At 32.9% G+C, this 72,089-nt stretch overlaps 3 protein-coding genes and 1 long non-coding RNA gene across 5 annotated transcripts; 2 read left to right on the top strand and 2 right to left on the bottom strand.

Annotated features, from left to right (window-relative positions):
• Nucleotides 1-13,179: 13,179 nt before the first annotated feature.
• LOC107948497 (regulation of nuclear pre-mRNA domain-containing protein 1B) lies at nt 13,180-17,313 on the bottom strand. 2 transcript variants are annotated; one of them, XM_041112537.1, is made up of 8 exons: nt 17,090-17,313; nt 16,344-16,496; nt 15,841-16,088; nt 15,013-15,132; nt 14,762-14,921; nt 14,406-14,545; nt 14,291-14,326; nt 13,180-14,190 (listed from the first exon to the last, which is right to left on the bottom strand). In XM_041112537.1, exons 2-8 carry the CDS (start codon nt 16,417-16,419, stop codon nt 13,396-13,398), a joined length of 1,575 nt encoding a protein of 524 aa, XP_040968471.1. In that variant the 5' UTR covers nt 16,420-16,496; nt 17,090-17,313; the 3' UTR covers nt 13,180-13,395. The 2 variants fall into 2 exon arrangements, with proteins under 2 accessions (XP_040968471.1, XP_016738555.1); XM_016883066.2 differs by having other exon boundaries at nt 14,762-14,918; nt 17,090-17,312.
• A 7,124-nt stretch (nt 17,314-24,437) lies between these two features.
• Nucleotides 24,438-28,285, bottom strand: LOC107948498 (exocyst complex component EXO70B1). Its single transcript, XM_016883067.2, has one exon. It carries the CDS (start codon nt 26,693-26,695, stop codon nt 24,773-24,775), a length of 1,923 nt encoding a protein of 640 aa, XP_016738556.1. The 5' UTR covers nt 26,696-28,285; the 3' UTR covers nt 24,438-24,772.
• A 5,100-nt stretch (nt 28,286-33,385) lies between these two features.
• Nucleotides 33,386-34,660, top strand: LOC121229144 (uncharacterized). The gene is made up of 2 exons (XR_005926750.1): nt 33,386-33,688; nt 34,255-34,660. It is a non-coding gene; the product is annotated as an uncharacterized lncRNA (long non-coding RNA).
• Nucleotides 34,661-55,756: 21,096 nt separating this feature from the next.
• Nucleotides 55,757-57,776, top strand: LOC107948499 (NAC domain-containing protein 83). Its single transcript, XM_016883068.2, has 3 exons — nt 55,757-56,144; nt 56,242-56,471; nt 57,396-57,776. Exons 1-3 carry the CDS (start codon nt 55,997-55,999, stop codon nt 57,636-57,638), a joined length of 621 nt encoding a protein of 206 aa, XP_016738557.1. The 5' UTR covers nt 55,757-55,996; the 3' UTR covers nt 57,639-57,776.
• Nucleotides 57,777-72,089: the final 14,313 nt, after the last annotated feature.

Genomic DNA, 72,089 nt, shown 5'->3' with positions numbered 1-72,089 from the left:
AGTTTCGCCATGGAACAAGGTTCTGAGGTTTGGACGCAAAGGTAAGTTGAGTCCTCAGTTTATTGGACCGTACCAAATTTTGAAGCGAGTGGGGCCAGTCGTGTATCAGTTGGAGTTACCTCCAGAGTTAGATCGTATTCACGATGTTTTTCATGTCTCGATGTTGAGACGTTACCACTTTGATCCCACGCACATTGTACCTGTGGAGGAAATTGAGGTTAGACCAGATCTGACGTTCGAGGAGGAGCTAGTTCAAATTTTGGATCGTGTCGTTAAAGTTCTGCGTAGGAAATCTATTCCTTTGGTGAAGGTGCTGTGGTGGAATCATAGCACTGAGGAGGCTACTTGGGAGCTAGAGAAAGCAATGCGTCAGTAGTATCCTCACCTTTTCTGATCAAGTAAAAATTCGAGGACGAATTTTCTTTAAAGGGGGTAGAGTTGTAACGCCCTAGATTTCTGTAATTTTGACTTTTACAATTGTTGAGTATGGAAATATTGAAACTTTTGTTTTGATTCTTTTTGGCATAATATATATGTGGTTTAATAGGTTATGTGCTTTGGGGTGTGTTTGGGAGGTCCCAAGTTCGAGCCTTATCTTGGGCTAAATTTTGGGTTTTATTTGGATAAAGTCTGACTTTTGGTTAATGGGCTTATAAGAATTTATTGGTGGGAACTTAACAAAATGGGCCTACTGGTCTAGTGGTTAAGTGGCAAGGGATTATGCCTGAGATCCCAAGTTCGAGTCGTGAGTGTGGCATTATTTTACTGATAAGCCATGCGGATGTTTAAGTTGGACTAAAACACTAAAGGGGGGTAAGGTTTATCAGATGTTTGCTTAACCAGTTTTTTTTCTCTCTCTGCCTTTTTTTTTCCTTTCTTTTTTCTTATTCTTCTTCTCTTTTTCCCAAACACCCCTTGCTACCGAAATTTTATTCCTTTTACCCCTCTCCTCTGTTTTCTTTCTTTCAATTAGTTTTGACATATTGCTAGCGGTTCCGTCGGCTCAGTAGGTATGGTTTTGTTAAATTGTGAGGTTACTTTTAGAGATTCTTTAAAAGGGAGTTAATTTACTATTTAGGGGACACTTGAGGGTCTATGGATCGCTAAACGGGGTTTTAAACAGCGACTTATCACCATTGTTCGTTGAAGGTAAGTAGATCTCTCATTTCGGGATTTGCCTATTCTGAATTGTTTAAATCAAGAGACTGAAAATTTGGTTTACGATTATCAAATATAGGTTCTGGAGTGTTCGGGATTGCATTAGGCTTTGATCGGAACCAGGTGTGTACTCCAATTGATCTAAAATTGCGTTTCGACGAAAGCTAAAAACGTTGTTGTTGATGCCACATGAGTGTTTAGACTGCCCGTGTGAAGGCCGTGTGGCAATACATGGCCGTGTAATTGATGAGCCAGGCAGTGCACGTGCCACACGGGCACGACGGACACGAGTGTGTGAGGCTGGCTAGGCCGTGTGCGAGGCACAGGCTAGACTAATTGGGTCATGTAGGCTACACGGGCGTGTGGGTTCACACGACTGAACCACACGGGCGTGTGGAAATCTGGGCGAGGTCGTGTGATCCACACGAGCAAGGCCAAATTGGGTTGTGTGAGCCACACGAGCGTGTGGGCTCACTCAGACAGGCCACATGGGAGTGTGAGCCCAGTAATCTGATTTGTTTTGAAAGGTTGCACGGGTCACCCTAGTCAGCTGTGACCTGTTAAAGGGGTCGGTAAGTGTTATTTAGGCCCTGTTCTATGACATGATATTGAGATGTATGTTAGCATGTTATACTTAGCATGGGTATAAATATTGATCTAATCTGAGTATAGTACACATAATCTGTTTACTGTTAGAAAGCATGCCATGACATTATTTATGTTACATTGCATTGGTTTGGGTTGATATTGAAGAGAAGGAAGACTGAAAGGCTCTTTAGCCGCTTATCTGCCAGCTTTGCTGCAATTATTAATATGTGTTGTTTTACGGTACCTCTTGGTGTGTAGGGTTGGATGGGTTGATTTTATCCCCATACTTGGTTTGTAGGGCTGGGTGAGTCGATCTTATCCCCATATGGTGTGTTGGGTTGGACGGAGATGGTGTGCAGGTTTGGTGTGCACTACTATTCTGATTGATATGCATGTATGTCTGTATGGGCTAAGGCCCGAATGTATCTGATACTATTCTGAGTGGGCTAAGGCTACACTGGCTCTGTTAAGAGCTCAGGCCCGATTATGACTGTTTAACTGCTATTTGTTTACATGCATGATTTACCATGGGGATGTGCACACTGAGTTTGTAAAAACTCACCCCTTATTTTATTTTTCTGTCAGGTAATCCCCAACAGTAGGTGGATCGGTGCAGCTCGACGATGACCACTGCTACATACACTCTGGTTTTAAAGGTTTTAATGCTATTATTATTTTATTTGCAATAATTGAGGGTAATTATGTAATTTCTGGTTTTAGACTATTTGGGTTAAGTTTGGAATTTTGAAATCCTGTTTATGGATTTTGGAACTGCAACTTTATTTGTTCTTAAGCTTCTGCGAACTAAGAAACGTTTTCAAGCAAATTAATCAATATATATATATACTTTCTGAGTTAAGTAAAAGGTGGTAACTGGGACGGTTTTTGGGTAAACACGGTTTTAAATACATTCACTAGCGTAATTCTTTTCATTGATAAAAACATGTATTAGCTCATTTAAAGATCAATCACAATTTTAATAGCCCGATGAACTATAGTAACATAACTCAGGTAACTACACCGCACCAGAGAGCATTGAAATGCTGAAAAGAAGTACGAATGTGTAATCAAAGGCACCAAAATGCAAATAGAGATGTCAAAGTGTATACGAAGACACTGAAGTGCAATCCCGTACAAGTGTGTTCTAACCGTATTGGTATGCTAACTGTATCCTAATTATTTACTATGTTCAAACAGGCATTTTAACATAATTCATAACATTTATAATTTAGAGGAACTTCTAGAAATACACTCGTTTACATGCTGTAACTTGATTATTTTCTTTCTGAAAACATATAACTCATGTATGTTTATCACATTACAAATAGATCCTCTTACCTTACATTTATTCGTAAACAGTTAATAACCTCAATCCAACATTAACAATTCAACGACAATTTAATTAACTAATTCATAATAGCAAAAAACATAAATATATACACATCTATTTATACTATGAACTTGCGTAGTATATTTGGCTAACAAGCATATTTGTAGGGACTAAACTGTAATTTTTTTCCCTAGTTCTCCTTCGCACGGTTCAATTCTTGATTTATATAATAGTTAAATTCAATTTATCAATTTCAAATACATTATTAAACTTATTTTCATGCATATGACTTATAATGTTCATTTTATAATTTTTCCCTGAACTTTTACACTTTGTTCAATTTAGTCCTTAAAACTAAAACTATTAAAAACTTCACAGGTAACCCCAATATATCAAAACTGAATTTACTATCATCTTAAATCAGCCTTATATTAGTCCCTAAACTCAAAAATAACAAAAACTCCTTTACAAAATAGTCCTAATCAACAACCAAGTTTACAAATTCATCATTTAATACTAATAACATGTAAAAACCATCAATGGAAAGTTTCAAAATCTTTAACAGTTTTACAAAATAACCCCTAGGTTAACTAGATTAAGCTATAGTGATCACAAAAAATAAAAATTACTAAAAATAGATAAAAAAAAATACAGACCATGCAAGAGTAATTAGTTTCAGGCGAAGCTCAGCTCTTTCAATGGAGAATTTTAGTTGGTTTTTCGGTGGAAGTTAAATTAAGAAAGATGATAACATATTTTTTATGTCTTTTTTTCACTTTATTAATATTATTTTAACTTTAAAAATAGTATAAAATATGCCTACTAATCTTCCACTTATAACAACAATGGTAATATTGACTAATAAATCTTTCCACTTATGTCAAATAGTTCATTTAATCAATAAAATTCAATAGCGATTAAGTTTTTACATCTTCTACGATTTAGTCATTTTTCTTTAATTAACTGTTAAATCAAAAAAATTACAGAACCAAGACTTAACTGAACTCTATAATAAAATGAAAAATATTATAAATATTTACTATCTCAACCATCAAAAATCGGGGTTCTAAAACCACCATTTCTTGTACCACTAAAAAAATGGGATGCTATAGAAACACTGCTAGGTTAATGTCTAGGTGATTGAATAAAACTCAGAGTAGGAGTTAACTATGAACACTGAAGTGAGTTAGTCTTCTGTCTTTAACTTTGATAAGTTTACAATCCGTTCTATCGTTATTGTGTTCTTTTTATAAAATATCTTTTTCATTATCAATTTATGAACCATCATAATATAATTTAATTAAAGTACTAATTAGACCCATTAGTGTAACAAGTTAATTTTAGTTTAGTTTAACCTCCTTTACATATGATCCTCGGAGTATCTCCAGTACTTCGTTGTACAAACTATATTACAACTTGACCCGTATACTTGCAAACACTACTTAAATCCCTATATTTTATAGAAGTATTCTCACTTCCGACGTTGGTATGTTGGGAGGCAGTTGTACTCCCACAATTAGGACCTCTCTAGAATTAAAAATCTTGATCTTCTTAGTTTATTTGCTAACTAAAAGACTAAGTTTACCCACAACTCTTTCCGACATAAACAATTCAAATGCCCTCATATCAACAAGAGACTCCATATTCAACCTGTCATGTTGATGTCCACTAACATCAACATTTTCTACTTGCGATCCATCTTCGTTTTTGCAGAATTGAGTATCATTAACCCAAGCTTCAATACCTTTTCTGCCTTGGACTCCGCTTTCTCTTCTTTACTGATCATGGCAAACTTGGATCACTATGGATAGTCCTGCACCTATGGGGACCATAACATAAGTAGTAGTTCACTAGCTCCTTCGGTTTGTTTTTGGCTTCCACTTCCCATTATGTGGTTTCCCATTACCATCATTCTTACCATTTTCACCATTGACGTTTTTATCACGTTCTTCCTCATGGTCTCCCCTATCATTGTTTGTCTCTTTGGGCTTGGAAGACTCAAATTTTTCTTTTTCAGACTATGCTAACAAAGGACTCCACCTCGGTCATAGATTTGGTAAGCTCTTTGACCTCTAATCGATGTAACTCTTTATTCGCCTAAGGCTTCAACCCATCTTTGAACTAGTAGAATGCTCATTTCTCACTCACATCAGGGATTTGGAGTAACAACTCAGTAAATTCTCAAACTGTGCCTTGTTGCGTAAGCCGACGCAACTTAGCATGAGCTTTTTCCTTAGTATACTCTGGGTAAAATTACTTCCTAAATTTATTCTTGATCTCCACACAAGCTCCAATAGTATTACCACTTAATCTCTCATCTATGTACCTATAATGCCACCATAAAAGAATGACATCAGTAAAATAAATTGAAGCAATGTTTACCTTAATGGCATTATCCTCAATACCCATCACACAGAAGTATTATTCCATCCCCAGAAAATTTGTCTGCATCCCTTGTGAACCTCATCTCCTTAAACTCTTTTGGTTTAGGAACATTCAATTTATGTTGCTTCGGTCCCGAAGCTAACATCCCATTACCAAAGCAGCCTTATAGATAGTGAACTACCCCTTAAGCTGCATAATCTACTCCTTCAAAGTTGTTACAATGGCTTCGAAAGCATCATGTTTCTCAATCTAATCATCCATAATGGCATTGAGGGCCTCTTTTATCACATCCAAATTGGAACTGAGAGCCTCCGTCACATATTCCCTAAGCTATTTTTTCATCGATTACAACTCATCAGTGCGTCCCTTAACTACCTCGAGTGTTTGCTTCACATCACCCATGGATTCCTCCAAATTGACCACTCGACTTTCTAAAGCCAGCAACATATCCCTCATTCTGCTAGCTTTCCTACCCCCACCACAAGTCTCCCTAGGCTTAATATTCTCATCTACTGATGTCTTCATCTTAATCAGTGCCTTTCTCTCTGATACCAACTGTCATGGGGCTAGAACTTAAGTCTGAAAACCTATGCGGCCTTAAATAATTTCCTTGCTTCAAATCCTCCTAAGTCAGCCTTGCTCTCAAAAATGAGAATTCACAAAGCAAATTCTCTAAGGAACTGAAATAAAGTTAAAGCAAACTCAAAAGACAAAGGAACTCGAATCGAATAGATTAGCCATAAGAAAACAATGTACACAAGGTGTTTAAGTAAATGCTCTCAAATATATCCAATAACTATGAATGAGATGATTACAAATGAGGGGGAATGCCTCTATTTATAGTTGAGCTCCCCCAGATCCAATGGTATAATTTAAATTACATCAATGGTCAAGATTAAAGCTTATCTACAAGATGAGTCCTAAGAGATTTAAACTGTATACAATCTGTAATAGCCGACTTTCAATGATGTCGAAAATAGTGGTTTGAGACCACTAAATTCAGCAAATAAGTTCGTAAATTTATTTATTTCATAATTACGAACCAAATTTGATTTTTTGAAAGATTTTTTTGAATTAGTAATTTGTGTTTTATAAAGATTTATTAAGTTAAGAAATTGAGGAAAAGAGGTATCGAGACCTCAATGTTATAAATCAAGCAGAAAATATTTTTATAAATATTTATGGAGTGTCAATAAGGTAGTATTAAAATTTCGTCAGAAAATTTTGACATTTGGGTGGTTAATTAAATAAAAAGGACTAAATTGAAAAAGGTGTAAAAGTTGCTAAAAGGATTAAATAGCTCAATTGTCAAATGAGGAAGGACCTAAAGTGCAAATAAGACCAAAGGAGATATTTTAGGAGGCAATAGTTGAGAAAAATCAGGAAATGGGTGAAATAAGGGCAATATTGGAAAATTGCCAAAATTAGCTAAATAAAAATGGGACCAAATCGGAATATCTAGAATTCTCTTCATTTTTCTTCATTTTCATCAGCTGAAAATAGCCATGGAAGAGGGTTCAAGCTGGTTTTCATACTCTAGCTTCATGTAAGTTTAATTCTTGTTTTGTCCTTGAAATTTTTAAGATTTTGGACTTTTACAATTGGGTCCAACTTACTATGTCATTAGTTTTTGATTTCATGGCTAATTTTTTAAGTTTCTATGGATCAGTGCTGGAATCATATGATGAATAAACATAGCATTGAAGCTTTACTTTTATATATGATGATTTTATCAAGTAAAATTGATGGAAATTGAATTTAGGACCTAATTCTGAAAAAGTTGGAATTATAGTTTAGTGTTGAAATCCTTATCTCTAAGATTATAAAGTAGTTTAAAATGATAGAATAAAGTGTTAATTGGGAAAATTAGCTCAATTGAGAGATTAATTGAGCAAGGACGAAATTAGCACTTATTAAAAGCTTAGAGGCAAAATGGTAGTTAACATCTTGCATAAAACAATTTTGGACAGCAGCAGTTGTATGACTTTGAAAAATCACCAAAAATTTTAGAAATTGAATTATAGGATGAATAAAACATGAAATTAAATTTTATTTAGTCTAGTTTCTTATAGAAGAAACTATGTAAGTAATGGAATTGTAAATCATGAGATATAATAAATTTTGTGAGACAAGGTCAGAATGATTTTGGGTTCCCCTGTTTTGACTTTGAAAAATCATCAAAAATTGAAAAAAAAATAATTATGTGATTAAATTTATATTTTTAGAATTCTAAATGAGTCTATTTTTAAACGAAACAAATGGGAACATCATTCGAATCCTGTACGAGGAGATAATTAATTTTTAGAGTAGAAGGGTTGGAACCGCCAGACAGCAGAATAGGGGTGAATTTAAAGAATAAACTGTACTTATTAGATAAACCAAAAATTTTGAAAATTTTATGCTAAGAAGATATGTGAGTCTAGTTTCAGGGAAAATTAGTAATCTTAATTTGGAGTTCTGTGGTTCAAGATAAAAATAATTTAGTGGCTATGACACAAATGGATAGCTTGAATATTCATATAAGTAAATAGTAAAAAATATAGATAATGTTACTTACAAGTGTGTTATTTATACTAAGGATGTGGATGGAGAGGAGGAGGAGGAAAAATATATGAACAGCTTGTGTATAAATTGATAACATGCTTGATTATAGTTGATAAACGTTGAATTAGAAATGATATAATATTTTATTTGTATTTCTATAATCCGAACTTAATATTTAATTATTAAAATTATTATCTAATATGTATGGTAAGTGCATTGAGATGATTATTTGAATTGGAGTGAATATTGGTTGAAATTGAAAAGTGAATTTAATTATTAATTGTTGTATTTTGATTAAATTTTATAGTAAGTAATTTAGGTGAGAATTATTTGTATTGTGTTTTACAATTGAAATGGATTGATTTGGTATGTGATAGATTTACTGAAGTTTTATGGATATATGTGATTGATGTGGAAATTGAATATTGAATGTATGTTATATTGAAAATTAAATTGATTGGGAATGTGATGAAATAAATATGCATATGTGATATTTGTGGAATTTGAATGTATGTTAATGAAAAGTAAATTGAATTGTATTGAACTATTAATTTATGTGATTAAATTGAAATGTGTATTGATTGAAAACTGAAAATTGATTAAAACCCAATTAACAATATCGGGCTAAGTCGAATATAGTTGGCATGCCATAGGATTAGAAGTGTTCAGGGATACTTCAACCTTGAGTCGATGAGGCATTATAAGTGTCGTATTGTTACTTCAACTTCGAGTCGATGAGGCACCATATGTGTCGTACTGCTACTGTTACATCGGTTTAATCCGATGAGGTACTGAGTACCGTACTGTTACTGTTTACTTCGGCAAAGCCAATGAGGCACTGAGTGTCGTACTGTGTGTTGGTTGGATCCGTGTATCCGTCTATGTCTGAGTCATGTTAATAGGAGTAAATAAAAGTATTGACTGACTGATTTCTCTAGTGATTGATTGTTACTGAATAATAAAGATAAATTGATCGTTACCGAAAAATATTGACTGTTATTGAAATGGATAAGTACAGAATACTGATTGAGAAGTGAATAGTTGAATACTATTTATTGATATTGAACAGTGAACTGAAGTATGAGTGAGACATATGAATTATGTATCTTTGAACTAGATATGAACGGAAAATATTATTGTTCAATTGAAATGTGAAGTAAAGTGATAGTATTTAAGTAGTTAACAATATTGAGTTCACTTATATAAATTTGTTAATCGAGATTGTGATCAACAAGAAGAGATAATGAATTATATGATTAACAATATGTTGAAGACATGTGTTAGAGCTCGTGATCAATTTGAATGTTTAAGCTTTGCAAATTTATATTAAACATAGAGAAACGTTATTCAGAAGCATTGATGGAGATCGATCACACTAACTACAGGTATATTCAGCATATATATGTGTGTGTGTGTGTGTGATAAATCACTAGATTTATAATGTCATGTATAAGTTTATTAACCAATGCTGAATTATAACTTGATATGCAAGTATCTAGCCACTAATATGGCTTGTATTTGATATATTTGAGACATACATTTATATGGTCTTAACATGCTAATGGAATGAGAGTGTGAATAATAAAATAGTGATAAACATATAGAAGAAATAAAATGAGATAATAAAACTAATATATATTAAGCCTATATAAATAAAGTGGATGAAATAAGTAATCTTGCATATACAAGTATAGAAGAAGATATAATAAGCATAAAACTTGATTTGGACTAGGTTAAATATCTTGAATTAATTCTTTAATGTGTTTAAGTGTTGGTGTAGGTAAAAGATCAACTGGGAGATAAATAAGGCTTGGAAAATAGCCTAAACAATGTTCACACAGGATAGACACGGGTGTGTGCCTCGACTGTGTGAGGCACACAGCCTGAAGACATGGTCGTATGATATGACTGCGTGAAACCTGTACTTAATTTCAAAAATTAAAATTTACCACACGGCCTAGCAACACGGGCATGGCCCCAGTCACACGGGCGTGTGACCCTTATATGTGAGAAAAATTTTAAAAGTTGCGAAAAATTTTCTTGAGGATCCAGTTTAGTCCCGACCCGATCTTAATGCATGGTTTGAACCTCGAAGATTCGTTAAAGGAATTTTTATAATCAATTTCGATATTTGAACAATAAATGACTTAAATTATCTGTAAGTTTTGTACTCCTTGGTAATGCCTCATAATCCTGTTCCGGCGATGGATACGGGTTGGGGGTGTTACACAATCTTATCTAGGGGTGTGCATAATTCGGGTAAAACCGAAAAAATTCGGTTAACCGACCGAATTCGGTTAATCGGTCGGTTAACCGAATTTTTTCGGTCGGGGGTCGGTTAATTTTTTTATGATTTTTCGGTTAACGATTAATTCGGTTCGAAACCGGTCGGTTAACCGAAAATTTTTGGTTAACCGAAAAAATTAATAAATAAAATTATCCAACCCAACCCAAACTCAATTACCCAACCCAATAAAACTAAAACTAAAGTTTACCCAATTACCCAATCCAATAAAACTAAAACTAAAAGACAACCCAATTTACTAAAGTCTAAAACCCAATTTACTTTAATAATTTATAAATTTTTTAAATTTTAAAAATAAAAAATAAAAAAAATTCGGGTATTTTTCGGTAATTCGGTTAATTCGGTTAATTCGGTTAATTCGGGTAATTCGGGTAATTCGGGTAATTCGGGTAATTCGGGTAATTTTTAACCAAAAATAAAAAAATACATAATTTTCGGTTAATTCGGTTAACCGACCTTATTAACCGAAAAAATTTCGGTTCGGTTAAATTTTTTTAAAAAAAAATCGGTTCGGTTAACGGTTAAAATTTTTGGAAGGTCGGTTAATTCGGTTATAGTAATTTCGGGTCGGTTAACCGGTCGGTTAACCGAATTAACCGAAAATTATGTATTGGTAAAATTACACTTTGACTCCCAGAAATGATAAAAATTTAATTTAGTCCTTCAAAAATTATAAAATATAGGCTATTAAAATGGTGAAATTACTTATTTTTCTTTTTTACTATCATAAAAATATACAACTTAATTATAACCCCTCAAAAAAATTTCTTACTTCAGCCCCAATAAAAATTAACCCTTTCATCAATAAAAAAACATCTTAACCAAAATTACTTAAATCTTATCCAAAATGTGTTGCAAATCAATTAATTATTGAAACCTAAATATCGATAAATTTAATTAACTCAATTTAATACATTTCACCCATCCACAACTATAATTATAATAGAAGTTGAAATCTTGAATGAGAAATAATGGAGTGCGGTGATTAAGGTGAAAAAAGCAACCAGAAAAACATGTCGTAGGGAAAAGCCGGTGAAACCCTCGTGGTGTGCACACCACAATCGTTGTATATAAAATAAAATAAAAAAGGACGATTCCCCGATACATTGGATGTCGGTCGATCCATTACATTTGACATTTATCTAATTTAGTCGGTAATCAATTTGGCTTTGAATTTGCTAAACGTGCCATAAGATTTGTGTTATACTAAAAAGAAAGGAGTTTATTTTTAAAAACTTGATTCATTAGTTATTGTTGCTGCTAATCGATGGCAGACAAATTGTTGTTGGGGAGAAGACCAAAGTTTTCGACATTTACTTCGGTTTCCACACATTAGATTATTTTTTTTCATTACATAATTAGTTGAATAACTTCGGTATTTTATAATGTCAATTAATCTATAGACAAGTTGATAGTCTTTTCATTTTTTTTTTCTTTAAAAAGGAAAATCCATCATGGATATGGTATAGTAAATTAGTAAATATGCAAAATCTGACACTAATTAATCACTTTGATTATGAATGAATATATAACAAGATGAGTTATATAACATTTTAGTTTGTATCTGGTCGGTTTAATTAAATTACTACAAAAACAAGTACTTAAGCAAGTATGGAGTACTGGGGTTGGTGTCGTACGGTCTCCCACTTGGACCTGTTGGGTTTAGTTTGTGAAGCAAAAACTGGGCGGCAAACACAGCTTTTCAAAAATGAGACCAATCTTACTTTATCAGCCTCACTTGTGTTTGACCCCTATAGTTAAAGCCAACACGACATGACGGCTTTTCTCAGCTTTTGTTCCTCACTTGGCTCTCTGTCTCGTATATGTTGAAGCAGCTGACGTTGAATGCAAGTTTTTCGATGGTAAATTCTTTTTTGGTATTTCAAGAAGTACGAACGTTGAGAGTTTAAGGTTGGTTTTTATAGATATCTATGTGGATGTTGGGATCTGACTAGTGTTTCCACAATTTTGTCATTAGGGAATGTCTGTTTTCAAGTTGGAGTTGTTTTATATTATTACTAATGTTATAATGTCTAAAAGAGACTCATTAGGTTACGAATGAATGATTGACTTGGCTGCACTCTCCTTCTATGAACTTCGTCAATAACATGGGATTTGAGACAATATATAGTATTAACTTTAAATAGTAACAAAAAAACCCATAGTTTATATCAGGTTATAGAAATAGTGGGGGTACACATGGGATGTAAAAACAACAATGGTTCTCAGGGACAAATTAATAATATGGATTGGATTGGAAGGCAGCTTTTGTTTCCTCTCCACAATTAACAACAGGTCAAAGGTTGAACTACAAATGTACCCGACTGCATAAATTATCACGCAATCCCAGATCCATCCATGATGTGAGACTGCAACTCCCAACTCATTTCTAACAGCTTTGGTCGTCTCCTCTGTTGGATTCTTTTCTTCCAAAAACTCAATCGTAGCTGCTTGTGGTTTAAGTTGTTAAAGACATCAAATTTTAGATGCAACTAATCCCAAGAAACTTGGAAACCTTGAAATCACTCCTTAAAATTAACGTGTATTTATTCTACGTAGGGTCAAAGTGTGTCATGATGATACGACTGTTATTACTGCCCGGGTTTGAGTCTTAGGCACAGCCAAACATCAGACAATGCTATGTTTCATATCTATTTTCCACTTCATGTCTTCTCTGGCCCCCGTCTGTCTGTCCGAAAGCCAGACATGATATTTACTTGGTTTTGATAATATATATTTAAAAAAACCACTTGACACGTCATACTCACGCCATTGTTTCACCACCACCACACTCCTCTGTGCCCCTCTTCAACTATCAGGGGAAAAAAAATTCCGATAGCATGTTAGGGTATGTTAAAAACACAAGGTATTCACATAAGGTTTTCTTATACAATCCAAGAATGCCATAAATAGTTTTAAATAACAAAGACTCGAACACAATTGATATATGTGAGTTACAAGAAATTTACATTGTGCACATGCAGAACAAAGATTGGTCTTGTGCCGACTGCTGAGAGGATTAGTTTCTGAATAACCAAGTCTATCTAACAAGAACAATTCATTTTAAAGCATCCTATCTGAACTTCTACGGTCGAGAAATAGGTGCCGTTGGCAAGGATGACGGCTGGTTATGAAAACCTTCAGAGCTTTGGAAACTCTGGTAAGAATTAGTTGATGATGTGGCAAATAAGGAGATGCCACTCATTGCAGCTCCAGCTATGGAATAACCAGGCAAGGAAGGCTGCTGTGATGTCATGCTATAGCTAAATGTCGCCCCATTTATTGATCCAGCAGTTGGCATGTACTGGGTCACAGCATACGGTGGCATAGGCGGCAGTGGTGGCAGAGGTGGAGGAGACGATGATGGAGGAGGTGGCACCTCATTTAGAGTCAACTGCTGGGTAGTGGTCACAACATTGTGTTGGTGCGATTCAGGATGCAAGAATGGTGGAACTGAGGCTGGTTGCGGACTCTGAGATGGTATGTAAGACTGGTCATTCTCACGCTTAGATCTCTTCTCAGAAGGGTAATCACCAGACGAGTCTTTCATAGGATTACCGATGACACCGTCAGAAGCAAGGGAAGACAAGACATAGGAAAGCATCTCCGCAGAGGATGTTGATGCAGTTAGCTTCGCTGCTACTGCAGCAGCTGCAGATTTCCGAGGATCTTCCTCATTGCGGCCAGAATTATCAGGAAAAGATGCTTGCCGGGCATACATCACAGGAGCTGATTGCTCTGTAGCTGATGGAATAAAACTTTGAGGTGCAATAGATGTGTGAGGTTCCTTTGAACTTTGCTCAGCTACCAACTCGGGATTGTCAATATTTAAAAATTGCCTGCAGATGTTACCGGCATGTTCCGATCGGGACTGTGCCACCTGTAAAAAATGATGAGCAATATCAGAATGCATGTATTTACATTAGTAGCAATTTTTTAAATATATTCAAATTGAGATATTGAAGTGTATGCTGTCAGACCTGAAGCTCAGCACGAACTTGCTCCAACTTGAATTCCTGGCAACAAAAGTAAATCAGCTTTTTTTTTTAAAACAACCACAAATAATATTTCTGTAATTAGATTAGTCAAAGTAACCTGCTCCTGAAGAGCCTCTCTCAAATGTGAGACTAGACTAGCTCTTGATGATGCAACAGCCGTTAGCTGCTGAATACAATCCCTCAATACAACATGTTGACCCTGGACCTCCTCCACAAGTGCAGATCCATGGAACTGCCCTGTTCAAAGGAATTGGGATTGAAAAACGATAAGTGTCTTGAGATATGAACAAAGCCTCCATGGTAATTAATCATTGTTCAAATGAGAAATATTTGGTCTCACGATGTGGTAATAGCCAACAAGGATGATGAATAGTAGTTAAAGGTACTAACTTCTTAATAAGCAACAAAAGTACAACTCAAATATGCTGGCAAAATTAGCAATGCAGATCATACCTGTATTGACATCGGTGCCAATTTCTTTATCTACTTTATCGATACAACTAATAGCATTCCTACATTTGCTGAATATAACATCTTCATCCATCTGACTACCATAAACAACTTGATAGGCTGACACTATTTTGTCCACTGTATTTCTAACAGGTTGCTTCTGCTAGGACAAATATAAAGGAGAAATGACATTAGTCCATGACAAAAACTTAACTGCAAAACAGAAAATGCAATCCACATGGAAGTTATCTTACCAGCTTTACACCTACATGCCTGCCATTTCTATTATTGTTTTCTGATTGTCTGCCGACAAGCTCTTCCTTAAGAATTTGTCCCTGAGAACCAAATACTTTTCTCTCTTCCCATATACGGATCTAAATTTCAAAAGTAAAAGGAAAAAAAGATATATTTGGAAATTGATCATTTGAAACAGTATCACAGCATGAATTTAAAGTACATATGTATTGAAAGAAAATACTAACCAACCATACACAATATAACAATAAAGTTAAAAAAAAAAAAACCTTGTATTGTCCAATGATTGTTCCATTAACAGCATTTCATTTGTCAGAAATTACACAAACACCACAATAAAAACCAAGACAGTGAACTCCACCTAGAAACATAGTTGTACTGAAACAAAAGCTCAACTGCTGGACCTTGACAATTAAATAAGCACCACCAGGAAAAGTGCAAGTACTTTCAACCAATCAGAACCCAATGGATACTAATATAAGTGATGTTTGAAACTCAGCCTATGCCTAGTTATAGACAAATTTATTAGAATAAGAAGTGGACAAAAAGTGAGGATCGACATGACACTGGCAACAGAAGCATTATGTCATCATATTATGAGCATAAACTTAGCATTGTCAATTTAACTTTATTTAGTAGCAATATCACATTCTTAAGGAACCTAAGTGCAACCATTCAGGTCTTCCATTTTACAAGACAAGTTAAGCACTTTGTCTTTGTCACTTTAGGTCATGAATCAGGGCCATAAGTCATATTTAACCCTTCACTTAGATTTCAATTAAAAGCCCAAGAAAACAAGATCTATACGGAAGTTTAGGTGGCTATACCAAACGCAATGCAGCATTCCTTCCAAACACGTCTCCGTTTTCAATCACATCACGAAGAGCATTAGGAAGAACCTTCCAAAATTCACCAACAAATTCTGAACCCTTACGCCTGCTATTCTGCAAAATATCATTGGCAAGATACAGAAAGGCCAATCTCTGCTCACGTGGGGAGCAATGAAATTGTCTGTCCCAAGTTTCAACAACTTGTTTTGCCTTATTCATATGGAAAATACACCAATGTGACAAAGCTTAACAAGTTAAGGATGCAAAAATAAGCTTTAAAAGTTCGTTTTCTGTAACTTAGACAGCAACTAGATAGCCACATCAAAGCAACATAAGCAGTAACTTATGTATGAGAAGTAATAAATGAGTATCTGATCAATTATTTTGCCTGCCAGTTGGTGAAAAACATGACCCCACAACGAAAGCAAGACCGGCCAAAAAATAACCGTCCTAAATAGGCAAAGAAGCACAGAATCTGCAATTATTTTCTGAAAGGATACTCTCTATGCTCGCTTGTGAGTTATTAAGCTTGGCTAGCTTTTCCACCAAGATTTGAGCATTAAATGAACTTCCCATTGTTGCTACTGAAGGCTGAGCAACAATGACAAACAGTAGAGACCTTCAAAATCCAACCTTTCAACAGAAGCCACAACCTGAATTACAAAACATGCATGCTAACTAAGCAAAACCATACTGAATTGCAAAGTTCATATAAACAACAAACATTTTAGTGAAAGGATGATATGCTTTGAAAGTTTACTCCAATAAAAGTGCAGCTTATATAGCAATAACCTTAACTAATATTCCACAACTAAACAATTCCTGATTCATAAAATTATTCAAAATTTAATATTTTTCCCTCTTTCATAGGATATATAATTCAAATTTATCTTTTTACTGCTAAAATAAAATTATTATTATTTCTTTTTATTTTGTTTTGGTCACATGACACCCCACTAGTCAGAGAATATCATGGAATAATGATACTGAAATCACCATCAGTTGGTTTCAAGTTAGAAAAAGAAAAATGAGAGTGAGTCTCCTATTTAAGAAACAAAATTGTGAATTTGAAGCAGCACTCTTTAAGCTACAAAATAAAATTGAAGCATAAGGACTTGAAAGCAAGAACTAATCAAGGAATGATTTTTACAAAAACTTAGCGGTGCCAGAATAATAATTAAACAAAGAAAACGCTAAGAAATAGAGAATGAAGGAGAAGGAGAAGGAGAAAGAAAAGAGAGAGAACCTGCAAAAGGCGACTGCAGGAGACGCAGGCTAAAATCAACGGCGGGTGAGTATAAAAGGTGGGCCGATAGTGGTGGTCATGGAGAGTGAATTAGGGAAAACATCATTCTATTTGGGGATTAGGGTTTTGTTTCGAAGTGCGTTTCTTTGTTTCGCAGAAGGTTTCGTGCGGTTAACTGTATGAACTGGAGCGTTTGGTTCCTTTTTGAGTTTGGAATCTATTAATTCCTTTGTTGTTGTTTTTTTTTATATAAAAAATATTTTTGTTGGAGGTAAATTCCATTAATCTTAGCATATGAAAAAAGATAAGGAAAATATATTGTAAAAGTTAAAATTTAAAATTAAATTATTTTTAGAAAATAATATTAAGATTTAGTTTGTGAGTCCATAAAATATATGAGTTGTGATGTTGAACATGCACGAGGCACACACATTGTATTAATAATTAAAATGACAAAATTTATCTCTCTACTTTAATCAATCATCATGCTCAAGCAAAGCAACTAATTTAAAAATCGTTTTAACTTTAAAGAGATTTGGTTGGTTGGGTTTCTAAGAATGACAATTTGGTAACCTTTTGTTGGCCGGAAAAAAGCATTATGGCGGTGGAGTCAAGCTGGGATTTTCTTTTTATTTTATCAAGTCACCGAGGCATTTTAGATGTTTTATTAAACATGACACAGTTTGGGTTCATAAATACATATTCACTAGATTTGTCTCAATGTGTGGGTATCTTCGATATTCAGCTTACACAAAATTTGTTGTTTGATAAATAAATAAAAATTGTTAATGGCATGGGACTAACAATCTCTATACTCATAAGCCCACTCCTTGTAGTTTTTGGGTGCCATGATGATTTTCGGGAAACAAAAGTTTTTCGCCATTTTATTTACTTTTCACTTCAAAAACAAAAAAGGGAAATTTTTAACCAACTCCCTCTTTTTATAGTTTAAAATTTCAAGTACCAAATTAAAATTTTTATTAAAGTACAAGGCTCAATTTTGTCACTATCCCTTAAAATAATAATGTGTATATTTAATTTATAATTAATGTAAACATAACAAAAACAATCATCAAATCTAAATATTTTATCTTGACTTGTATAAATCGGTAAATACCTATTTGACACGAAATCAATCCGTGCAACCTTCATCCCTTATTTCAATATTATATAAATAAATCTTAGAACTCGTATTATTATAATTAATTAATTTTTTATCCTGTGTAATAATTAAAATATATTGAATTACATGTTTAAAAATAAATTTGTAAAATTAATATTCCATAATAAATTTATCTTATATGAGTTTAATAAATTTTAAAAATTATTCTTATAAATATATATTGTATTAAATATAAATACAAAATATATATTATATAAATTCCACATTACAATTCCAAAATGAATCATAACTACACGTAAATTATTCAAAAAAATAAATTTTATTATACAAAATTAATCATACGAGACTGTTTAAATAAACATTGACCAAAATTAGAATGTACTGTAATTACATAAAAATAATTCCAATTTACAGCATACACAAAATTAAATCAAAATACAAAATCGTATCAACAATGCACAACATTACATGTTAAATTTTGTAATATGTTTTCTTATATAATAAAGAATTTCAAACTCACACACACATTCATTTAAATTAATACTATCTAAGTATTGCCTACAAATTAACCTCACGATATTGGAAATATGATGAACACCATTGATCAATAGGTCAAATACTAGAGTTTCATAATATGTTTTTTTATTTATAATTTATTTTTGCAATGTCATTTTATATATGAGTTTTTAAAATGTTAAAATTTTTAAAAATATGTTTTCTTTTTCAAATTTAAATAGTAATTATTAATTATATTTATAATATTTTATAAATTACATGTTTTAAATTTTTTTAATACTAATATTCGTTAAACTATTTATTTTTTAAGATTAATATTAAAATTTATATTGAAACAATTTGTTGTAGACTTAAAATCTATACCTAAATAGTTAACCATACTAATCAACTTAAAAAAATTGTAAAAAATAAATATTAAAAAGAAACAGAATACATATAAATAATATAAATGTTTTCTATGAACTAACTTACAAACAAAATGGTGTACTTATACCATAAATAAATTAACAAAAAAATATTTAAATATTAATTTAGATAGTCGTTTATATGTATTAGTACATATCAGATTTAATTGAATGTTATTTTAACTAAACAAATTGAGTTGTCTTATAACCTCTCCAACTCAATTTAGACGTTAAGTTCAAATTTGAAAGATTACATTAGTAACAGAAATGGTCCAGTAAGTTATCAGAATTTATAAAATAGTTATTTTAAAATATTTATTTATATTAGAAGAAAACTTAGCTTATTTTTAGAAAATGGATAAATATAAAATTGGTATCCAAATTTGTTTACTTCTTCCAGATTAGTATTTATGGGTTTTTTTGTCCTAGATAAGTACCCAAATTTTTTTTCCATCCACTATATTGGTATCCAAACCTAACATCGTTAAGTTCTAGACATGTGGCGGCAAAAAATTGTGACACATGGCGTAAATGACGTTATGGTAATGTCATAATCTAAAAAAAAATTTTTAAAACTCATTTTTTTCTTTTGTCTTTTTTCCCCCCAACTTTTTTTATCGTGTAATTAATTTCCTTTTCTTTTTCTTTTTCCTTTGTTGATGACATTGGAAACTTTGATTTTGTTTGAAATCACATGGTTAGGTCCATGTACAGTAATTTGGAGTAATGCAGATTATAATTGTAAAGAAAAAAAAAATCCAAATTCAAAGAAATACTCTTCCTTAAAGGAAATGCAAATCTTCGTCCATTTTTTATCATTAAATCAAGTTGAGCATTTAAAAATTTAAGCAAATCCCGATAAAAAAACTTCACATCTTAATCACTAAAGTCACTACTAGAGGTGTTCATGGGCTGAGTCGAGTCAGGTCGGGCCAGGCTAAACTAAAAATTCAGGCCATTTGCTCAGGTTCGTCCCGAAAAATAGGTCTAAAATTTTGCCCAAACCCAATCTGGATAAAATGCTAAAACCTGGGTCCAGCCCTCTCATATTAATTTTTTATATAATTTTTAAATATATATAATACATCAAAAATACTAAAAAATCAAAATAAATATTTCTCAATAAATTGAAAATAAATTTTAAAAAATATGCATACTTAAATAACACTAAGATAGATGTAACTTAACAAACAAATGTCTCTACAATAATAACAAAATTAATAAATGCCTTTAAAATAATAATAAAATTAACAATAAAATAAGTTTTATACAATATCCAAATAATAACAACAAAATAGTAGCAACATAATAGTAAAATTGTAGCAAAATAGGAAGAAAACAACAAGAAAATAATATTAAAAAAAAAAAGCAAATTTTTTGTCCTTTAGTAAATTTGGACCAGGTCGGGCCCGGGCAAAAAATGTCTTACCATAGCCCAGCCTGTTTTTTAAATGGGTCTTATTTTTTTGTCCAAACCCATTTTCCGAACCTATATTTTTACCCAAACCTTTCCACATTTTGGGATGGCCTTCGGGTCGGGCCAGGTGGAACAGGTCCCTAAACCTACACATGGTTTGCCTAGATTCTCTTGTAAAAGAACACATTCACCTGGAGCCCGATCGGTGTTCCTTACGATCAAATCTGATCCGATGCAGCTAGAACAGGTCCTTCAAGAGACATTTATACACGAGCTAATGATTGATTTTGAGATTTGTCAAGATTATCGAAAGATTCAACAAGAATTGAAAATATTGAGTAATTGAGTTGAAAGATTAAATTTGAATCGATGTTATTGCGGAATTTACAAATTCTACTAATTGAAACGAATGTACTTTCCGAACGTTGTTGAAAAAAAAATAGATACTATCAATAACACTAACTTTTTAACCACCAAACCTAATTCATTTATTGATTAATCATTTCAATTAAGCTCTGAATTTTAGTGCTTGACATGTCTAATGACCATGATCTTTTATTCGTATTAGTAACTACCGAGTTTAATTGAATTTTGGATCCATAATTACACTTCCATAGAAATCATTCCTTTTGATTATTTTTTTAATTATTTTGTAAAAGAAGTTCATTCTCTAAAATCTTCATTATTTGATTTCCATAATTAAGGAATTAAAATCCGTATTTTGTAATAAAATAGCCTGAATCACGTTTGATGCTAATTATTGTGACGTGCAAACCTTAATTAAAGTTGTTCAATCTGACCTTAAATTAATTGTAAGATTAGGTATTCTAGTTAGCATTACCTTAATTAACATTATTGTATAATTACATATTCTAAAACTTAATAGTAAGATTACTTAACTATACCTTCGATTAATTAAATGTTGATGTGTCTTGTATTTATCAAAAAAATAATTCATTTAGAACTTAAACTTATCTAAATTATTCAAAAACCCTGCTATATGATATATATACTAATTTTTTTTATCCGTGCGATGCATAAGATTATTATATTTAATAATTAAAATTAAATAAATTGGTTCATAATTTTTTAAAATTTTTAATATTTTCAAGATAATATGATTACAAAGGTTTAAAATATCATAATATTAGAATCACTTTTTAAAAATTTATAATTGATATTAGGATCAATTATAATTGGTTAGTAAAATGTTTTTTAAAAAATAATTTGGTAATAAATTATTTACCGATTTAAATAAAAAACCGTTTGGGATATATTTTATTTAAAAAATTATTTGTGTGTAATGATAAGACATATTACACTTTTAATGGGAGGACATAAGTTCAAATCTTGAAGACAATATTTTGGAGAGAGACAATTACAAATACCGAACATACACCTTAAAATAGACATACATAATATAAAAATAAAATGGTTTTCCAAATTTTGTAATAAAAAATTATTCTTAAAAATTAATTTGAATAAATTGTTTCCTCTTATTTTTGCAATAAATAAATGTTTTTAATAACCAAATGAAAAACTTGAATTATATTGTACTAAGAATTGAAATTTAATAAATAATATTTAATAATAAAATATTAGCGGATGGAGTTTTAGTTTTATTGGTATGAAAATTATTAAAAAAATAATAATATAAATTTAAAAAAAGCTATTATTAAGAACAAATTAAAATTATATTGTACTAATAAAAGTAAGTTTAAAAGATTTAATTAAATTATATTGTACTAACAACAATATATATATATGAAATAATGGATATAGGAAAACTTTAGAAATCGTTCAAGAAATCAAATCAAAAAAATTTTTGAGATGACATATATCTCACTTTATAATTTAGGATTAGTATAATAATTTATTTAGTCCTCTAATTTTTTAAAAAAAATATTTTAGCTCTCTATTTAATTTTCACTTTTCTTACATTTTAAACTTACGTTTTTTTATCAAATCACTTCAAAATGGATGAAAAAGTTAACTTTTTTAACACGTGGATAACTTATTAATATTTAATTATTTTTTAGAATTTAAAAATTATAAATTTTATTTTTAAAAATTAAAAATCATTAAAAGTATTTAAAAGTATAAAAAATATAAAAATATATATTTAAAATTTTTAAAATGAATTAAATGTTAATGTGTCATCCATGTGACAATCCATGTATATGTCAGATCAGCAAAGTTAATAAATGTGAACTTTTCCATCCATATTTGGGTGATTGACAAAAAAATTCAAGTTCAAGTATAAAAAAAAAAACCTAAAAATTAAATGAATAATTAAAATGACTTGGTGAAAGAAAAAAAAGTGATTGTCCCTTAAAAGAATTATAAAACTCTCCTAACAGCTCAATCAATAGTTTGATAATGGAAGGATTTATGTTGGAAATTGAGCCATAACACTATTTTACCTCTTTGCATGTGCCATTCACTCCTCTATCGCCATTTTCATTTCATTTCTTACTCTCAAAAATCGTCATCTAAAAACTAACATGCAAGTCCAAATCTCTAATATATTCACTCCTTTTAAGTTTTAACGTAGGATAACTTGTATTCCCCACAAATTAATTATCAAAAACTTTCACACTTTACTCATCAAAAAAACATGAAGTTAACACCCAGATGAATCTCTTAAATTTTATGATAGTAGTTAATCGATATAATATATGGTGAATTAGTGAATTACAATAACAGGACAAAGTTCGAACAACAAATACGATTAGCGCGACTCAAACCTAAGTCACACTTGAGGCAGTAAACACCCTTAGCTATATATTCATATTATTACACAAATATGTAACTATTGTAAAAGTTACAATAATTTAATTAATATATAAATCAATATAGAAAAATAAAAGAATATTCGTGTCATATATATTTATTTGAATATGTTATTTAAGATATGCCTCACATACTTTATATGACTTTTTTAAAAATTAGTATTACCATATTTTAATCATAATTAATTTTATTTATTTAAAAACGTTTAAACTAACTTTTAAAAAAATAACATAAACTAAAATTCTTGTAGTTTTTTAAATAAAAATTTGAAATTTTCATTACATTGTTAATATATATTATTAGAGATAGAATCAATCAATTTTGTTGAAAATATACTTAGATAATATTCAATTTAATAAATAGTATAAAAAATTTATTCAAATTCATCATGACTAATAAAAAGTTATTTCAGAACTAAAAGTAATAATTAAAATTTAATAGGGACTAATATCATAATTTTAAAAAGATTATTAAGCACAATGATTTCAATAAGATTTGGAAAGGGATCAATCTTTAAAAGAAATTATGAAGTAAATAAGCCAAAAAAGATTAATGCGAAATAAGCGTTTATTTCCATTTTTAGCCTAAACTTTGTAATTTAATATAGTATAATTTATGCGAATGCATAAAGGGTATGATGTGCAAGGTTTTGTGTTAGGAACAATTGGTATTCCATCTCAGTTCTTGGCTAATAAAGATGGGCAGTTAATGGAGAATCTTGAGAATGTGTTGCATAGACAGCAATATAAGCTGCTAGCATCGTGGCTGCTATCAACAGTAAATCATGAAGTCTTGATCTATTTTACAAATGCTCACACTAGTTTTGAGGTTTGGGCAACTATAGAAAGGAGATTTGAAAAAAGTTGTTTTAGGAGGAGTAATTCGCAGTCCCTTGGAGAATCGGATTGTTGGTTTCCATCGAAACTCAAACTTTGCATGGGAGAGGGAATCTTTAGATTTATGAACTTCCTCCTGTAGGTGTAGAGAATGTTCTTTTAGGAGCATTGATTATGATAGAGATTGTGTTGTTAGGGTTTGAGCTCCTCTTTTCTTAAAAAAGTAATTGAAGCTACACAAATCAAAATCACCAAGGAAAAAGGTTACAATCAAAATCATGTTCCTCATACGAGTACTTGAAAAAGGTTTAGAAAAATGCAAGAAGAAATTACATGGATCAAAATCATAAAGTTGGAGTAGGTTCAATGAATTTGGAAGAAAAGAGCAAAAATAATTGTATACCTGCTAATCACCAAACTGCGTGTTTAGTTACTATGGTGGCATATGCACATCTAATTCAAGCATCTTAGCCCCCTAAAAGCAACAACAAAAAAAGAAGAGAAAAAGAGCTCCCAAATCCTTACCACCTTGATTTGGTTTTCTTGATAGAAAACAAAAAGGGCCGAATTTTCCTTTCTTTAATGATTTCTCAATTATGCTTTCCTCCTTGGCATGGAACTAGTGCTTCCATCAAACAGTCCTTCAATGTAAGCCTCTATATCTTCAGGCTGGAACTTAATGTACTTCTCTGTTTGTCTTCCAGGGGTCAAGTATCCCGAGAACCTTCCCAAGAAGGATCTGTATGCTGGTATAATCACACCTGCTATGGAAACCCTCAGCTCAGATTGCATTTGCTTATCGGACACCACCCACGAGCTTTGGGTCCTGTGAATTTCTTCGAACTTGGCGTTGAAGCTCTTGAATCTCTCTTTCAGCGCTGGTTTCACCACCTTCCCATTCACGTTCAGCCCCTCCATGTTTAAACAATCTAAGAGCTTCATCCAAGTCTCTCTCTTGTAACTCTGATGGTAGTTCCTAAGTTCATATGATCTCTTCTTATACCGGTTATCCCCCATCGCTTGGTGGATCTCCGGAGACCCTTTGATCTTCTGCAAGATGTAGCGTCCATTGTTCATCATGAAAATATTGCTCAAGGCCACGTCCTTGTAAAGCTTAGACTTTGCCTCTAGAATGGAGTCCAACAAGTCCATTATTTTTATCAAATGCCTTGAAAATGGGGATTGATTTTCATCATTGTTGCTCTGAGAGTTGCCTTGGTAATCCCGAGGCTTGCTCGTTGAATGTTCCTTGAAAACTTGCTCCAAGGTGTCCTTATACTCATCACATGCATATTTGAGATAATTCATTGTATAGCGAGTTAAAGGATGAACTGCCCCTCCAGGAACTGGGGTTCTTCCTGTATCAGACTTGATTGAATTCTCAAGATCACAAAAAATGCAAATCGCGGTTTCGCCAATCTTGCTCCGAGTCGCCGTTAACTCTGCCTTGAGCTCTTTGGCGCATTCTTCAGGAAACAGACTATCAATGGCGGAAGAATGATCTTGCAAGGTCTCATAGATGTCAAGAAATTTGAAGAGTTTCTCAGTGGAACGCTTGCTAAGGGCAACAGCTTCAGCGAAATTGAGGAGTTGAAGAAAGAGGACACGGATGAGGTTGGCAAAGAGGCTTTTAGCTACAGAAGGGTTGTCGGAGAAGATGGTTTGGGCGAGCTTGTGCTCCGCCGAGAAGTAGATATTAGCACATTCTTTGAAGGCCCTGACCCATGGAGGGATCTCCCTTTCCATTGCTTCCCATTGCATCCTTTGTATGTCATCCAAACTAATCTTCTCGAATCCTAGCTTGTTCAAGGTCTCCTCAATTGTATTCCTCCTGGTGACCATGTACACCTCGTAGCATTCGAACTCATATCCCCCAGAAATCATCAGCTTGGAAATTTTATTCAAGGTGGCCAAAACTTGTTTAGAATACCCTGGAAAGTTGGGCTCCTCTTTTGCTTGATCCTGACCAGCATCAGGGCTTTGATCTGCAGCAGCCTCTACGGTTCTCGACTCTTCCAGGAGAACCCTGAACTCATCCTCCAAATAACTCATAACTCGTTGGTGAATCCTCCCAATGCGGTTGATCAAAGGACCCCGATTGGAATCCGATTTGAAGACTGTGGAAACATGTCTATGCAGCTTAGACATCTGCTCCACAACTTTATGAAACCACCCATCATCCTCAGGATCAGGAACAGGACACCCCTTGGACTTTTCAGGCACTTCAAACCTAGATACTTTGTGTTCAACGAGATCCAAATACTTGTCAATGATGTCTGGAATCTCTAGACCCTCCTCCCCCGACAAGAAATGTTGAATGTCCTCCCAAGCTTTTTCCAAGGTGTATTTTATCTCAGCTTCCTTTGCTTCCCCTCGTTGTTCATTAGTTTCATTCTTGTCAGCTGCAGCAGGGTCCTTTTCCTTGGAACTCTTGAGGGACTCCGTCCGTGGCACCGAGTTCTTATGGTCATGGTCTCCGCTCTTAAAACTCGAAGACTTGTCAGGGTTGTGATTCATTTCCAGGGGTAAGGCTAAGCTAAAGAAGAGGGTTGTAGGGAAAAGGAAAACAAAGATGAAAGGTAGAGGAAAAAGTAGATAGAGAAAGATGCAAAAGAGGAAGCAGAAATATCGGTGTTGTAATTCGCAACTATTTTCGACTAGTGAAATTGGTTTGGTTGGAAATGGTCCAATGTGAAGACAGGAAATGGTTGTGGGGTGTGTGTGTTTTAATCTGTTTTTGGGGACGTGAGAGGTTGACCAGTGGCCTCTTTTGCCACCTTTTGGTGCTTCCCGCGTCGCTTCTTTGCTTATGCTCGTCCAGTACTTCAATTATATCAGGTACCTCACGTTAGATAATTAATTATGAACCAAACTATATTATATTATGTACCACACACCACGTTTTACGACTTCATCGATTTGAAGAAACTGCAGGGTTGTTTCTTATTTTGTAACAAAAATTTGAACGAATTAATCAAGATTATATATCCACATGGATTTAGATTGCATATTAGTATCTGTAGGTACTCAAATTTATTCGGGCCCAAAATTATTATTAATCAACCCAAACACAAAACAGAATAAAAAACAAAAACTCAATCTACAAATGGCCCAAACAAAAATTTTAAACCCCTAACCCAAAACCTGGATAGCCCGATAGGCCCAAAACCCAAGCCAATTTTGAAACCCTAGTTTCCCCTAGCGCCGTACCCCTCCCACGTGAGTCGTTGGCGCGTCCAACGCCTGAGGTTTGGCTCCCCTTTGTCCCGTTGCACCAAAACGGCCATCTACGGCCCCGTTGACCTTTGTGCATCTGCAAAAGAGGGCAAAAAAGGAAACGAAACAAGACAATAGAGCAAAAGGCCAAGAACAGAGCAGAAAGGAAGCAAGAGAACAAGCAAAGCATAGACAATAGCATTGTATTTTCGGCTATAAAGCCCGAAAAACCAGATTATTTTAAAAAAGAAAAGGAGAAAAAAAACGCATATTGAAATACACAAGAGACCATTAAAAATCGAAAGGTGATTTCAGATTTATTTTTAGTGTTTCGATTCATTGTTTTTTCTTTTTGTTCCACTGTATAGTTCTTTCACATAAAAATATAAAAGAGGGAAAAGGGACTTATCTTTTTTGAAGAACGCCTCTGATTCCTCGTTTGCTTCGTTGAGATCGAAGCTAAAAGGGGGATTAGAGAGATATGGCCTCCAATAGGATCGGGTTTGGCCCTCATACGACGCTATCCGCCAACTACGGTGGTGAACTGGCGGTTGGGGGAAAGGAACCGTCGGATTTGACCGATTCAAAGAGATAGGAAACTTAGATTTCTTTGGTTTTAATTTTTTCTTAATGACCAAATGTATTTTAGGGTTTTTTTTTCTTTTGTAAAGAACACCAGACAACGTCGTTTTCGGCCAGTTTCAATGGTCTCAAAACGGCACTGTTTAGGAGCCAAGACCCAATGACTCGGCCCGTGTTCGGATGAAATCCGCGTGTTTGGCCTTAGAGGGATAATTACACGCTATATCCTCCCCTTTCGCGCTAACATTCAATCAGGCCTTGTTCCCATTTTCTCTATTTTTTAAATTTATCCCTAAAGTTTGCGCATAAATGCAATTCGATCTATGTCAAAGCTCAGCGTTTTGGGACCTGGATTATTTCCAGTTCTAGTCCCTGTGCGTTTACAAGTATTGCGCGTTGATCCTCATTTTAATTTCGAAAGTTTATATTAGTTATAAATTTCCCCTTTCATTTTAATTTTAGTTTAATTAAGTTTTTCTGGCATTTTTTAAAGTGTTTATTTCATATTTTTTTATTTCTTGTTTACTCACATTTATGTTTCAAGCTATTTTAATAATTATATTGGGTTTTCTTAAAAGTCATCATTGTAAATTTTTTTATCATATCGTTTTAATATTTTGTATAATGTTTTTTATAAATGTTTTTATACATTAGTATATATATGATTCATGATAGAGCTAATCTTATTCTATGTATATTATTAATCTCATTTTATTTTGCACGTGTAATCTCTTTTAAATTTATTTACATAGTATATATTGATGTTATTTAAAGGAAAATCTCACATGTCTTATATTTTTTACATTATTACTATACATGTATATATATTGGTATTTATGTTTGAGATATATACATTACTAAATTCGTGTGTTTATACATATAGCTTTTTTTATTATGTACATAATTATGTTTCTAAAATCTGTTACATGTATGACTTATGGAAAAAATTAATTTAGTCTTACATTCTCATGCAATTTTTGCAACTAATTATTTTCAAATCTATTTATATATATATATGTTTTGTGAACCTATTATGTATATTTCTTAAAATTATATCTTATTATGTATTCTTGCTGTACTTTCATATTCTATATATTATTAAATTTTTCTTTATTGAGTGTGTTTTAATAAATATTTTTTAACATTTATATATTATTTGATTTAAAAGTTTTCATTCTATAACACATATTTTAATGAATGCATATATATCTTTAGTTTGTTTTTACAAATAGTTTCAAATTCAATAATTCATCTATAGCACATTATGTGTTAATCCTTTTAAATTTGTCTTATACATATTATTTTTTTTATTTTTCATTTTGTTTTGCATATTTTACATTTGATTGTGTTGTATTAGGCTATGTATATTATTGTTGTACATTATTTTCATTTTGTATTACTATTATATTGATTATTCTTCATTCATGCTTAGGAAATTGATAATATTTTTCTTAGACTGGTTGAATTTAATTGTTTATTTTGTTAGTTGATTAAATGAATTATATTATCTTCATTCATCCATCATAGTATTTCATACATGCATATTATCCCATGTTTTTATTTTTCCTTTTTGGTTTACAAATATCACTTTATAATTTCCAACTCTTTAAAACTAATTATTCCATTTTATTTCAAGTCAAATTAATGCATTTCAAGCTGGTTTTATGATTATTCGTTTGAAAATTCTTTAAAATGAAGGCAATGTTTGATGTTTAGAAATTCGGGAAATCATGCCCTACCGTGCTGGGTTTCGGTTTCTCGTTTGTTCAAAATAATCGAATATTCTTTTAGAATTTCACTCGTGTTTTCCAAATTCTAAAACAAGGCAATGTTCAAGGTTTGGAAATTCGGGGAATCGTGCCCTATCGTGCTGGTTTTTGATTTCCGGTTTGTTCCAAATAATTGAATGTTCCTTTAGTATTTCACTCGTGTTTTATAAATTTTAAAGCAAGGCAATGTTCAATGTTTGGAAGTTCAAGGAATCATGCCCTACCGTGCCGGGTTTCGATTTTTCGTTGGACTAAATAATTGGGCATCCTTTTGCGATTTGCAACATATAAATTTTTGGAAGTCAAAAGCTTATCATGTTTTCGAGAGTATGGAGGACCGTGTCCTATCGTGCCGGACGTGATGCTGTATACCTTTGAAACGAGAAAGTTTTGACAACCAACTCGAACCACTCAAAAGTTTTAGAAGGAACCATATTTTATTTTTTTTTAATTTTGGACATAAGGGCAACATTTAATCAATTCGGTACCAATTTTGGGCGTAGTGAGGGTGCTAACCCTTCCTCATGCGTAACCGGCTCCCGAACCCATTTTTTAATTAAATTTACGTAGACCAAAATCGATTTAATAAAATGTTTTATCAGGTGAGCCAATCACACCTAAACAAAAAGATTGGTGGCGACTCCACGTTTTGTTTTCAAAAAGTCGATCCCCGTTTTTAAATAAAAAATGGTTTCGACAGTATCAATTTTTAAATATTGGATACAAAGCTTAAATCCGGTTCATTTTAATTTTTTTTAGGAATTTATATAAATTTATGAGGTTAACTTTCCAAATCTATTTTCATTCAATCAATTTTTTAGCTAGTTCGAAAGTCTTTTAATCCGATGATATAGTTATACCAATTTTGAATTTAATTGAATCAATCGATTTATCTAATTTGATTATTACAATATTGAATTATAATAAACAGAAAATATTAGAATTTGATTAAGGTAAGATTTAGAGTGTATTTGATAATATTTTTTTATGCGTTAATCTGAAATTTTCAACAAAAAAACCATTAAATAAAATAAATAAATATTAAAAACAAGTTATCATTTTTATTTTTTGTTAAAAAAAATATGAAAAGTTCAAAATAAGTTACCATTATACCAAATACTACCCCTTATTTTTTTTATTTAAAACTATTTAACATATTATATTAATAAGATTAAATAATTTTTTTAAAAATTTAAATTTATTATTACCAATAATCTCAAACTTTATAAGATTTTGTAGTAACTATTTTGGTACTAAAATTTTCAATTTAATTAAGCAAATTTAACCAATAATCTCAAACTTTATAAAAGTTTAGCATAAATCAACTGCCTTTCCATTTGAATAACTATTTATTTGTGTCAAATTATAGAATAAAAATTTAAATATGTTCTAAATCTCTATATATTTCATACATTTTAAATTTAATTTTCTTATTTTAAATATCAGTTAGAATTACATCAATATACATATTATATACTTCAAATGACATAAAACATCACTAAGATACCTATTAACATAAACATACAAAAACTCTATTTACATGCCAGTTATAATCGAGCCAAAATAAACAAATAGGGTAAGCTTACATAAAGCTTAGTAAGTTCATAAAACAAAACATTACATACCTGTCAATTTTAAGTTTACAATTCATGCATAACATAGAAATTACATTCATTTGCCTTGTTTCATCGTTTGTACCATGTCAAATGGTTAAGCTTGGATAAATCAAATCATCGAAACATAACATGTCAAGATTCATATACCAAATTATAATCAAAGTAACATAATTCATCATGTCATCTTGTTTCATTTCCATTTCAATAATTAATTGTTTTGCTTGGATAACAATGGTAAATTGACTTCAGATATGCGGGAGGGTAATGCTCACACAAGCTGACAAATGGGACATTAACCAATACACGATGCTATTCACACAAGCTTTATAGAACTCGTAACACATGCAAAATTTCAAGCCATTGATACAATATCCACCACCAGTACATAGTACTTGATAAATATAACACCGCCACAGAGTGCTTGATACTGTAACACCAACATCTTTTACATAGTACATGATACTATTCACATTTGTTCACTCTTTATCAACATTTTACACTTTTATCTTAAACTTTTACCTTTAATTCAATTTGGTTCCTAAACCCAAAACTTTCAAATCTATCACAATTTAACCAAATCAAAGCTAGCTCTATAGTCCCTATACAGCCCATATTTATCATTTTTTACAATAATTTCATGCAACTTTCCTATTTTAACAATTTAATCCTTAAACTTTAAAATCAATCAAACCCACTTTACAAAATAGTCCTATTTAAATATCAAACTTATAAATATGTCATCAAACTTTAAAAAACATCATAATTTCATCCTAACATAACTTAAAATATGTAATTTTTTTACGAATTAGTCCCTAGATTAGCTAGATTAAGTTACAACGGTCCCAAAAACATAAAAATTATTAAAAACAAATGAAAAATACATACGATGCATTTGATTTAAAGCTTGGCGGAACTAAGCTTTAGCTATGGTGTTTATTTCTTTTTAGTTTCGGTGGAAGAAGAATGAATGAATAGGAACAAAAATGTTTTTACTTTTGTTTTATTATAACTTAACTAATATTTGAATATAAAAATAACATATAAACTGTTTATTTATCTATTTACAACCGTCCACTATAGATACTAAGGATTATTTACCATTTAAAGTCACCAACTTATGATTTTATAATCAATTAGCCCTTTTTAAACTAAAAGCGATTGAATTTTATGATTTTTATAATTTAGTCCTTGTCCTTTAATTAACTATCAAATCACTAAAATTTCCAGACCAAATTTAAATATACCTATATAAAAACTCTGTAACCATTTAATAATAATATTTACGGGCTTGGTTTACGGAAATGAGGTCCCAATATCTTATTTTTCAAAATCACTTGGTTTTAGGGACAAACCACTTTACTTAACTATTCGTTCAATTAGCAAAAATTATCAAATCAAAATTCAATATAATATTATATTTGACTCGTAAATATTAAATAATAATATTTATGGACTCACTCGTCAGATTTTTTGTCTCGAAACTACTGTTTCTAACACCACTAAAAATGGACTGTTACATTCACCCTGCATCCATAAAATAATCTCCTTTTTAAATCAGTCCCTAAATTTTAAAACATTTTGATTACATCCCCAAACTATTAGGTTATATCAAAAGGCCTTTTCATTACTAAAATCATTAATTTAATAGCTAAATGAGTCGTCAGATCTTATTTGTTATAGTTTAAAATGAAAAAAAAATAAAGAAAAATGAATATTGTAAAAATCTTGATTTTGAGATTTTCGAAACTTTACAATCTCTTTTTTTTTTACTTTATTTTAGTATTAATTTTTAAAATTTATGTAGTAATGTTTTACTTTTCTTTAAAACTTTCATTTTAACTTATGCCACAAGAATTGGCATGACTTTTAACGGTTAAATTAATTATTAATGAAAAAATAGTTTAAACATATAATTAGAATGTATTAAAATTTTGAGACTAATTTAAAATGAAAATCATTAACTCTAATTTATAATATGGGTATGTTTTTATAACATTTCATGCATTTTAAGTATTACCCCTTAACTAAATAATAATTATCGAAATAACAATACTAGTAGGAGGAGAGAGCCCGTGAACATTTGCTCCAAGATTGGTGCGATTGGTGCGATTGTTTTTCTTGTTTTCTATTTTAGAGTGTCTTCCTTTATTCTTTAATTGAATAATTGGGTAGTGGAGGTGTGTTTTTGTGTGTCCCTGTATAGTGGAGTTTCCAAGACGGGGTCAGTGTTCTAACCGAGGATAGTACGGTGGAAATTAACGTGGATGTAGACATTGTGTCAAATCTACGATGGGAGTGCTTCGGAGAACGGTGGTCTTCATGAATCGGTGAATCTTGTCGTTACGCCTTGTGTACTATTTTTCTTTATTTTATGTGTTATTCTTACATTTTACGTGCTTTCTTGCATGAACTCTCGTTTTCTTGCATGGAAATCGCCCCTTTCACATGCATTAATAGCTAGAAAGTTTGACTTTTCTATGTAATGTGCTTGAAAAATTATTTTCTTGGGGTTTTAATTATATGCATTTATTACAAGACGATTCTTTGTTGCATGCTTTTTACTATCTTTAAGTACGTAGTTTTTCCATATATAGGGTTTTAGTTGTTTCTGTTCGTATTTTTCGTGCTATTTCCTTCTCTTTAATTTTGATAGGAGTTTTGTTTTGTTGTTGTTTCGTTTTTATCTTCTGTATTGAGTATCCTGGGTTTCTTTTGTTGTGTTATGATTGTTTTTATTGAGATTTTTTCACAGGTTACTCTGTTTGATCATTTTTTGATTTAGGTATTTTTTTTATCTTTCTGTCATTTAGGCTCTTTTAATTAGTTATTAGTATTAGCTCGGTTATTCTTCGCCTGTTTTTTGGTTTTTCTTATTTTTTCATTTTTTCTGTAGGTTGTTTTGTTACCATATCTCTCTCTACAGTTTCTATAGCAGATTCTTGGTTACTTGTAGAACTGGGCTTTGGTCCATTTGGTCCTTTGGCAAACGTTTTTCCAGTTTCATTCCCCTCGAGAATGGCGGAGGATATAATGAGATGTTAGAACGACTGAACTTTTCTGAAGAGGATTCGAAGAGGGTGATAAGTACAAAACAAATAATGAAAATCTACAGGGTTATGAAGCGTAGGCAGTGGGGAAGATTATGGCAAAGGAAAAATTAAATAGAGAGGCAATGTACTAGGTTCTAAAATCACTATGGTTCACAAAGGATGAAGTTATCTTTGTAGCTCTTAATGAAGATGTGATTTTGGTGAAATTTGGAAACATTGAAGATAGAATGAGAATCTTAAACTTGATTCCATGGTTGTTCAACCAATGCTTATTTGCGATGCTACCTTTCATTAAGGGGCAGAAACTTGAGGGGTATGAGTTTAATATTAATCCTTTCTGGATAAAGATTTTTCATAACCCCCTAGAACAAATGGACAGACAGATAGCCATCGACATAGAGAAGACAATCGGAGATATGGTGGGTGTAGATTGGAGAGATAGAGAAGGAGGATGGATAAGCTTTATAAGGTTAAAAGTTAAAATTGACGTGTCATGACCCTTCCGTAGGATTGTTCACTTGGTTGGTAGGGATGAAAGTGACATTATTTGCACCCTCAAGAATAAGAGATTGCCAGTTTTCTGCTACATATGTGGCCTCATTGGACATTCCACTCAGAAATGTGACAAGAAAAATGAACACCTCAATACGAGTAACTTTAACTTTCAGTATGGAAACTGGCTTAGAGTACAGTTAGGAGGGTCTAATCAAAACAAAGGAAATTGAAGAAACAGAATTGAAATATTGGATAATTAACAACCTCAAAGGATGTTAATAAGGGAAACAATGAGTGAACATGTAACAGCCCAGTTTAGACCCTAGTCGGAATAGTGATTTGGGGACCATATATCCAAGTCAAAAAAAATTTTAATATTATTTTCCGTGTTTAAAGTATGTGAATTAATATGTGTGAAATTTTCGTTTGAAAGTTTCATTGTTTGAGTGTCGATTTGTGAAAAAGAACTTAATCGCGTAGAATGCAAAAGTGGCAATCTAATTGTTAAAACACTAAATTGCTATGGTTTATTAATTGCTAAGTCCTTATAATGGAATTATGCCACTATTATGGTTGATGGACGGTAATGGACATTAGTTATATGGTTTCATAATTAAATTACAAAGGTTAATTTTGTAATTGGTATAATAATTAGTAATAAATAAAACAAATCAATAAGATAGTAGTGTTCATCTTTTCATGGCCGATTGTTGAGTAGAAAAGAAGCCATGGATGAAGCCTTTAAGTTCAGCACCTAGGGAGCTTAATTCGGATCAAGAAATGAAAAAATCAATTTTGGATCGGGGAAAGTCGAAAATTATCGAATAGTTATTCCGGTCTGTCCGTGTTAGTACGAGGTAAGTTCATAAGTAAATAAATGTTATTAAATTGAAATGTATGTGCATTATATGTGCTGAATTAAGTTGTAAAGGAATATGATTGTGAAGTTAAAGTATGTAAAATGTGAATTGAATTTGAGGCACTAAGTGTGCGATAAATGAAATAGCTACGACTATTAAAATGGCACTGAGTGTGTGAGATTATAACAGCATTAGCTGAGTAAATGGCACTATGTGTACAATACCGATATAAGTTCGGTTTAATGTAATGGCACTAAGTGTGTGATACAATTATAGCTTCGGCTAATTATTTGACACTAAGTGTGCGATACAATTATAGCTTCGGCTAGTTATTTGGCACTAAATGTGCGAAATAATTATAGCTTCGACTAATTAATTGGCACTAAGTGTGCGAGTTAGTTGAATGTTCAAGGACGATCGAATGAATTAGTGTTTCAAGCATTGAAGTGACAAATGTGATATATAAGAACGTAATGGTACAGGTATGTACGGAACCTATGTGGTTTATGATGTTAAGTATGAAGTAGATGAAAATTTATGTAAATGAATGATGAAATGAGTTGGATTGGTTATCATTATTAATGCTATTTAAAAGATTAAAGATGTGGATTGAAAGTATGATATGGCTTTGAATAAGGGTGAGTAATATGATATGTTATATATAAATACTCGTTATATGAAATTGTGGTCTTATGTTTCGGATATGAGATTTGCGAAACATGAAACATGGCTTTGATGTATGATTGCTTGGTTCAAAAACTTGAACAGATAATGAAATCAAAATGGTTGAGTTGGCTATATGATTCATGTATGTGAATTTGGTTTATGTGAATAAGGAAATTATGAATGTTCGAGTTTGGAAGTGTTTATAAAGAAGTTGATATAAATTTATGTATGATTTGTAATAAATGACCATGGTTTGGTCGGCGATGAAATGAATATGTGTGAGCTTGATTTATATGAATGAACTAACGGTTGTTAGTCAAGTTTGAAAGCGTGAGTATACGGTCATTAATAAATAAGTTAAGTGAATTATTTAATGTGATTATATGAATTTACGAGTACAATGAAGGTATATGTGATTGAGATTTGTAAATTTTGGTTTAGTGATATTGGTTTATAAATATCATTGAAATGATTTAATTGCTTATAACTTACTAAGTTTTCAAAGCTTACTCCGTGTATTTTCCTATGTTTATAGATTTTTCGGAGATCTTCTCTGGTTGGAAGTCGATGGAGTCGTCATCACACTATCTGGTTATCATTTCGGTAATTAATGTTTTGAAACTTGTTTATGTGGCATGTATATGCTAGAAGTATGTGAATATGTTTGGTGATGTATATATCTAGCCATGTGATTTGGCTTGATTATGGTTGTGTATATGAATGAGTTCTTGGTATGATATATGTGATGCAATATAATATATATGATGTGTTTTGAATGGCTATAAAAATTGGTCATTTTGGTAAGTATTGTTATATATTTATTTGAGAAAGTGGTAAGTTTTGATCATGAGATTGAATCGTGTAAATTTGAAGTATTGAAACATATGTATTGGTATGATTTTGGTATAGATTTGGGATGTTTTGGTTGGTGAATTGAGAATGGAATTTGTTGATAATGTAATGGCATGATCGATACATGTTTGGAGTTGAATTTGGTTGAAAATGTTGCATATATGATGCTTGATTTTGGAATTGTAGGGAAGACCCAAATGGGTGGTATTTTGGCCTTGTAAATGACCTATTTTTGCCCACACGAGCAGAGACTCGAGTGTGTGTCTCTGCCAGTGTTGCTCGAGGGCCATTTCAAAATGAGCCTGGGCAGACCACACGGTCGCGCACACACATGCGTGTGCCAGGCCGTGTGGCCAAGTCAGTTTCGACCACGGGTTAGACACACGGGCGTGTCTTGTGGCCGTGTGGATAAGTCAGTATGTATGCCTTGTTTCACTACGGACTAGACACATGGACATGTCTAATGCCGTGTGAGATACACGACGTGTGTCCTTTGCAACTTAGAAGAATTTTTAAGTTTTGGAAAAATTTTGTGTGTGTTTGGTTTAGTCTCGACCTCTTCCTAATGCATGTTTATGGTCTTATTGACTTAAGAAAGGGACTTAATGTTGATTTTTTACTATGATATGACGATGCATGAGTTTTGATTGCGAAATGTTTTGATATTCCGATAATGCCTCTTAACCCTAGTCCGGAGATGGATACGGGTTAGGGGTGTTACATTTAGTGGTATCAAAGCCATGGTTTAGTCGATTCTAGAACTACCATAGCGTATGTGAGTCTAGATATACATGCTATATTTAACCTACGATAGTGTGATATCTCCCGAATTTGATGAAAATTCTTTTGATGAGATAGATAAGTTTTCCAACCGAGCTAATTCTGATAGTATGGAATGTGTACTCAGATGTTTGAATGGAAATGTTTTGATTATGAGTTGAAACTCATAAAGGAATAGATCAAAGAGTATGACATTTTGTTATTGATAATGTTAGAATTATATGAGCATATGAATTATAATATTTGGATAATGATTACTATATGAAATGTTTTGATCGTGGATTAATGATTTGAGTTGGCATATGAACTATGTGTTAAGAATAAAAGCGATTAAAAGCAAATGTTTATTAAATGTTTTCAGAATGTGAAATTAGAAATGAACTGACTATTTGTGATAGTATGTGTTAAGTGTAAGTATGAGAGAGTTAATTTGAGGCTTTACTACCCTCAACCCTTTATCAGTAAAATGTTATAATGAAATTTGTAATATTTGGGTGAATAAGGTCACAAGTGTGGAGTTACAAATGTCAGTGTTTGAAAGATTATTAATGTAGTCAAAAAAGAGAATGAATCAGTAAATGAAGATAGTACTAAAGAAGATATTGAAAAATTCTGAAGAGTATTCAAATTATGCAAAGTCACTGTTAACAAAGAAGTTGAATTCGATGAAATAAAAGTATTTAAGTATGATATCTAAAGAAAGACATTAATTGAAAGTTCTTTTGAATTGATTTATATTATTGATTGGATAATATGAACTTAATGATGACAAAATTAGACAATTGAATAAGGTTTGAATTATATTGATGGCTGAGTGCAGTGGTTATAGTCGGGCAGTTACTATGACTTCTTCAGGACATTTTATGTGTACATTTATCTTCAGAAGTATATGTGACTGTTTAGTTTCAGAAAGAATTCTTATCGCATGAGAACATTAGCTAAACATACTAATAGATGAAGTTATGGTTGGTCTGTTTGGATTATGTTCGATATTGCTATGTCCATCTTTGGTATTTATTCCCTTGAGTGAATATGAACATTGACGTAAAGTTCGTATGAGGCTAATACTTTGTTTCTACTAGTTATTGTTCTGATGAATATACATGAAGATTATATTGCTTCTGTTACTAGGGATTTAAATATTTATGAGTGACATTGTTCTTTCTGTTACTGTGGATTTAAATATCATTCTATATAGGTTGTAACTTTCTGATATTCTGTGTAGCTTCAGACATTGAAATTTTACTATTCCAGTTTTCTTATGATTCTATGTGATTATCTGCAAGAGATCTCTATTTGACAGAGATGACTATGTCTATTATGACTATAATTTTTGGTTCGAAATGTGAAAGTATAGTGGTACCGTCATCAGAGTTATAGAAGTTGTGTTTTTGCATTGATTGCTGTTTAAACTATATTTGATTTTCTTTTGGGTTCAGATGCTTTATTAACAGCTGGGATATTATCTATTATTACGTGTAAGACGTCGGTCTTATTATGACATTATGATTTCTATTTGATGATTGTGGCATATGTATAGTGATATGTCTGGGTTATCTTGTTAAACGAGAAGAAAAGATTTCTTCGAAAATACTGATTCAGTGGTTTAGTCTAATCTGAATTATTTGATTAAAGTTATTTGAGTTATATATGTTTGAATCTATCCACCGTACTGGAAATGAACTTTGAACGTACATTTGTGAATTGAAGGACATTCTGGAAGAAGGATTTGTATTCTTAAAGATTTAATACAAAATTATATCTATTGGAATAATGCTATATGAGAAATGTTGTGGTAAATTAAAGTTAGTTCGAATGTTGAAGCTATCTTTTGCATGGAGACATTATCAACCGAAATGTCAGTTCTGGTTCTGCCCGAGTTGAATAAAGAGTTATGTGATATATATATATGATAACTATAAGAGTTTAAAATGTTTAATGTTAGAGAAAGATCCGAACTTGGCATGGCAAAGTTAGCTCGAATTGTCGAAAAACTTGTAAGTCTGTAAGTGATTCTTATCCAAAAAAAATTATTATAGTTTCAGATGTTTTGAATGGGAAAATTTTGTGTGCTTCTTGAGCGATGAATAAGTGATTGATCTTATCAGGTAATGAACAGTTGTTAGATGAATTAGAGGTTATATAAATGTTTATTTAGTGAAGTTGTGAAACTCAGAAATGTGTCAGCGAATTATAAGTTAAAAAGGGGTTCAGCATAAATTGATTTCTGATTCAAAGCCTTAGATATGGTATCGATGATTATTTTTTATTTCGAGATAGAGAGTGTATACTGAAAAGCTCTACGAACAATTGCTACAAGAAACTCTCAGTGGTAGTTTATCTGTTCATATGGGATTTAACAAGATGTACAACAGTCCGAGATATGATATCAATGATGAGTGTGAAATGTGATATTTTTGACTTTGTTGATTATAGAAATAGAGTGTGGATGAATTTTGTATCAGAATTATCCTTATTATTGAAAAAGATAGAGTTATTCAAAACATTGTTAACTGTCTGAAGAAATCTCTCGGTACGTATAGATTTTTTCTTTTGATAAAACAACTGAGTTATCCGTTCTTGTGATGGTAAGTCTGCCTATGGTGCCAATCATTATTGTTTCGGATTAAGGACTGAAACTCATATAATAATTTTGAGGGAAATTACAGTTATCTGTGTGTATGAGATTACATTGAAATCGAGAAACGTAAATCAAATTCTTGGAATATTTATGTATCACAGTGTTTTAGAGTTTCAAAGCAACTAAGAAAAATTATTGCTGTTTGATAAACTGTTAGGTGAGTATTAAAATGACATTGTATGAGGTATTGTATGGTGATAGTTACCTAACTCTGTTGTTTCAGGATTAAGCTTTGTGAGTAAATGATTCATGAGATTAATATCATCAGCGAGATAAATTAAAAAATGAAGGTAACTTAATACAGTTAGAAGCACATTCAGTTTGATATGATGTATAGCGGAAGATAGATCAAAATCTTAGTTATGAGATTAAAGAGATATGAAATCCAAAGCTATGTGTGAATTTGAATTATATTGTGTGGAAGCAAATTCTTAATGTAACACCCCTAATCCGTATCCGTCAACGGAATAGGGTTACGAGGTATTACCAAATTTATACACTATCATTTATACAAAACCGAGTCAGAAAATTTGTATTCCAAATCAATTCTTTCCAAATTTCACCATAAAGTCCCTAATATAGGCCTACGGGGCCCAATACATGCTTTGGAAATAGTTCAGGACTAAACTGGCAACTTTAGAAATTTTTCCTTAAAGTTAGGGGCAAACGCCCGTGTAGCCTAGGACATGGCCGTATGGCTAGCCCGTAGGGATCACATGGCCGTGTGGCCAGCCCGTGTGGAATTCTGACTTGCAATTTCTTAAATATCAAAGGGGCACACGGCCTGGGCACACGCCCATGTGGCTAGGCCGTGTGGTAAACTGATTTTTCACCATTTTTAAGCCATTTTCACACGTTTTTGACACACGGCCATGCTTAAAACCTGTGTCCTTCACACGACTAAGACACACGGCTGTGTTTTTTGCCTGTGTACTATCCTAACTTCACATTTAAGGATGCAGGGGACACACGGTCATTTCACACGTCTGTGGGCTTACCGTGTGTCACACACGGCCTAGACACACACTCGCATGTCTAGCCATGTGGGCGAAAATAGGCCGTTTTAGGCCACTTTTCTCACCCTTTCATCCATTACCTGCACTTAAACACAATTATCTACAATTTGCAACCAACCAATCAACCAATTTATGCCCATAATATGTATTTGATATTAACACACTACTACTTAATGATTAAACTAAGTTTCATACACATTTGCCATCCCCTTTTGATATACTATAACCATCTATAACTTATCCAACCAAATACTTATACATGCCATATAAATCAAAAGGTAATAACCTGAAAACTACCGGAGAACGTCTAGATAGTGTGATTTTTGGTGATGATTCGATCCTCCGTGTCCACGTTAATCTACATGACATATCAAACACATACAAGTAAGCTTGTGAAAGCTTAGTAAGTTCATAGGCTAAAAAAAAATAAACTTACCAAATATGGTAAAGCATTCATATCATATATAATTCACTAATTTCTCCTGACATTCACAAACCAAATCGATTACCCTTAGTATTATTCAACATTACTCACACTTAAACTTCATTCTTTTGGGCCTATTTATTACTTACCATCTCTTTTCAAATTAAGAAACTATACGGAATTGAGTACTTTGTCTTCATTTTGCCATAATAAAACTATAGACTTGTACATGATCACGTTTCACTTTCTGAAGCCATGGCCCAGCCATGGTCTTGCACGAGTCATAAATCATACCGATGCCATATCCCGGATATGATCTTACACGGGAGCACCTATCACATTTCTTCGATGCCATAGCCCAGCTATGGTCTTATACGAGTCGCTTGTATCATTTTAATCCGAAGCCATAGCCCAGCTATGGTCTTATACGGGAATCATTTATCACTTGTTTTCCGATGCCATAGCCCAGCTATGGTCTTATACGGATATCGCTTATCATTTGTTGCCATAGTCCAACTATGGTCTTTTTCCGTCAATTCATCATTTGTCACTGGACAGAACAGAGGTACTCAATCCAATGTTTCATTCAATTTGATCATTTCATAAATTTCATATTTTTACATTATTCATGGTTTAATCATAATTATATAGTATATGTAACGGCCCAAATTTCAGTGATATCGGAACAGTGATTTGAGATCACTAAATCCGACAAGTATGTTTAAAAATTTAATAAATTAATACTTATGAGTCAAGTGTGAATTTAGAAGAATTTTGAATTAGTGAATTTTGTGTAAAAAAAAAGAGAGAAAAGAATTTAATAAGTAAATTGGGTCTAAAACGAGGTATCGAGACCTCGAATTCATAAACCGAGCCATAAATATTTTTAGAAATATTTATGGAGTGTAAATAAGTTAGTATTAAAGTTTCGTCAAGAAATTTTAAGATTTCGGTAGTTAATTAGGTGAAAAGGACTAAATTGAACTAATTGTAAAATTGTGAGATGTGATTAAATAGCTTAAGTATTTAAAAAGATGGATTTAAAGAGCAATTAGACCCAAAGGTTAATGGCTGGACGGTTTGGGTATGAAATAAGCAAGAAAACAATGTGAACAAGGGGCAAAATTGGAAATAGCATAAAAGTTAGTAATTAAATAATGATGTAATTGAAAAATCTAGACATTTTCTTCATCTTTCTCAGCCAGAAACGTCGTACCAGGTCTCCTATGCTGGTTTTTCATATTTTTACACCATGTAAGTTCAATTTTTACTATTTCTTAGTAATTTTTATGTTTTGGTGACTTTTACAATTAGGTCCAATCATCTAATTCATTAGTTTTTGATTTGATGGGTGAAATTGGAAGTTACCTTGGCTGAGTAAGGGTAGTATATGATGAATTATTATGAAATTGAAGTTCTAATTTCATATTAAGGTTGTTTTATTAAGTCATTTTGATAGAAAATGGTATTTAGGACCTGATTGTGAAAAAGTTGTGAATTAGATGTTGGTGTTGAAATTGAGAATATAAAAGGTTTTGAAATAATTTATAATGATAAAATAAAGTGTTAATTGAGAAAAAATTAGTTCAATTGATGGGTGAATTGAGTAGGGACTAAATTGTAAAAACTGTAAATTTTAGGGTAAAAGTGTAATTTTGAAATTTGAACAGCATAAATTGTGAAGTGAAGTAGAAATCAAATAAATGCTAATGAGTAGAAATAATTTATATTATAGATCAAGAGAAACGAGATTCAAGTCGTGATCGAGGGAAAAATAAAGTTTACGAGGAATAGGCTCGATTGCTAATATTTTATATCGAGGTAAGTTCATATGATTTTTAATAATGCAGTGTGTAATTTAATGTTTTGAAATGAAAATTTCATGAATGATATAGTATATTATTGTATATAAAATGTCATTAAACTGTGATAATTGTAAAATGATATTTGAATAAAAGTACAAATTAAATGGAACAACGGACTTGAGTACTTTCATTCAGTGGCTAAGACGAATCGACGGAAAAGACCATGGTTGGACCATGGCAGCATGTGAAATGTGATTTCCGTATAAGACCATAGCTGGGCTATGGCTTCGGAGAAATGTGATTTGTGCTTCCGTATAAGACCATAGTTGGGCTATGGCTTCGGAGAAATGTGATATGTGCTACTGTATAAGACCATATCTGGGATATGGCATCAGTGTGATATGTGATCCGTATAAGACCATGGCTGGGCTATGGCCTTGGTATGTGATATGTGACTATGTGCAAGACCATAATTTTACTATGGCATTGTGATAATGAGGTACTCAATTCCGTAGTTGTTCCCTAATTTGATTATAAACGAAAATGTAAAATGGCCCGAAAAGATTAAGAATTGGTGAATACTATGAAAATGACACGATTTGGAATAAGTTCTTGATACTTGATGACATTGAGATTATGGATCTATGCTTATGAAGCATAATTATGTGTTCTTACCATGATGGATGAAATGATATTGTATGGATTTAGTGAATAATAGTGGTGAATGAATAAATATGGCCTTGGCAGTTTTGGATTACTGCAGTAGTGTAACTTTTGAAATTCACCATAAATTGTGGAAATTGAGTTAAGGGCTGAATAAAATATGAGATTAAAGCCTGATGAGTCTAGTTTCATATAGAGGAAACGGTGCATGCAATTGGATTTTATGTTATAAGATATTTAAATTGTTGTGAGACAGAGTTTGAATGACTTCGAGATCCCCTGTTCTGATTTTAGAAAATCATTAAAAATTGTACAATTGTGGTGTTTTATCTTAAAAGCATGTTGGTAATTGCTTATTAATTTCATATGGACTTACTAAGCATTTATGCTTACTCCCTCCTTTTCATTCCTTATAGTTTTGACAAGCTAGCTCGGAAATCGGGAACGGTCGGAGGCCCACTCACACTATCCGTATACCATCTTGGCATAATGGCTTGTATATTTTGAGTATGGCATGTATAGCATTATAATCATTTTGTATATATGGTCTTATGATATGGTTATTGAGTGGTATGGAAATGCTTGGTAATGATTAGCCATTGGAATGGCTAATCATGATCATATTTGGTGTTATGTATGTCAAATTGCTAGCTAATCCATGGAAACCATGAAATAGGTAAAATTTACCATAAAATAGATTCAGACAGCAGTAGAGATGAGAATTTGAAAAATAACTAAAAATAGTAGAAATGGAATTAAATAATTAATAAGTTATGGAATCGAAGCTTGATGAGTCTATTTTCATATGGAAGAAGCGAAACAGGTATATGATCTATATTTTATGAGATGTTTAAATTTTTGTGAAACAGGGCCAGAGCAATTTCTGGATCCCCTGTTCTGAATTTGGAAATTCACCATAAATTTTAAAAAGATAATTAGAAGTAATGCTTTATATGTACAGATTCCTTATTGAGTCTAATTTTATTAGAAAAAAACAGCATAGTAATTTAAGCTCTGTACAGGGAGATATCTGATTTGTAATACACAGAGGTCAGAGTAGTCGAACCCTGAAATAGGGGAGACTTTAACTAATAAACTGTACTAATTGGCCCAACCAAAAATTCTAGAAAAAAATTAGTAGATAGATATATGAGTCTAGTTTCAGGAAAAATTTACGGAATTGGATTTCAAGTTTTGGAACTCGAGATATGAATTTTTAAGAAACTATGACGCAGTTGGACAGCTTGTCCGAATTTGTTTAAGTGCTCAAATAAGTTTAGTAATGCGTCGTGCTCGACTCCGGCGACGGTCTCGGGTAAGGGGGCATTACAGTATAACTTATTAAAAAATTCATAAAAATAACAATGATCACTAAAATTTAGCCACATGAACTTACCTGGGCTAATTTGCAAAAGTCGTAGAAATTCAGGGACTATTCTTGTAATTTCTCCTTTCCACGATTTACTTCGTTTTCTTGATCTATAATTATAAAATCATTCCTTCATTAGCATCTATTTCAATTACATTCTAATTCACAATTTATGCCCTTAAAATTTTGAAATTACACTATTACCTCAAACTTTTCAATTTTTACAATTTAGTCCTGCTCAATTCATTCATCGATTGAGGTAATTCCTCTAAAATAACACTTTATAAATACATTATAAACTACTTCAAAGCCTTTAACACTCAAAATTTCATCACAAAACCCTAATTCCAACAACTTTCACAATAGATCATAAAAATTGATTTCTATAAAAATCTCTTCATAAAATCATCATATAATAAAATTAAAACCTCAATTCCATGATAATTAATCATAAACTTTCAGCACTTATTAATGGAAACTTTTAAAATTATCCATGAAATCAAAAACTAATGAATTAAACAAGTGGACCAAGTTGTAAAAGTCTCAAAAACACAAAAATTACAAGAAATAATTAAGAATTGAGCTTACTTGTAGTAAAATATGAAAAAACAGATCTAAGTTTTCTTCAATGGCTGTTTTTAGCTGAAGAGGATGAAGAAAATTGAAGAAATCTCTAGATTTCCAATTACATCCCATTTTTAACTATTCAATTTTTACTTCTTTTTCCAATTTTACCCTTTGTTCACACCTAATTTCAATATTTCCTGCACACAAATGCCGTCCAACCCAATAACAGTGTTTAATTGCCTATTTAGTCCTCTTTTAATTATTACTAGAGCTATCTACTCACATTTCACAATTTTGCACTTAATTCGATTTAGTCCTTTTTACCCAATTGACTATCGAAACCTTAAAATTTCTTGACGAAACTTTAATACTAACTTACTAACACTCCATAAATATTTATAAAAATATTTATGGCTCGGTTTAATATTCCAAGGTCTCAATACCTCGTTTTAACTTTTAATTTATTTAGTATTTATTATAAAATACTATTCACTATTTTAATCATTCTCCTCACTTCATATCTAACTTATTTTCATTAAATTAATAATATTTTCTACTCATTTTTTGAATTTAGTGATCTCGAATCACTATTCTGACACCACTGGAATTTGGGCCGTTACACTTAATATACTTTCTGGTAAGATTTTCGAGGACGAAAATCCCTATAGGGGAAGAGAGTTTATAACAGCCCAGTTTAGACCCTAATTAGAATAGTGGTTTTGGGACTACAAATCCAAGTTAAAAAAATATTTTAATATTATTTTCCGTGCTTAAAGTATGTGAATTGATATGTGTGAAATTTTCGTTTGAAAATTTCATCGTTTGAGTGCTGATTTATGAAAAAGGACTTAATCTCGTAGAATGCAAAAGTGGCAATCTAATTGTTAAAGCACTAAATTGCTATGGTTTATTAATTTCTAAGTCCTTATAATGGAATTATGCCACTATTATGGTTGATGGACGGTAATGGACATTAGTTATATGGTTTCATAATTAAATTACAAAGGTTAATTTTGTAATTGGTATAATAATTAGTGATAAATAAAACAAATCAATAAGATGGTGGTGTTCATCTTTTCATGGCCGATTGTTAAGTAGAAAAGAAGCCATGGATGAAGCCTTTAAGTTCGGCACCTAGGGAGCTTAATTCGGATCAAGAAATGAAAAAATCAATTTTGGATCGGGGAAAGTCAAAAATTATCGAATAGTTATTCCGGTCCGTCCGTGTTAGTATGAGGTAAGTTCATAAGTAAATAAATGTTATTAAATTGAAATGTATGTGCATTATATGTGCTGAATTAAGTTGTAAAGGAATATGATTGTGAAGTTAAAGTATGTAAAATGTGAATTGAATTTGAGGCACTAAGTGTGCGATAAATGAAATAGCTACGGCTATTAAAATGGCACTGAGTGTGCGAGATTATAACAGCATTAGCTGAGTAAATGGCACTATGTGTACAATACCGATATAAGTTCGGTTTAATGTAATGGCACTAAGTGTGCGATACAATTATAGCTTCGGCTAATTATTTGACACTAAGTGTGCGATACAATTATAGCTTCGGCTAGTTATTTGGCACTAAATGTGCGAAATAATTATAGCTTCGACTAATTAATTGTCACTAAGTGTGCGAGTTAGTTGAATGTTCAAGGACGATCGAATGAATTAGTGTTTCAAGCATTGAAGTGACAAATGTGATATATAAGAACGTAATGGTACAGGTATGTACGAAACCTATGTAGTTTATGATGTTAAGTATGAAGTAGATGAAAATTTATGTAAATGAATGATGAAATGAGTTGGATTGGTTATCATTATTAATGCTATTTAAAAGATTAAAGATGTGGATTGAAAGTATGATATGGCTTTGAATAAGGGTGAGTAATATGATATGTTATATATAAATACTCGTTATATGAAATTGTGGTCTTATGTTTCGGATATGAGATTTGCGAAACATGAAACATGGCTTTGATGTATGATTGCTTGGTTCAAAAACTTGAACAGATAATGAAATCAAAATGGTTGAGTTGGCTATATGATTCATGTATGTGAATTTGGTTTATGTGAATAAGGAAATTATGAATGTTCGAGTTTGGAAGTGTTTATAAAGAAGTTGATATAAATTTATGTATGATTTGTAATAAATGACCATGGTTTGGTCGGCAATGAAATGAATATGTGTTAGCTTGATTTATATGAATAAGCTAATAGTTGTTAGTTGAGTTTGAAAGCATGGGTATACGTTCATTAATAAATAAGTTAAGTAAATTATTTAATGTGATTATATGAATTTACGAGTACAATGAAGGTATATGTGATTGAGATTTGTAAATTTTGGTTTAGTGATATTAGTTGATACATACCATTGAAATGATTTAATTGCTTATGACTTACTAAGCTTTCAAAGCTTACTCCGTGTATTTTCTTATGTTTATAGATTTTTCAAAGATCTGCTCTGGTTGGAAGTCGATGGAGACATCATCACACTATCCAGTTATCATTTCGGTAATTATTGTTTTGAGACTTGATTGTGTGGTATGTATGGGCTAAAAGTATATGAATATGTTTGGTGATGTATATATCTAGCCATGTGATTTTCCTTGATTGTGGTTGTGTATATGAACGAGTTCTTGGTATGATATATGTGATGCAATATAATATATATGATGTGTTTTGAATGGCTATAGAAATCAGTCATTTTGGTAAGTATTGGTATTTTTTTATTTGAGAAAATGGTAAGTTTTGATCATGAGATTGAATGGTGTAAATTTGAAGTATTGAAACATATGTATTGGTATGATTTTGGTATATATTTGGGATGTTTTGGTTGGTGAATTGAGAATGGAATTTGTTGATAATGTAATGGCATGATCGATACATGTTTGGAGTTGAATTTGGCTGAAAATGTTGCATATATGATGCTTGATTTTGGAATTGTAGGGAGGACCCAAATGGGTGGTATTTTGGCCTTATAAATGGCATATTTTTGCCCACACGAGCAGGGACACGAGCAAGTGTCTCTGCCGTGTTGCTCGAGGGCCATTTTGAAATGAGCTTGGGCAAACCACATGGTTGCGCACACACGAGCGTGTGCCAAGCCGTGTGGCCAAGTCAGTTTCGACCACGGGTTAGACACACGGGCGTGTCTTGTGGCCATGTGGATAAGTCGATATGTATACCCTATTTCACCACGGCTTGGACACACGGACATGTCTGATACCGTGTGAGGCACACGACCTCTTCACACGGCGTGTGTCCTTTATAACTTAGAAGAATTGTTAAGTTTTGGAATAATTTTGTGTGTGTTCGGTTTAGTCCCGACCTCTTCCTAATGCATGTTTATGGTGTCATTGACTTAAGAAAGGGACTTATTGTTGATTTTTTACTATGATATGACGATGAATGACTTTTGTTTGCGAAATGTTTCGATATATCCGGTAATGTCTCTTAACCCTAGTCCAGCGATGGATATGGGTTAAGGGAGTTACAAAACAAGGGACGAAAGCAAAACTACGACACAAAAAGGGAAAGAAAAAATTAGAGATGGGGAAGAGGATTCAACATTGTGTTCCCTCTTGGAGAAACGATTAACTAAACTAGCATGAGAAGGTAGGGGTAGAACAAATGTAAAAGGAGAAGGATAAAAGGAAGTAATGGAGAGTAACATAAAGAGAGCCCATCTAGAATGGTTCGAATGAGGCTTATGAAAAGTCTATCACTATGTAAAGCAGTGGCTGGAGACCAACTCCGCCAAGAGCCATGAAGCTTTTATGTTGGAACTGTATGGGTTGGGGAACCTTACGATAGTTCGGGAACTTAAGCAACATATCATTGCTAAAAACTCGGATATGGTCTTTTTCTGTGAAATAAAAATGCTTTCTAACAATTTTACTCATATTAGAAACATTTGCAAGATGAATGGTTACCTGGCGGTTAGCTCAAAGGGGCGTAGTGGAAGCCTGGCAATGCTATGGAAAAATGATATCAACATGGTGATCCAAAACTATTCAAGCAACCATATTGACTTAATTGTGTGCATGGAAAACCAAAAAATACATTAGGTTTACTAGCTGCTATGGCAATGTAGATCCAAACACTAGAAACAAATCATAGGATATTCTTAGAAGGGTGGGAGATTGGTGAAGGAAGACTGGATTGTTGGGGGTTACTTTAATACTATTATAGATTAAGTCAAAAAAGAAAGTAGCTGAAGGCAGCCAAAGGTAACTATGGAAGACTTTAGAGACGACTTGGAGGATCTAGCTCTTGTGGACTTAAAAGTGGATAGAGGGTGGTTCACTTGGGTTAATAACCGTAAAGGTAATAAGTTGGTCAAAGAAAGAGTTGATAGATTTCTTATGTCTACTAATGCTATTAATAAATTTCCTTTCATTGCGACTAACATTATTAGACAAGCCAACTCGGACCATGAAGAGGTCATGTTAGACACCTTGGGTCAGAAGCCTAAAGTGGATATTAAAGACCCGAGACTATTCTTCAAGTTTGATGTTTGTTGGGCAAAAGATTCGAAGGCTAAGAACATTATAAAAAGAGCCTGGAGTAAGAAGGATACTAATATCATTGATAAATGGAGAATGTTCGGGAGGCGTTAGGCCATTGGCAAAATGATAAATACAGGAAAATGGTTAACAACATTAGGAGGCTAACGGTGAAAATTGTTAAGCTTATCGATGGCCCTTATGCAGATTCAAATGCCGATAGTTTGAGAGCCATTTGTCTTAAGTAGGGACACCTTTATGACAAGGAAGAAAGTTACTGGGTGTAGAGATCACAGATTAGATGGCTTAAAAAATGCGATAGAAATACTCGATTCTTTCACGTCGGGGCTACTCGTAGATAAAATAAAAGAATAGAATTGATAGAATCAATGATGATAATAGTAATTAGGTGACAAACATCCATGATGTTAGCAAAGTTGTTGGGGACTATTTTAGTAAACTGTTTAAATCTACTACTTCTCCAAATGTTGAGAATTATATCAATGACATTCAAGTAAAGGTTACTCAGGATATGAATGCTAAATTGGCTAAGCATTTCACAGATGAGGAAATCATTGATGCCTTCAACCATATGGATCCGTATAAAGCCTCGAGGATTGATAGCCTTTTGGGTATTTTCTTTAAAGAGAATTGAGAGGTTGTGAGTAAAGATGTCCTTAAACTTTGTCATGAAATTTTAGATGGCAACAATGATGTCTCTTGTATTAATGAAACGATTATAATGCTTATTCCTAAGATTAAAGATCCTGTGGACATGACTAACTTTAGACCTATAAGTTTATGCAGGGTGATCTACAAGATTATTGCCAAGGTTTTAGCGAATCGTTTGAAGACCACCCTATATTTTACATTAGTCAGAGCCAAAGCGCCTTTGTCCCGGGCTAGATGATCCATGATAACATCTTTATTGCCCATGAGATGATGCACTATCTCTAAAGCTCAAAGAATGGTTCTAACAAAGGGCTTGTCATAAAGCTCGATATGAGCAAGGCGTATGACAGGGTGGAGTGGAATTTCCTTGAAACAGTTATGAAGAAGTTGGGTTTTGAAGATGCTTGGATCAAAAAAGTTATGCGATGTATTAGAACGATGAAATATGTAGTGAAATGTAGTACGACTCTTTTGAAGACTATTATACCCGAGAGGGGTCTTCGACAAGGGGACCCCCTCTCTCATTACCTATTCTTTTTTTGTATGGGAGCATTGTCGAGAATGCTATTAAACGCGTAAAAAACCAACCTCATTAGAGGCATTAGGGCTAGCCAAAATAGCCCTCATATGAATCACTTATTTTACGCCGATGATTCTCTTTTATCAGGAACAACAAGAAGAAAGTTGAGGCTTTCATGAGAATCCTCATAGATTTTACGCTTGCTTCAGGTCAACAAATAAACTTGGAAAAAAATCTATGGTTTTATTTAGTCCGAAGACTCCCATGGACCAAATACGAATGTTGGGCAACATGCTTCGCATGAAAGTATTTGAAAGTTTAGATAACTATCTCGGTCTTCCTTTCCATATTGGAAAGAAAAAGTCTAAGGCTTTCGTTAGCATTATTAACTGTTTCCTATGCAGGATTTATAATTGGTCAAAAAGACACCTTTCCTATAGGGGCAGAGAAATCTTTATTAAATCTATATTACAATCCTTGCCAACTTACGCTTTGTCTGTTTTTCTCACACCTAGGGGTTTTATCAAGGAGATGCAAGCAAAAATGTAAATAATGTGGTGGGCATGTAAAGATAAAGGGCATGGGTGGGCTATGCTAGCTTGGGACAATGTATGCATGTTGAAAGGAATGGGAGGGCTGGGATTTAGAGACATTCAACTGTTCAACATAGCTCTTCTTGGAAAACAAGTGTGGAGGCTACTCACGATCAAGGACACGTTGTGCTATGATGTCCTTAGCTCTAAATACTTCCTCGAGGGTGACATATTTCAATCCAAAAAGATGGAAAATTGTCGTTCAAATAGAACAATATTGCAATTGTTGCGAGAGTCCTCAAAGATAATTTTGGGTGGCAAATGAGGAGTGGTGGAAAAATTGATATCCACAAGGACAATTGGGGTTTCGAAGGGCTCGACGATGATTTGATACATGATTTTGGTTAGACTGTTTATGAAAGGAAAGTGCACGAGCTTTGGGATAAGAAGAGTATGTGCTGGAATATTAATAGAGTTCATGAGATTTACGACAGTTGCATGGGGGAGCAAATATGCAACCTTCATTTCTTCCTCAACGATTCGAATGATAACAAGATCTGGTTCCAAAACCGTCATGGTTCTTATACTTCTAAAACTGCTTACTCATGGCTCCTTCTTAAACAAGTGGGCATGGGGCCTCATAGATTTTTTTGGAAAACGATATGGAAACTTAAAACTTTCCCAAAAATCAGGGTGCTAGCTTGGCGGATGGGTCATGAGCTCCTCCCTACGAAAGATAATATCGCATCAATTCATCAGACTGCTAATAGGGAGTGCTTTAGGTGCGGTGAAAATAGAGAAACCCTTGTTCACGCTCTCTATTAATTACTTTTAAATTAAATAGTTTAAATTTAAAGTATACAATATGTTTTAAGTTTCTGTACTCTTATTTTTTAAATTTAGTTTCCATATTTTTATTTTAAAGAATTATCCATTCTATTTTTTGAATTTAAAAATTTAGGTTCAATTGCTAACATCATTAAAATTCTTCTACTAAACTTGTTGGTGTGACATTCTAATTTTTTTTTTAAAAGTACTCATTCAAAAAAATGTTATTGCAATGGTCTTGAATTTAACAAAAAAAAGTTAATGATGTTAACAATTCTTTAAATTTACATCAGCATTTAAATTTAAAATAAAATATTTAGACTAATGAATGACATTATAAACGTCAAGGTACTAGATTATGTATAAAACTAAAGTATAAAGATCAAATATTAGATTTAAGCATAATAGAAGGATTAAAATTGAAATTTAACTATTTTTGTATAATTACAAAATAAAAGGATCACAATACAAATTTAATCACTATTGTTAGATGTGTAAAAGTAAGAAGAAAAAGATGTAAGCACAGGTGTCAAAGAAGGAAGACCTTAGGGCCTTCCTTTATATAGTAGTATAAATAAGTAATAATTTTAGATTAAAATATACTTTTATAGAATTTTATATTTAGATGGTGCACTTTAAAAGTTAAAAATTTAGTTTTCTTAATTTTTTTTAAGTTAAAGATTCTACGCCAATTATTATTGTTGTTGATAGTTTTCAATAAAATTAATCAGCGCACCATGTTTATTTTTTATCAATCATATTTCTTATCATATGAGAGTAGTTCAATGAACATATCGAATTGATAAATTTTAAAAAGAAATACTAATAATGTTAATGATTAAACTAAGCTTTTTAAATAAAAAAAAGGTATGAGTTATTTTTTTTTATCTATTTGAAGTATAAGGATTAAAGCTAATATAGGAAGAATCAAATCAATAATGGAATGATTTTAAGTTGAATTGGTTGAACAGTGAGTTTAATAATAAATTTAAAAAAAATTATAAAGGGTTGAATCAGTTAAATTTATGGTATTTAAACATTGTCAGATGAGATGGTGGACCGTATAAAGAACAGAAGGATGGGGCTTTTCAGTTTTCCTGTTATTGGGCTTACAAAACAACAAAGGCAGCAAAGACCTTTAAGTCAGACAAAGGATATTTTGAGAGGGAGAGAGAGAGAGAGAGAGAGAGAGCAAGGACTTATAAATGAAGGCTCACAAAGGGAGAGCTTTAAAGAGACTCATAAATTGCTTCGCTTATTGGGTTATGTTTGATTGTTTTACATGGGATGGAAAATTCAAAACATAGGATCATCATTATGAAACAAATCTTGTAGTTGGGGAATAAAAAAAGAAAGCTTAATTTTCATGTCGGCATTGATTTTAAGGCAAAAATACACTTGCAATTAGCATGTGGTAAATAATGATGGTACAAACAAAATCTTTGATCTCGTCGACTCCAAGAATTGGGGCTTCACTTTGGGTGAATTGCAAGGTTGTTCTTCATCATCTTTGCATATACATATACTAGAAATGACAAAAGAAATATTAGTGGGACAACATTCATTCATACTCATTTCATCTTCATTTTTAATTTTAAGAATAATAATAAGACACATAAATTTCATTATAATCATAATGTTGTTATTTTAAGATTTGATTTTTGTTAACTTCTTGTCACATCAAATCAATTTAGTTATAAAATTTAATTTATTACAAATTTTGTTTTTACTCAAGATTGTAGACAAAGTATATCTTATGTATTGTTAAATGGAGACAATATTGTTATATATTTATATAAAATTCTGTAACTCAATAAAAATAATTTTAAATTATTTTTAAAATAATAAATATTATAAAAGTATGTTTCTCTTTTAATATTTTAATTTAATATAAACCAGACTTGCTCTTCCCTTTAAAAAAAAAAAAACTTTATTATCTCAGAATGTGAAAGCGGCTGCTTATCTTTATGTATTTATAATTTGAGCACCGGAACGTAGAAAGAATTAATTCAAAAGAGAAAATTTGTGGGGGTGCATGAAATAAGTGGGTGGCGGAAAATGAAGAGCAACGTGGCACACGTGGGGCTCACTGTAGTGGAAACAGGGATGGTTGACCAAAAACAGTGGAAGTCAGAAGTTTTCTTACGCGCTTGTAAGTGTAAGAGAAACGACCCGTCATCATAAAGCAATGGAATTGGAATGGATGTTTTAGTCAAGGAAGGAGTTCCCCCACTCAGTCACACACTTTGTTTCAACTTTGCATTTTGCCATTCTTCTACATTTATATATAAAACAGACCTCCGTGTCTTCTCTTGATTTGTATCACCTAAGTTTGGTCGGTTCAGATTAATTTGAGACATATACCAGATAAGGTAGGGTGGAAGAGGAGGGATGAAGATGCCGATAGGGTTCAGGTTCCATCCCACAGATGAAGAGCTGGTGGTTCATTACTTGAAGAGAAAGGCCTTAAGCCTTCCCTTACCTGCTTCAGTCATTTCCGAGTTTGATGTTTTGGGGACTCATCCTTGGAGCTTACCAGGTCAGTAATTTATATGTATGTATGTATGTATGTTGCAGCACGTAGAGAAGAGAGTGTTCGTGTGTTAAAAATTGGATGTGGGTGTTTTGAGTTTCAGGTGAGGTGAATGAAAAGAGGTATTTCTTTAGCAGCAGAGGCAGAGATGGAGGGGGCAGTGGTGGGTACTGGAAGCCCATTGGGAGAGAGAAACCAATAATAGAAACAGGAAGCAATGAGGTGGTAGGGATGAGAAGAACTTTGATTTTCTGTGGAAGGAAGCCTTCTAATCACACCAACACTCGATGGTTCTTGCATCAGTATCGCCTTCTTCATTCTAATTCAACTCAGGTAATATAATTAAGGCTTAAGGGTACAACCTGATTTCTTTTTTTCTTAATGCAAATTTTCAATTATCAATTTTTATCCTTAAAATGTATTTCTTACTGTTTTTCTCTATTTTAAATTATTTTCATGTTACTTGACAAAAAAAATGATTTTTCTTTAAAATTATTAAAAATTATAAAATTATAAAATAATAAAAAAGTGTAAAAAAATATAAAAATTATTGTATATGACAAAAAAATTTAAAATATAGAAACTTTTTAAAAAAATAGGAAATTACTGAAAATATATAAAATTACAAAAAAATAAAAAATTACAAAAATTTTACAAAAATTATTAAACAAATAAAAAAAAAACCCAAAGTTTTTCCACTTCCCCAATGACCTTGGTTAACAATACAATACTTATTAATTATTTCACCCTTGAGACCATTTATTTCTTAACTGCTTTGCCTGTCCACTATTATTATGTTGGTCATTGTTGTGCTCGTCTTAGTCGTCTATTGTGAGTGAATCTTTCCAAAGCTTACACCCTTTTATCTATCTTCACTAGTATTCTCCCTCAAACTATTGTCCAACCAAGGAAATCTTGGATGACAGTGCCAACATTCTCAGCTTGACTTTGCCATCTCTGTTGTAATTTCTATTTATGTTTTTGAATGATAATGATGATGATAAAATGATAATTGTGAATGGATTATATAAATAAATGCGGTTAAAAAAAATGATAGACCAATAAAAGGGGAGTGTTTAGAGACGTAAACTAATGTGGTGAAATGGATTGAGAGAGGGCAAACAACAATCGATGCTATATATAAAATTGTAGATGCTTTTATAATTTTATTTTTTATATAAAATTTTTATGATTTTCTATGTTCTTTATAATTTTTAACAATTTAAAAGTAAAAATCATTTTTTGTCATATTTGTAGATGGTAAAGAGGGAAATGGCTGGAGATTGGCTAGTTTTCCGAGTGTTTCAGAGGAAAAGAAAAGCTAGAAAACATGCAGCGAAGATGGCTACTTGTATCGATTTCACAGCTGAGGACTGCCCTGTGTTCAATCCACCTCCTCAATCCACTTCACCCAGTTCAAGTGAAATTACAGAGGTGTCCCCCAATGGCTTAGATGAGGAAGAAAGCAGTGCTTTCATTACTTCTTGTATCAGAAACTAGTGACAATCACTTCACTACACTTTATATCACATCTTTTACTATTTTCACTAATGAGAAAATAGGTAAAAAAGGAAAAGAAAAAAAGGCAAGTTTATCGTGTTGTGCAAGCAAAATCCAAAAACTTTTTAGTTACCATCATATTTGCTTTGCTCCCCTTTTCAGCTTTATAAGTTCTCTTCAAATATTGAAACAATGTAATTATAGGGGAGGGAAAGTGGTGGCACAAATTATTGCTCAATATCTAAGCTTTTATCATCAAAGGGAAATGATTTGTGAGACAGAAAGATGTCCTAATATAAATGTATACAAAAAATTTTTTAAAAAATCCGAGGAAAAAGTTAGAAAAAGGGTTGTGGTCCATTTAATCAACATTTGTGACCATGGTGATTGATGGAACTAAAGGGCATAGAAGCTGACTCTATTATATATATCCCCAAATTTATAACAAGTAACAAACTAAATAATAAAGGACAAAAGCGGAAGAATACCATATTCAAGTTGTTCAACTCTAGAAAAAAAGATTTGAATTTGAAAAGAAAAAATTAAATAATTTTAAGAAAACAAGAAAAATAAAAAAAACCAAAAAGAAGAAATTTAATAATAAAGAATAAATATTAAATATCTAAATAAATAAAAGATAGAATAAAAAAAGTAGAAGATGGATCGAAAAACTGACAGATATAATGGATAGATGGACAAGTGTCCAATTGAACACTTTGATGTATAAACCCTAATAAGCTCAATTAATAACTCTAGTCAACCCTCCAATAAATAATCATTGGTAAATTGAAGAATGAATAATAAATTCCCACGACTCATTGAAGAAAATCGAGAAGAAAAATACTTCTAAAAATCACTAGAAAGCAATCTTGCACACAAAAACTAACTCTTAGAGTTGAAAATTTTATTAATGAAAAACAATTATCTCTCTAATGAACAATGAAGACGCCTTTATATAAGCTAGCTAAGTACATCTGAATAAAACTCTCAACTATGCTAAAACTCCAATTAATCTAAACAAGAAGTAGTTTTAAACTAAACTTTCTTGTTAACAAAGAAGCATAAAATTTCTAAATAACTTAAAATACTTGAAATATATCCAAAGTTTGGAATAAATAAATAATAAAATAACAAAACCTAATAAATACAATATTGAGCTCATATATAATAAAAATTAAGCCTAAAAAGTGAACCCAATATGATTTAAACTTGAATTAAAAGCCTTAAACTCGTAATTTTTGTAATAATTTCATCTAGAAATTCTACTCGCACAATCTTCACTAAAACGGTCATAAATTGAGCCCCTGAAATCGAAATCAAGTGATTAAAAAAACTCGTAATTTTTGTACTAATTTCATCCAAAAATTCTACTCATGCAATCTTCACTAAAACGATCATAAATTGAGCTCCTGAAATCTAAATCGAGTGATTCAAAGTGCGTTTTGAAGCTAAGGGATAGATCTTCAAATTCTATAAAGACATATCAATCTAGAAATATCTAGGTGCCATCCAAAAAGTCATCACAAGTTGACAGATTTTCCAAACTTAATAATTGATAGCTTCAGTGAATGGAATTTAATAAATTTCATCCAATCCGTGCATGTATCACTAAATATCCTTATAAAATATATGTATTGCTTCCAAGCATTTCATCTAATCACTCCCAAATTCCATTACCTACCGCTATAGACCAATTTTTTTCATACCCTAATTTAGGGTTTAATAATGGCGAGGGATGTCGTTACTGTGAAATAACTATTGAGATACCACTATCCGATCACTATTTGAATCCCTAGTCACTGCATTAACGAAGTTTGTAGGTTATAAGTTGTTGAAAGTGTTAAAGTTGGATTGTTTTATCCCACATTGAATGGGACAAAAGGTTGTTGCCTCAACCTTGCTATAAAACAAGGCTTTATGCCTTGACTTGAATTGCATCCCAACATTTATTTTTTCTCCCACTCTTTGGTATACTTTAGTATATATTTGAGAAATCCTTTTAATTAAGGTTTCCATTAGTTTGTATTTTTTTTGGTACTAGTGAAGTCATCATCCAATGTTGTTGTCCAAGAACGTAGGTAATCTGTTGAACCTTGTAAATTTGGTGTGTTCTCCCCTTTATTTTTTAATTTGCATTTATTGATTTTTCTATCGTATTTGATATTCAATGGTAATTTGTTGGGTTAATCCACTATGCCTAGGTAGTTTTAATTTGCCTTTGTTGTTCCCAATTAATTTGTTGGTGCTCCGTATTGAAGCTACATTTGTGTGGGATATTACTCGATACCCCCAAAAATTGGTATCAGAGTCTCGATGAAGAAATGTTAATTTTTTTAGTATGCTCTGTGGTTGCAACATTGTTTGATATATCACACCAGAAAAGAAATTTTCAATATTAAAGATTTTTGTGGTTCATCGGTTACCATATATAAATTGTAACACCCCAAACCCGACCTAGACGTTATGGCCGAATCTGGCGTGTCACATTGAAGGGTTTTTCGAAAACCTTGTTTTCATTGAAAACCTTCTTTAAAATAAAAACCTTGAGTACAATGTCAGCTTGTATTTGTTGCTTTTAAAGCGAAGTGTATTTTAAAAAAATATTCTTTCTTGTATGATAATAATTACTTCGTAAAATCTCTTTTCAATTGCGGAAGCTTTATTTAAAACAGATGATCTATGAAAACTTGTCATTTAAAAATTGAGTTACGGAAACGTAGTATTAAAAAAAACAGTTATGGTTTAGGAAAAACCATGTTCTACTTCTAACAAATATAAAGCATAAAAATAATAATAATCCTAATTTGAAATAATAACCAGAGGAAAGGCCTTATTACACCACAAATCAAAAAAAAATTAAAATCAAAATATTAAAAATTACATAAAAGACGAAGTCTAAACATTTTACTAGTTGGCCACCTCCGAGTCCATCCATCCGTCGAACTGCCTACTGAGGATCACCTGAAAAATTTAAAAGGAGGGGGGTGAGTTTCGAAAACTCAGTGTGTACAACCCTCAATGAGTATAAAGCAAATCATCAGTCACTTTGGTCCCGAGCCCAATTCAAAAACGGTGGCCTTTGGGCCTTAGTCCATATTAGCCTCAGTTGGGCCGAAGCCCACATCGCAATAATATCACAATAATATCATACATGCAATGCTGTGCAACCCACCCCGATAATCCAACCGCTACACACCAACTCCGTCCCCCGGTACACATTATGTGGGGATATAAATGTCGACCCACCCATCCGATACACATCAATGGTAGCTCGGTTGCGGTACTACTTTCATTGCAGCACGCTGCTAATCAAATATTGGACTTAATAGCCATCAATGGATCCACAGTCGTCAAGCAACCATGCGATTCTCATATACTTCCTCCGTTCCATAATTCCCAGCCCATATGCAACCTAAATAGAATATCATATGAATACAGCAGGTATACATGTAACATCCATAAATCTTACATTCAACACATAGGGGTATTTTAGTCATTTTTTGCCCTTAGGGGCATTTCGATAATTTCTCGTTACTATAGGTTTATTACCTATCTTGGCCTGTTAACAAGTCCCCGTTGGCTAAAGTGAACAAATACTATGCGCCAAGTAGGATGCCAGTGAAGAGGAGGTGAGTCATTAAGACCGCTTAAGTACCAAGCTCTCCCTAGATCCAATCCTAGATATGCATATACCCATTGTCACACTTTAACCCTATGACTTGTCCACAGTGACGATTAATTAATTAATTAAGTTTTATGTCTGTTTAAGTACTTATCAGATACTAGACCCAAAACCCCTTACAAAGCCCAAACAAGTCTACGTACATGCATATGGCCCATTAGGCCCAATCTCATTCATATGGCCCACTACGCCCAATCTCATTCATATGGTCTATCTGGCCCGAATCAATTCCAAGCCATGTAACCAACATGACTAGTTCATCACTTATTATCAAATTAACAAATTCGCTTATTTTGGGCCCATGACCCGTCGGGCCCATTTAGCCCATTTCGGCCCAGGTGGCCTAAGTACGGCTCAGACCCATGAGATCGCTTCTGGGTCTTCTGTCAATGTATTGATTTCCCCATTACGAGTGTTCGCGCACTCGCAAGACTATTGTAGCCAGACTTTCGGCTTTTCGGCATTTCGGCTTTTCGGCATTCTAACGTGTGTGCAGTGTATGTACACACCTTCGGCTTTATATCAAGCAATCACAGGGTAGAAGTACACACCTTATCACCTGGAGTACTAAGTATTCATAATCGCCCGAACCTATATGCAACATTATACTCCATTAGTCACATCCCATTAATTCAGAATAAATCCACTGCTTACCAAAGAACAACCTATACTTGCCTTGACTAGATTGATCGGCTGCGATCTGCCTACGGAACTTGAAATCTGACGTAGTCCCCCTTTCGCATCCAGGCGAAAAGTCTCTAACGGCTGACGCCTTACGCAACTTAAACTTGGGAGCCTCTACCTCAACCTCTCTACTAGAACCCCCTTTTTTCATCAACTAATACTTAGCCAGCGATCACACTCTTGAATGAGAGGGAGAAAGAGAAATAAATGGAGAAACCATAGGTTAACGAAAGTAATGGTATTGGAAAGGATAAAGAAAAATCAGCTTTTAAGGGTGTAGAAACGAAAGAACTTAGAAATATTTAACAAAAGCTGAAGAAGACCTAATTAACTTACTAATCGCGAGATCGCTTGCCAACAAAAAATCAACCCCAAGGTATATGAATCGGCTCTTAAATGAAAAAGAAGCAACCGGCTAAGTTAAAGAGAGAAGAGGTTAATTTGATTAAAATAGGGAAGAAAAGATCAAGGGTTTGGTTTAAAGAAAAGAGGAGATGAAGGGTTTAAGATTACTCAGGTATTTGCAAAAAAAAAAAAACAAAAAAAACAAAAGAGTCAATAGGTTAGAAGAAATTTTCCCCAAGAATATGCGACTGAAGCACACAAAAACAACAAATGCCCTTACTTGCCCATACGACACATGTATATATACTAAAAAAATACAAACCTACACTCCCCAATTGATTTAAACTCATCAAGTTAAATTCCCTTCAATTTCTCCAATTTTATCACCATCATATTGACACTTAATCCTTATCCTTATCTCCACCATAACTTTGATTTTAGCCAACAATTGCATTCAAAATGCTTCCACCGAATGGAAATCCTTCCTTACGTTGCACAGCAAAATTGAATTCCTTTTGCATATGAAACCACTCAAACTCCAACCCTCCAACTTCCCAACACGCTCTGGCCACTGCACCGCCACCTATATTGTACTACTATTCGATCACAATCAACTATAAGGCTTATATGCCTAAGTCTCAGTTTCCTTAAAGAATAAAAATTTAAAACTTTGCCAGGCCTAGGATTTGAACCTACAACCTCTGAGATCCATAGCATGCTTCTCGCCACTGCCCCCTAGGCGTTCTTGTGCCATATTTTCACCAAACATATTTATAAGGTCTAAACGCTAGCTTCCCTACTAATCATATGCGCAATAAAAATTTTCACCAAGGCCAGGACTTGAACCTTGGACTTCCTGCTTGCTACCAACGCCTTTTGCCACTAGGCCAAGTGTCACCTTGTGTCAGATTTTACCAGGCCTTATGAATAAGCCTTCCACCTAATGCTAAGGGTCTTTTAGAAAAAAAATGCAAAATTTTGCTAAAGCCCTAAATCGAACCCAGGACTTTTTCCACACTACCAACCCTTCCTAAATCACTTAACAATTAAACTAAACATGCAATTAAAAAATATTTAAACACATTTAAGTTATTAAAGCCGCCTTTTAACCGATCCCAAACTTAAGGCCCATTACTTTTAGGCCCAAAATTCAGGGTGTTACAATTCACCATTCCTAAAAAAAATTCATCCCCGAAATTTCTAAATAATAGGGTAGTTGTGTATCAACTATCCCACTACGCTACCGCTATGCACTCTGATCCTAATAATTTTAATATATATCCAGAATATCCACCTATCGCAAACATTCTCAAACACACACAAAATAAGTATCAAATTTAGATTAAAGTATTTTAATACAATCTGATATCTAAGGAAATCCTATTGCATATAAACAATTAATAGCTTAAGACATATTGCAGTTTAACAGTTCAACATAATTCAGAAGTAAGAGAACTTACTTGGCTCGACGTCGGAGACCCGGTGTGCCACACAATAGGATCTTTCAAAACCACCTCAATATCATTTGTAAACAATTTTTAAAGCAAAAAAAAGCCCAGTTCACAGCCCGAGTTTTAAACTTGGCTCTGATACCACTAAATGTAACACCTCAAACCAGACCTAGACGTTATGGCCGAATCTGACGTGCACATTGAAGGGTTTTTCGAAAACCTTGTTTTCATTGAAAACCCTTCTTTAAAATAAAAACCTTGAATAAAATCCCAGCTTGTATTTGTTGCTTTCAAAGCGAGGTGTATTTTAAAAAAACTATTCTTTCTTGTATGATAATAATTACTTTGTAAAATCTCTTTTCAGTTGCGGAAGCTTTATTTAAAACAGATGATCTATGAAAACTTGTCATTTAAAAATTGAGTTGCGAAAACATAGTATAAAAAAAAATAGTTATGGTTTAGGAAGAACCATGTTCTACTTCTAACAAATATAAAGCATAAAAATAATAATAATCCTAATTTGAAATAATAACCAAAGGAAAAGCCTTATTACACCCTAAATAAAAAAATTAAAATCAAAATATTAAAAATTACATAAAAGACTAAGTCTAAACTTTTTGTTAGTTGGCCACCTCCAAGTCCCTCCATCCGTCGCACCGCCTACTCAGACTCACCTGAAAAATTTAAAAAGAGGGGGTGAGTTTCGAAAACTCAGTGTGTACAACCCTCAATGAGTATAAAGCAATCATCAGTCACTTTGGGCCGAGCCCAATTCAATAACGGTGGCCTTTGGGCCTTAGCCCATATTAGCCTAGTTGGGCCGAAGCCCACATCGCAATATTATCACAATAATATCATACATGCAATGTTGTGCAACCCACCCTGATAATCCAACCGCTACACACCAACCCTGTCCCCCGATACACATCATGTGGGGATATAAATATCGACCCACCCATCCGATACACATCAATGGTAGCCCAGTTGCGGTACTACCTTCATTGCAGCACACTGCTAATCAAATATTGGGCTTAATAGCCATCGGTGGATCCACGATCGTCAAGCAACCATGCGATCCTCATATACTTCATCTGTTCTATAATTCCCAACCCATATGCAACCTAAACAAAATATCATATGAATGCAGCAGGTATACATGTAACATCCATAAATCTTACATTAAACACATATGGGTATTTTAGTCATTTTTTGACCTTAGGGGCATTTCAGTAATTTCTCTTTATTATGGGTTTATTACCTATCTCAGCCCGTTAACAAGTCTCCGTTGGCTAAAGTGAACAGATACTATGCGCCAGGTAGGATTCCAGCGAAGAGGAGGTGGGTCATTAAGACCGCTTAAGTATTAAGCTCTCCCTAGATCCAATGCTAGACATGCATATGCCCATTGCCACACTTTAAACCTATGACTTGTCCATAGTCACGATTAATTAATTAATTAAGTTTTATGTGTGTTTAAGTAATTATCAGATACTTAGCCCAAATTACAAAACCCAAACAAGTCTACATACATATATATGGCCCACTAGGCCCAATCTCATTCATATGGCCCATTAGGCCTAAATTAAATTCATATGGCTCATCTGGCCCGAATCAATTCCAAGCCATGTAACCAATATGACTAGTTCATCACTTATTATCAAATCAACAAATTCACTTATTTTGGGCCCACGGCCCGTCGGGCCCATTTAGCCCATTCTGGCCATGGCCTAAGTATGGCCCAAATCCATGAGATCGCTTATAGGTCCTCTTTCAACGTATCGATTTCCCCGTTATGAGTGTTTGCGCACTCGCAAAACTATCGTAGCCAGACTTTTGGCTTTTCGGCATTCTAACGTGTGTGCAGTGTATGTACACACATTCGGCTTTATATCAAGCTATCATAGGGTAGAAGTACACACCTTATCACCTGGAGTACTGATACGATCCGCCTCAGGAAGAGTCGAGTCGTATGCTGAGTTGCTCGATCGTCTTAACGAGAAGTTTCGTTCGTAACTTTAAGGCTTAGGCGATAAAGGATGGAGTTGTGTTGGTTACTAATGTTTGACAAGGGTGGTCGTAGGGTATGGAATTGGGTAGCTTAAGAACAAGTAGAACCGACACTAAAAAGTGACGACCCGAAACTTATAGTTTCTTAAGGTGGATGGTTAAAAAGATAAAGCCGCGACCCACTATTTATGAAGATAGGAACCTTGGTATAGGCTTGAAAGAAACAGGGTTTACGCCACTACTAGGTAGATAAGTCAACAAAGTCTCAAACAAAGTTTAGAGAAGAAAATTCTCACAAGATTAAATTCAATAAAAATTTTGGCAAAAAGTCCCCTACAATTGAGAATAACCAACTATTTATACTAGTATCTTTTGCTAGCCGAATAGTCCATTCATGAACTTAACAATTAAGTAATGTACCTAATTAAAACATGAAACTTCTAGAAAAATGTCCAATGATGTTCTTGTCCATGTTCGGCCGAATGGGAGGTGAGTGGGTAGCTTCATGAATATGCATTGATGTACTTGGATAAATGTTCTTCATGCATGCATGGCTAGATTCGGCTAACTCCTTTAATGGAGCCTTTAATTCATGTTGTTTCATTATGAGTGGCTTAATTAAATGAGGCTTCATGAAGGATCAAACTTGGTGTGAACAAGGAGTTTGAGTAGACTTTTCTGTGTGAACATCCAACCGAATGGTCATCATGGTGTGAACACAAGGTGTGAACACATGATCAATACATGAACCGTCCAATGCATGGTCCATTATTAATTTGATCCATGAATCTTCAAATACATGAATGACCATCATGAACATGTGTATATGCCTCTTGATTGTCGTCCATTGAACCTTTCTATGCATGCACCTTGCATTAATTCCTTACATGCATGTGTCGTCCAAAGGGATGTACCTACATGAAATAAACAAGTCATTAAGACATCTCATGAACACTCATAAATTCGGCATGATGTGAACACATTAATGTCATGCATTAATTCGGCTATGTGAACATAACCAATTTATGTAATGACTATGACATATTAATAACAAATATTAATATAAGACAAGTTTAATGCTTAAATAAATATGTACAAATTTTTATTCAATGCATTAAAGACAAAACCGAGTTTAAACTAAAATGAGCTAAGCTTTAGCTCGTGAGCTAAAGTTGAGCTGAGGCTAAACTCCTAAGCTGAAGTTGAGCTAAGGTTTAGCTCATGAGTTGAAAATGAGCTAGGAGTGAGCTCGGTTTAGCTCAGGCAAGATGGATTGAGCTCGAATAAGCTAGATTTGAGCTGGACGGAGCTAATGGAGCTAGAAACGAGCTGGGATTAGCTTGCGAACATGTCAATGCTCGGCTTGACAGACTTGTTCGATGAAGTTTGTGGGGCGTGCTCGTGCCAAGTACTAAGTATTCAAAATCGTCCGAACCTATATTCAACATTATACTCCATTAGTCACATCCCATTAATTCAAAATAAATCCACTGCTTACCGAAGAACAACCTATACTTGCCTTGACTAGATTGATCGGCTACGATCTGCCTACGTAACTTGAAACCTAACGTAGTCTCCCTTTCGCATCCAGGCGAAAAGTCCCTAACGGCTGACACCTTACGTCGCTTAAACTTGGGAGCCTCTACCCCAACCTCTCTGCTAGAACCCGCTTTTTCCATCAACTAATACTTAGCTAGCGATCACACTCTTGAATGAGAGGGAGAAGGAGAAATAAATGGAGAAACCATAGGTTAACAAAAGTAATGATATTGGAAAGGATAAAGAAAAATTAGCTTTTAAGAGTGTAGAAACGAAAGAACTTAGAAATATTTAACAAAAGCCGAAGAAGATCAAATTCACTTACCGATCACGAGATCGCTTGCCAACAAGAAATCAACCCCCAAGGTGTATGAATCGGCTCTTAAATGAAAAAAAAATAACCGGCTAAGTTAAAAAGGGAAGAGGTTTATTTGGATAAAATAGAGAAGAAAAGATCAAGGGTTTGACTTAAAGAAAAGAGGAGATTAAGGGTTTGAGATTATTCAGGTATTTGCAAAAAAAAAACAAAACAAAACAAAAGAGGAATGAGGTTGGAAGAAATTTTCCCTAAGAATATACGACTGAAGCATACAAAAACAACAAATGCCCTTACTTTCCCATACGACACACGTATATATACTAAAAGAAATACAAAGCTACACTCCCAAATGACTTAAACTCGTTAAGTTAAATTCCCTTCAATTTCTCCAATTTTATCACACCATCATATCCACACTTAATCATTATCCTTATCTCCACCGTAACCTTGATTTTAGCCAACAATTGCATTTAAATTGCTTCCACCGAATGGCAATCCTTCCTTGCATTGCACAGCAAAATTGAATTCCTTTTTGCATATGAAACCACTCGAACTCCAGCCCTCCAACTTCCCAACACGCTGCTGGCCACTGCACCGCCACCTATCTTGTGCTACTATTCGATCATAATTAACTATAAGGCTTATATGCCTAAGTCTCAGTTTCCTTAAAGAATAAAAATTTAAAACTTTTCCAGGCCTGCGATTTGAACCTGCAACCTCTCAGATCCATAGCATGCTTCTCGCCACCGCCCCGTAGGTGCTCTTGTACTATATTTCCACCAAACATATTTATAAGGCCTAAACGCTAGCTTCCCTACTAATCATATGCGCAATAAAAATTTTCGCCAAGGCTAGGACTTGAACCTTAGACTTCCTACTTGCTACCAACGTCTTTTGCCACTAGGCCAAGCGTTACCTTGTGTCAGATTTTACCAGGCCTTATGAATAAGCCTTCCACCTAATGCTAAGGGTCTTTTAGAAAAAAATGCAAAATTTTGCTAAAGCCCTGGATCGAATCCAGGACTTTTTCCACACTACCAACCCTTCCTGAATCATTTAACAATTAAACTCAACATGCAATTATAAAATATTTAAACACATTTAAGTTATTAAAGCTACCTTCTAACCGATCCCAAACTTAAGGCCCATTACTTTTAGGCCCAAAATTCAGGGTGTTACAATTCACCCTTCTTAAAAAAAATTTCGTCCTCGAAATTTCTAAATAACAGGATAGTCGTGTATTAGCTATCCCACTACGCTACCGCTGCGCACTCTGATCCTAATAATTTTAATATATATCCAGAATATCCACCTATCACAAACATTCTCAAACACACACAAAATAAGTATCAAATTCAGATTAAAGTATTTTAATACAATCTGATCTCTAAGGAAATCCTATTGAATATAAAGAATTAATAGCTTAAGACATATTGCAGTATAACAGTTCAACATAATTCAGTAGTAAGAGAACTTACTTGGCTCAACGTCGGAGACCTGGTGTGCCACACAATAAGATCTTTCAAAACCACCTCAATATCATTTGTAAACAATTTTTAAAGCCCAAAAAACAAAGCCCATTTCACAGCTCGAGTTTTAAACTTGGCTCTGATACCACTAAATGTAACACCCCAAACCCGACCTAGACGTTATGGCTGAATCTGGCGTGTCACATTGAAGGATTTTTCGAAAACCTTATTTTCTTTGAAAACCCTTCTTTAAAATAAAAACCTTGAGTAAAATCCCAGTTTGTATTTGTTACTTTCAAAGCGAAGTGTATTTTAAAAAAAACTATTCCTTCTTGTATGATAATAATTGCTTTGTAAAATCTCTTTTCAGTTGCGGAAGCTTTATTTAAAATAGATGATCTATGAAAACTTGTCATTTAAAAATTGAGTTACAGAAACATAGTATAAAAAAAATAGTTATGGTTTAGGAAAAACCATGTTCTACTTCTAACAAATATAAAGCATAAAAATATTAATAATTCTAATTTGAAATAATAACCAGAGGAAAGGAATTATTACACCTCAAATAAAAAAAATTAAACACATTTAAGTTATTAAAGCCACCTTCTAACCGATCCCAAACTCAAGGCCCATTACTTCTAGGCCCAAAATTCAGGGTGTTACATAAATGTATGTGTGTGAAAGTGCTAGTAAAGAATTGGTTTGAAAGGGTATCTTTATGACTCACCACTCTATCCTAGGAACTTACCTGATGTACTATTCCTGAACTACACTTATTATCCTAGTAGTTAGTGCTTACTATTGACTATTGTTAGTGTTGAAATGGCATTGAGGCCATTGTCAAGCTTGTCACCCATGAGGACAGTAATGTCAAATGCAAAGCTTTTAGTGGAGTTATTTGATAGGCCTAATCATGGGACGCGCCAAGCTTGGATAGAATTTTAGGCTTGGGTCTGGCCTAAATTAAAAATGCTAAACTTGCTCTCGACTCCGCCCGACTTGTATTGTAATAGCCCTATTTTCAATGGTGATGGAACAATGATTTTTGGATTACAAATTTCTGTCGTATTGACTTATAAATAGAATCATTAAAGTCATATTAAAATTTGGTTTAGAAATACTAACGTTTAGATAATTAATTAAAGAAAAAGAACTAAATTGAAAAGGTGCAAAAGTTTGTGATTAAATAACTTAATAACTACATGAGGAAGGACCAATATAGTAATTAGTCCCTAATTTATAGTGTTGGACGGTTAAATAAGTGATAATAATAAACTAATGTGAAAAAAAGATGGCAAAATTGTAAATTAAATGAAATTAAAATAAAATTAAGTAAAAGAAATAGGTTTCTTCTTCATTTTACATTGCCATAGCTGAAATTCATGGTTTTTCAAGCTAGGAGAATCGACCAAGCAAATTTTTATGCATGTGAGTGAATTTCCTACCCGTTTCTTGTAATTTTTATATTTTTTAGATCGTTGCAACCAGGTCCATCTAGCCTGTACATTCGTTTCTGATTCTATTAAAAATTTTGGAAGTTTCCATTGTTGAATATTGGATTTTATTTATGAATATCATGTATTTGGAGCTTTAATTTTGTTGTTTGATGATTTTGTAAAGAGATTTTTGTTAAATTTTAATTTTAGGATTAAATTGTGGAAATATCAAATATTAGGGTTTGATAGTAAATTTGATGTTTATTAGGGACTTCTTGAGGGCCTAGTATTTTTAGGATAAAATATTTACATGAGAAAATTGGTTAATTGATGAATTTCGAGTTAATGGACTAAATTGTAAAAATTGTAAAAGATTGAGGTAATTGTGTAAATTTGAAAAGTAAAAGGGTATTGATTTTAAAATGGATTGGAAATGAAATATTTGATAATAAATGAGTAATTTTACATTTTAGATCAAGATCCCGTAGATACTATTGGAAAAGGAAAAATAGCGGAATAATACTTGAACTTCTACAATTACTACATTTCAGTCCAGGTAAGTTCGTATAGTTAAAATTTAACATTTTTATTAATTTGTGATTGGTATTATATATATATTCTATTGTTGGAAATGAATTATTGTTTGAATTATAATATTGAATTTGATATTCGATTTGAATTGAACGCGAGATTTGAGTACATTCGTGTTGCGGTGTATGACGGGGGTTTGGAGTGGAGATGGTATTAGAGGGAGATATCGGCATATTACCCAAGTAAACTGAGGTTCAGCATTTGTTTCGAACTCTCGCGTATACTTTATGTTTGGTGTGATTCAGGTGGATCAACTCTTACGAGCTTTTGTTTAGCTCTTACGAGCTTTTGTTACCAGCTCTTATGAGCTTTTGTTGATGATGTAATCTTACCCGTAAGTTATTCTTCGAATGAAAAAATCACTGTAAGATAATTTGTTTAATGAATTTGAAAGATATGTCATTTATTTCGTATTGATCTGAATACGAATGTATTTATCGATTGAAGTTGTGAATGACAGAAAGTTCTCTTGGATGATTATTATTGTTTGAATTATTATAGTTAGTTCAGTAAGATTTATCATTTAAATCGTCGAACTTACTAAGTTTCACTAAGCACTTGTGTTGTTTAATGTCATTGTAGATTCTCAGAAGGTTGGACGATCGGATCGGCACTCAAGTCACATTATCCAGCTTATCTCGGTAGTTTTTGAAATGTTAAATTCAAATTATATGGCATGTATAGCCTCTTGTACGGTTTTGGTTAATGTTTGGCTTATGTAAATATTATGAATAATATTTTATACAAATAACCAACTTACATATTATTTGAGAAAGAGGTATTGTTGTTATTGTAACGACCCGATAGTCACGGGTAATCAGAAAGTGAATTTCTGAGTCTCCGTTTTCATAAAACGAATTCATAAATATTTATTAAAAATATTTACGAAGTTAGTTGTATGGTTAATTAGGTCTTGGTTAGGTGAATT

Source organism: Gossypium hirsutum, chromosome A05, assembly GCF_007990345.1.
Source record: "Gossypium hirsutum isolate 1008001.06 chromosome A05, Gossypium_hirsutum_v2.1, whole genome shotgun sequence".
NCBI lineage: Eukaryota > Viridiplantae > Streptophyta > Magnoliopsida > Malvales > Malvaceae > Gossypium > Gossypium hirsutum.
The sequence above is the reverse complement of the archived record's forward strand: the minus strand, read 5'-3'. Positions and strand labels throughout refer to the sequence as shown.

Bases quoted from the DNA above. Each gene is read 5' to 3' on its own strand.
- LOC107948497 (XM_041112537.1), bottom strand. From the start codon at position 16,419: ATGGGAAGTTCATTTAATGCTCAAATCTTGGTGGAAAAGCTAGCCAAG. The intron at 16,089-16,343 runs GTATCCTTTCAG...TAACTTGTTAAG, and splicing joins CTCACAAGCGAGCATAGAGA to CTTTGTCACATTGGTGTATT. The intron at 15,133-15,840 runs GTATAGCCACCT...TTTGAAATTTAG, and splicing joins GGAATGCTGCATTGCGTTTG to ATCCGTATATGGGAAGAGAG.
- LOC107948498 (XM_016883067.2), bottom strand. From the start codon at position 26,695: ATGAATCACAACCCTGACAAGTCTTCGAGTTTTAAGAGCGGAGACCAT.
- LOC107948499 (XM_016883068.2), top strand. From the start codon at position 55,997: ATGAAGATGCCGATAGGGTTCAGGTTCCATCCCACAGATGAAGAGCTG. The intron at 56,145-56,241 runs GTCAGTAATTTA...TTTGAGTTTCAG, and splicing joins TCATCCTTGGAGCTTACCAG to GTGAGGTGAATGAAAAGAGG. The intron at 56,472-57,395 runs GTAATATAATTA...TCATATTTGTAG, and splicing joins TTCATTCTAATTCAACTCAG to ATGGTAAAGAGGGAAATGGC.